This window comes from Taurulus bubalis (assembly GCF_910589615.1).
Source record: "Taurulus bubalis genome assembly, chromosome: 20".
Taxonomy (NCBI): domain Eukaryota; kingdom Metazoa; phylum Chordata; class Actinopteri; order Perciformes; family Cottidae; genus Taurulus; species Taurulus bubalis.
Window position 1 is genome coordinate 2,654,450 of NC_136608.1, and position 67,146 is coordinate 2,721,595.

At 45.5% G+C, this 67,146-nt stretch overlaps 2 protein-coding genes across 2 annotated transcripts; one reads left to right on the plus strand and one right to left on the minus strand.

Annotated features, from left to right (window-relative positions):
• Positions 1–24,889: 24,889 nt before the first annotated feature.
• On the plus strand, positions 24,890–30,564 carry podxl (podocalyxin-like; the record flags this gene model as incomplete). The annotated part of the gene is made up of 7 exons (XM_079236027.1): positions 24,890–24,983; positions 25,729–26,147; positions 26,827–26,850; positions 28,325–28,457; positions 28,552–28,595; positions 28,670–28,789; positions 30,370–30,564. 7 exons carry the CDS (start codon positions 24,890–24,892, stop codon positions 30,562–30,564), a joined length of 1,029 nt encoding a protein of 342 aa, XP_079092153.1.
• A 5,439-nt stretch (positions 30,565–36,003) lies between these two features.
• On the minus strand, positions 36,004–51,103 carry mkln1 (muskelin 1, intracellular mediator containing kelch motifs; the record flags this gene model as incomplete). The annotated part of the gene is made up of 18 exons (XM_079236313.1): positions 36,004–36,125; positions 36,657–36,711; positions 37,046–37,148; positions 38,238–38,377; positions 38,663–38,777; positions 39,469–39,616; positions 41,308–41,437; positions 41,565–41,786; positions 42,357–42,569; positions 42,668–42,780; positions 44,184–44,249; positions 44,497–44,574; positions 44,713–44,905; positions 45,964–46,073; positions 46,842–46,930; positions 47,811–47,953; positions 49,944–50,013; positions 51,024–51,103. 18 exons carry the CDS (start codon positions 51,101–51,103, stop codon positions 36,004–36,006), a joined length of 2,190 nt encoding a protein of 729 aa, XP_079092439.1.
• Between the last annotated feature and the right edge of the window lie 16,043 nt (positions 51,104–67,146).

Genomic DNA, 67,146 nt, shown 5'->3' on the forward strand with positions numbered 1-67,146 from the left:
CACAAAGTATTGCCTCCAGATAAGTCTGTGCTCTGTGCGACCTATCGCTGGCAGATAGAGGTATCTGCCCGTCGGCTCGACCCCCGCTGTCACTGATTCATCCGAGGCTCCTCGGCCCCGATAGCTTCCTCTCTTTGCGTCTGGGGAATGTTCCTCCAGGGCGCGCACACACACACACACACACACACACACACACACACACACACACACACACACACACACACACACACCATCCTTCCACTCCTTTCTTGGGCTATCCCACGTCACCTCCTTCCTCCCTTCTAACCTCTGACCCCTTTGTCCACCCCATCCATCGCGGTGGCGGTGCACGTGAAGGGAAGGAGGGGTCGACAACAAAGCTTTTCATAGTGGAAGCAGAGCCTCCTTACACGGAACATTTTCCAAAATCCCTTTCAGAAACTCACACACACGCACGCACACACACACTGTACTCCAGATGCAGTTCCACTTGGTACCAGGCTTCTGATAAGGAGGTGTGGAGTGTTCTGCGTACTATCATTACTCTCATGTCAGGCCTCTCCTCCCACATCACACATGCTGTGCAGAGGAGAAAACATCGGAGGACCCTTCTCCTGATCAAGGATTTCAAATTCTCACTTCAGCCTTTAAGATATCGCAAATCCGGGAGCTGCAGAGAGAGAACGGTGGGCAAAGGGCAGAGTTCTTGAGTTCACACAAGGTGGAGACTGTGCTTGTACATAGCTTGACAGGTTGGCACGTTTAGAGCGCACGGCTGAGGTGATGGAGGGGGAATTTCACTCAGGGAATTTATTGTCTGTGTAAATAACCGGCTGAAAGTATCCAAGAAAAGCAGCTTGTGTGAAACCTCCTGGTTAATTGTTTGTATTTGAATTGCCCAAGTTGAATAATTGCAATAAAAAGCAGTAAAAGAAAATTGGAAATTTGTGCTAACACACCCACAGTGCATTATGTTCAGAGTGATAGTTTATTATGCATCTATGCTTCATGGCTACACTCACAAACACACAGAATGCTCTCGGATGCACTATATCATAAAAAGTATTGATTTTGAATCAACTGTAATGAATTAGTAGTTCAATGCAGTTGTGAACTAGAGGTTGACTGATGGGTTTATAACACATGATGACTTCCTTAATAAACTGTACTCATAGTATGCTTTAATAAGTAATCGTTTAAAGGAATCTGTGCTGCATTAGAGGTGATATTTATGCAAGAATCGCAAGAATGGAACCTGAAGTTCATCACCTCTGTAGTCAAAGCAGGAAAAAGTCAAAGCGCAGTATTCATGTTCATTATGGGATGAAAGGGGTGAGTTGTAGCTGCCTGTTTGTTTCCATGGTTTACGGGGACATAAATCTGTTGACACTTTATCATGGCACTGACATTATGGAATTTAAATCACTTGCCCCTCACTGAAAATGTAACTCTCTGTACACTTCCACATTCGGTTTTCCCAACAAGATGACCTTCTTGTGATTCAGCTTCAGTTCACTGAGACACACATCCGGGTGTCGAGGACCAATCAAGTGCAGGTCCCCAGAGCTCCACTCTGTGTGTTGGTGTGTTTATGGGATTAAATCAAAAGTTGGCAAAAAAGGAGAAAACTACTTTGCTGGGAGCAGAGACTTTTCTGGGAGGTCCGCTCAGCAAACGTTCAAACTTTGCTCAATTTAAAAAGTTTGCTCATATAAGGAAACTTCCTAAAGCGGCAAATGTGACGTTTCTGTTGCTGCGGTTACGCAGTGTGTTCAACTCATTCCCAGACTGGCACATTATGCATTTTACACCACACATTATGCATTTTTAATGGTAGTTAAACAAAAGGTGTCTACAGAGATAGAATGTTTTGTTAAAGAGTAAAATAGTTTGTGTTTTATTAGAAACAGCAGCTATCTCTTTTTCCCAGACTTCATTGATAAAAAAAACAGCAATCTTATCTGACAAACAGAAAATAAAGGGTTCATTTTGATCAAACCAGAGCTGGTGATTGACTAACCAAGACAGGTTTGGTGAGTTATATTTTGAATAAAGTGGGTTTTACGGCAGAATAAAAGTATTATCTTTGTCAATGGAGTCCTGTGTATTTGTCAAGAGCAATTTATCTGCTTTTCCTGCTTTAACAGAAAGGATTTTAGTCGTTTACAACACACATGACAGTCTGCGCCTGCAGTGGCAAAAACACACTCACTGGAATTCGTCAACTCTTTACAATGAGAAAACTTTCACTTATGCACAGACCGTTAACCACAGCAAATCCGCTCAGAGCTGATAACGAGAAATGCACTAGATAATGTCGGGGCAGGAGCGGGGATTATAATCTTATCTGTGTGTGATTGGTACCACGCCTCAGGGGAATGTCAGATATCTGTGATGGTCTGGGAGAGAAGCAGCGGGGAGGTGGGAGGTTTGAGCCGTGAGGGGAACCACATGGTGATGCGTAAGGGGGATGCCATGCAGATGTGTGTGTGTGTGTGTGTGTGTGTGTGTGTGTGTGTGTGTGTGTGTGTGAGGGGTGCAGGAGACCCAGAAGGTGCTGAGGAGGTTACTGGTGGGGAGTTGAGGGGGGTACAAGGAAGAATGCACTCTCACATTCCTGACATGCCCGCCTTATTGTAGAGGACTAATGAGGCGAGGGAGGGGAGCGATGTCTGCCCAGAGAGAGAGAGAGAGAGAGAGAGAGAGAGAGAGAGAGAGAGAGAGAGAGAGAGAGAGGACAACACCACCGGCTCCAGGCTGAGCTCACGGCTGAGGAATTCCAAACTCCGGACATGAGAGGGCCTGGCTTGGTGCCAGCGGTTTTCTATCAGCACTCACATGTATACATGTATATCAGTGGGACCCACGCTGGGCTGGTGTGAAGAGTCAGACATTGTTTACACTCATTATTGTTCAATTTGTGTGCAATAAACCTGAGAGGAAATGCACAGGAATTTGAAGAAGAGCGAACGTTTTGCCACAAACTCAGGGGGCGACCTTCAGTTCTGAGTGAAGCCGATGCAGAAGAGTCCAAACACTTTACTTTACTTTAGCTGCTTGATTTAATGCTCCGCTAAGTAAATACATCACAATACGGTACACATTCAAAACGGTGTCCTGAGCGGAAGCTCAATGAAACCAATGTTCAAATGAAATGAAAACAAATGTGATACAGACTGAAAGGCAAGGAGAGGGCGAGGTGGGTGTTGCACTGGAATTGAACCCGAAGACGATGTACTTGTTACTTCTACAAGGCCACCGTCTGCAAAAGTTGAAAGAAAACAAAACTACATCATCTTTTTTTCTTTTAGCTGACGCTTTTATCCAAAGCGACTTACAAAAAGTGCATTCAACCATGAGGACAAAGAATCAAGAAAGTACAATTTCTTCAATAAAGTTAAACTACAAAGTGCTTTCAGTAGGTAACATTAAAGTGCTACTAAAGTGCTACTAAAGTGCTACTCGGTGCTACTTTCCTTATTCAAGGTATAGTCGAAAAATAAGTGTGTTTAGTTCACGATGGAAGATGTAGAGACTTCCTGCTGTCCTGATGTCACTGGGGAGCTCATTCCACCATTGAGGAGCCAGGACACAAACAGTCAGGACTTTGTTGAGTGTTTAGCTCGAGGTGACGGAGCTAAGAGCCGATTGGCAGAAGCCGAGCGGAGCGAACGAGCCGGGGTGTGAGGTGTTACCATGTCCTGGATGTAGACTGGACCCCATCTGTTCGGAGCACGGTACACAGGTACCAACATTTTGAAGCGGATGGGGGCGACCACCAGTAACCAATCAAGGAAAGGCTGGGTTTCGTGTTTTCACATGGCGTAAAACCTTTAAGAAATGGAGGTTGTAAAAATTGACTGGTGTTAAACAATCCGGAATCCAGAGCAAAATTATGTTTTTTCTCCTCCAGGCAGGATTGGTGTTAGCTTTAAGATACTAAACACTAATACTTCCTGCCGTGGCAAATGCCAACAAGCATATCCTCGGACACAAAGTAGTTGTGCTCAGCAGTCTGTGAGTGGCAGAGAGTCCACATCAAAGGGGATGAAGAGCATCCTTCCTACGACCGATGACAAAGGACACACACTCAGTGACATTCAGGAAGCTGCGGGACACGTCCTTCCCTCTCAGCCCCCGCCTGTCGTTCTCTGCTGATCTTGGGTCCAGCTGGCCTGATGAGGTGCACCGTCCAGGCCACACGGAGGTAATGGAGGGTGAAATCTTTGAGTCCGACACGACATTCCTCTGACTGGCTGCAGGGATCGGGACGGCTGCCGGCAGTCACGCGTGGCGGCGCACTCAGAGTGTTGGTCAGGGCCGGTCTGACTGAGAGAGTCAAACAAGCTGACATCACTCCTTCACCTCGGAGGGACACGGCGTTAAAAAGAATCAGGCAACTTCTACTCATGTGTCCACAAAATGATCGCGCGAGTGTATGCATTCTTTTCTATGTGTTTCTAGCATGTCGCTTCATTTAACGCGCTCCTTCTCATCGCCACGTCGCAGCTTTAAACACCTGCTTAGGCTGAGGAACACATCACGGTTTGGGTCAAATCACGTCTGCTCATTATATAAATTAAGGAACATACGCAAGGGAAGTAGTCAGCGTAAAGAAGTTGACTTTTGGTTTCACGTGGACAGCAATCGGGTACCACGGCGTCCTGGGTGAAAGTCCTGTGTTTGTTCAAGCTGTTCTTATACACTGCTTTTAGCTATATGTGTCACGGTTTGGGGTTTTCTGGGTTCCTGTTTTATTGTGAAGCCCTTGCCTTGTGTCCTCTGTGTTCCTGCACTTCCTGCCCCTGTGGTCGTCCGTGATTGTCTGTCTGCCCTGTTCCCTGATTGTCTATTCCTTTCACCTGTGCTGCCCTCATTGTTTTCCACCTGTTCCTCGTTACCTTCCTCTTGTATTTAAACCCTGTCTGTCTTCTGCCCCAGTGTCAGATCGTACTGTGTGTTCCTGTGCCCTTTTTTTATCCCTGTTTTTTGTAGTTCCTGTGTTTTTGGAAGTCTGTTTTTGGTGAATAAATTTACTTTACATCGTCGTTGGCGTTTGGGTCCTAATTGCAACCACCATGATATGAGTGACTGGGGATGGGGGAAACGCATTAGTTAGGCATCAGACTCTTTCACTCTGCCGGTCAGGAACTTATTGTCATCTGCCACCTCTTTCGTGTCTGCCTCCAAGTCCAGTCGTCCTCATCCAACCGCTCCTGAACCTCACACTCCTGAACCTCACACTCCTGAACCTCACACTCCTGAACCTCACACTCCTGAACCTCACACTCCTGTCTGCAGCAGGTTCCAGTCTGATGCAGTCTGCTCGTGTTCACTGCACACACCAAAGAGTATAAAGTTGACATATCTACAGGTGTCTTTATCACATGTTCTCAAACACGTACTTCTTCTCTTCACTCTGATGACAGATGGGTCCAATACCTGTTCAGGAAGCTTTTGCCCAGTATTCAGTAATATTACTGTGTAAACTAGAGACACTTGTTTCTAGTGTATACCAGTGGCGTCCCTAGGCTCCCTAGGTGTTTTTTAATTAGCCCCGAATATTAGCACCTCCAGGTCGCACGTGACGTCATTCACCCAAAACAGCGGAGTCAGGCAGCAGGCCACTTGACAACAGCAAGCTGCTGTCTTTGTGTAGTACAGCGGTTCCCAAACGTTTTAGGCCACGCACCCCCTTCTACATCCCGACCGGTTCACGCACCCCCAATCCCCCACACCTTAAAAAAAACGCAACAGAGCCTATTTATAGCCGCATAAAATCGGACCAATGCGAGAGCTGTTTGCTCATTATAGATAGATTTAGTCCGCTGTATACATTTCAGTGACACAAGGCGTCACTTTTAAAGAGCATTAAGGGCCGTTCACACCAGGCGCGACTCTCAAAAACGCGTCGCTAGCAAAACCATTGTTTTCCTATGGTACGGCTCCTGGTCGATTTCTTCTCCCGGTCTTTAAATGCCGCGCGACGCGTTTTTCTAGCGTTTTTTCGGCGCGCTTACAAGTTTAAATATTCTCAACTTTAAGCGCCTTGCGCGGAGTCGCGCAGCTCAAACGCACAGATCCCTGGATGGCGAGGACACACGCACAGGCTGAAGCAGATTGCATTTCACATTTATTTACTTAAACACAATAAGCCACGTAAAGAACAAAGAGTGGCACATGCATAGGCTCAGAAACAGATATAAATAAAAAAGGAGGAGTCCATATGAGGATGTTCACATGCAGCGCAGCCTGCAGCAAGCGAGATAGAGAGGGAGAAAGTGAGAGACTTACGTGAATGAGACTGCAATTGTTTTTAGCTGTTTTGTAACTCTTCCAATTTGGATCTAAAAAATGTGAGGGGCTTCTGACTTGCACTTGCATGCTTTGTGTTCAGGTGGCGGCGCAAATAAGAGTCTTCAGACAGCTGTTAGCCAGAACCTCACTGCACAACACGCACTGTGGCTTCGGGCAATCTGCATTGCCAATCCAAGTGAAGCCCAGACCCAGATAATTGTCATCATATTTCCTCTTTTTTTCCCAGTCTGATGCTCACTCTCGTCTCCTCTTTCTTTCTCCGACTTAATTGTACATGATGACTGAAGAAAGAAGTAAAGTCAAGTGTAGAGTGCAAGTTAAGACAGATATACTGTACAAGACAAATGTTTAAAGTAAAACTAAAGATAAATGAACAAGGAAAAAAGAAGTAAAGAGTACATTAGTAGAAGTTAAGTACAAGAAACAGACCTGTAAGAGTTACAAATGTTATGTTAAAGAGTATGTTATGTTACATAATGTTAAAGAATATGTAAAGAATAAATACATACGAGTATGTAAAGAGCATTAAATGTACAAAGTAAAACAATGTAAATACTGTACATGACAAGATGCATGGTTCATTAAACATCTCAATGTGTGCTGTTGCTGAATGGTTGCTGTTGGTATGTTCAACATGATGAATGGGGCATTTTTGTGCCTGGGCAATTGAGGGAAGTTTGTGAAAATTGCTAGCCTATTTGGTATTAACTGGTAACCATGAAATGCCTCAATTCAGTCCAGAAGAGCAGGTACCTGTAGGGTATGTGGAGAGTGTTTCTATATCTAAAAATTTCGCTGCTTCACTCATCTGGGCTAAGCCCCAGATGTGTCAAAATCCTAGAGACGCCCCTGGTGTATACCCACAGAAAGTAAAGCACTATAATCAGTACTGAAGTGGATACAAAAAGAGTGCAAGCGCACCCCTTGTTCCCATGAGTGTGTGTCTGTCACACATTGTCTGAACATGTCACACTTCTTGAAATGTTCAAGAGCGCAGATTCTGAAAACTTTTATAAATTGTATGTTTCACTGAAAAATAATTTTGACTAGAAGTCCACTAATTATTTTTCCAAAAGGACGTGATCATTGTAACAATAAGTCCTCGTCCCCCGTGCCGTGCATCGTCTCCTCAGCTCTCCACGTTGCTTCCGTGTTCTTACGCTCATGAGGCGCTGCACTCACTATATCTTCTATCTAACTCACTTTGTAATCACTTTGTGAGTAATTCACGTCACCGTGAGCCGGGACAGATGCATTGTATGACGAGCGAAGGTTTGCATTAAAATGTATGGGTCTAAAACCACTGGACTTTCACCCAGGAGACAGCTGTTCATGTCCCAGAAGTAGAAACCAGAAGTCAATGTTGACTTCACTTTTACGTGACTTAACGGAGGCGCTTTGCTTCATCACTACGCCGTCGGTCAGGACGCCACTATTATCTTCACAGAGCAAATAGTTGTTAATGCGCTGAATGTCGTATATAGAACTTTTAAGCTAATGCCACTTGTATAATTAAATTCAATCAAAACATTGACTTATGTATTAAGTAAGTAATACAATCCAGCAGCGGCTTGCATCAGCATAAGCGCACTGATCCCTCTTGTCGCTGAACATTTGGAGGTAAAAGCACGAACAATAAGAAAGGGGCGTTGCGCAACACGCCCTGCAGGTGAACCGTAGTGAGATACGTAGATGTGTTTGACGCCCTCGTCCTCTCCCACTCGCTACACGTCTGTGACCTGACCTCCGTAAAGACCCTGAAGTCGGCCTGTCATTCATAAACACATTTGGTGAGACCAGGGTGCGTCCGGCTAAATTCAAGCTGATAAAAACATCACACAATGACCACAATGAACCTCTACGAAGTCTTAGCCGCGTCCAACTTCCCAGTTGGAAGTGAAGCATGTTTGGTGGGCGTGGCCAGCTGTGCAGGTTAGAGAGGAGCTAAGGGGTTTGAACTCAGAACTCAACGTGTAAAATGTCCTTAAAAGTAACGCGCTATGAGATCACACTGCATGGTTTCACTATGACATGTAAGTGGAACAATACATACAGTTACTGATATACATACTACACCTTTACACATTACAGTTTGTGCAATGTCAGTATTTATAGTGGGAATGAGGTAGTGGCATGTTGATGAGACCTCTGTCAGACTCACCCATGCAACACCAACATGCATCATAATCAGAAAACTGCGTGTGTGTGTGTGTGTGTCTCGGCACACACACTCGTGCTCACTGGCATGAGCGATCCTAATCCACGTGTACACACACACTACGCAGCAGGAACACTTAGTGTGCGTTTGTGGAGATCTCCTGATGTCTCTATCGCTCGTTATTAATGAGTCATAACTGTTCCAGTGGCAGGAAACACCCAGGAAACCTCCACACCCCTGATGCTATCTCTCTTTAGTTGTTTCCCAGACTTCCCATCAGCAGCCAGTGGAGCTTGCACCACGTCCCCGAGCACAATGGCCGTTACACGACTACAAAGTTTATTTTTCTCATTTTGTGTTTGTTGTTTTTGGTGCATTTTGCATTGAGAGGAAGATTGGGATTGAATCCACCCGTCAGTCAGGGCTCTGGAGCTGAGTGAATGGAGGCCGAGTGGAAGAGCCCTGCAAAGCCATTCCTGGGACGTTTGTGAATATCCGTCGCCATGGCTACAAGCGACTGAGTCAACTCCGAGGTTCCCGCAGGGCGACAATCTGGCCGAGCGTCCCGACTTTAATCCACAAGCCAAACAGGACGCCAGCTGGACCGAGGTGATCGCTCCTGGAGTGAATTAAAGCCTCATTGTGGGCTAATGAGAAGGAATGAATCGTTTTCAGCTCCCAGCAAGAGAACAGACACAAATTGGTTTGATGAACGTATCCGTTACTCATGCAGCTGTGACACTTTTAAAATGAGGGATTTTAAAGGAATACTAAAATGAACTTTTGCATTTAAATTCCTGAAGTGAACGAAGAATCCAAAAGTCTAGACCAGGGGTCAGCAACCTTTCCTATCCAAAGAGCCATTTTGCCCTTTTTTCCACCTAAAAACAGTGTCTGGAGCTGCAAAAGCTATTTGATATCACAGCTCATAAAGTTGTATATACAGTCATATTAATTATATATACAAAAACTATAGTTTGTTGAGGCAGCGTTCAACAGCGCATGAGTTCTCCACAGATGATGGTTTTGGGGTTTAAGTTTTCCTTTAAGACATGTGCCTTGTCTTGTGAACGGTATTTAAATATAGAAACCAGCCTTTTTGTTTGTGATGAAAGGTATACTCTCTCCAGAGGTTGTCCTCCTCCGATCCGATCCCAGGAAGACCGCCGGGCTTTGAAGTTTAATTTGACAAAGTGGCCAAACGGTGGAACTAAAACTTCTGTGTCCACTGTTTCCACGTCATGTTTGGGCCCCAAAGATACCAATACAGACGTCTGTATTTCAGAGAATCAGTAAAAACACTTCCCTCGTTTTAATCATACGGTAAAAGTAGGTTCATATGATATTTTAGGAAAAGTTGCCGACCATTTATTGAGTGTTTTGCCTACAAATGCGACAATTTAGGCGTTATGCATTCATTTGTAGAGCGCATCTCAACAGCAAGGCGATTCAAAGAGCTTCACATAAAACCATTAAAAGCATCAACACATAATGCAGAAGAATGTAGGCTCTTGCATGCTAAACACTCTTTTCTACACAAACTTTCTCCAATGGAAACAACTTTGTTGGGTTTCGGTACAAATGGTGATTTGATTAAAAGTAAGCGGTGGAGCTAAAGTCACAGCGTGTGACTCACACCAAACCCCCAGGAACACCGCTTACACTCTGAAGACACTTTTTGGGGTTCTTCATGCACGTGTGTGTGACAGCTCAAACAGAACTACCGTCTACAAAGTAGAACTGTTTTTTTTTTAAAGTTAAACAAACTCCTCTTCATTGTGACGGAGGTCCACGCTCCAGGTTTGAGGTCTGCAAGTTCAGCCGAAGACACGCTGACTCGGGGGAAACCAAGCAGGCCTCTTTCCCGTGATCAAACGACATCAGAGCCGATTGTGACTTCACCCCCGCGTCCTTGAGTCACGGACCGTTTTAGAAAACGGATCAAACCCGAGGGGGGTGGGGGGGACGCATTGTCTCGCGGCTTCCTTTGTTATTCAAAAATGTCCCGGCAGCAGCGAGTCCAGAGCTCTGGGATTGGACCGGACTGGGTCTGCCCCTGGTTCCTCATGATAAGGGGAGGCAGGGGCCGGGCTCCTGGGCTGCTGACGGCAGAAGACTTTGGCTGAGCATCGGGCCCCTGTGGGAGACAAGAGAGAGAGAGAGAGAGCGGTAGAGAGACAGTGAACGACAGCGCTACAGCCAAGGAGACGCAGAAACACTCTCTCCTCCCCCTCTCCCTCCCTCCCCCCCACAAATCCCCAAGTCTGCACAGCAGCGCAGACAAACAAAAGCATTCTTGGCTTTCAGTTTAAGAGAAGAAGAAGAAGAAGAAGAAGAAGAAGAAGAAGAAGAAGAAGAAGAAGAAGAAGAAGAAGAAGAAGAAGAAGAAGAAGAAGAAGGAGAAGAAGAAGAAAAAAGTGAACAATACATTGAGCGAGATCATTTACTAGGAGAGAAAGTGAAGGAGAAGGGCGTGACAGGACGCCGTCAGTCAGCGGCCGGATTTGAGCATCATCATCGTCATCATCATCCGCCTCCAGATAGAAGTAACGGATAGTCGCGCGGCGTGGAGGATAAGTCTTCAGCAGCAGGATGGGAGCAAGGATGAGGATCACGTGGCGGCTGCTTTCCCTCAGTGAGTAGAAGTGTTGTTCAGTCTTCACCTGGGGTCACGCTGCTGCAGCCTGTCCTCTGTGGTGGTTGTAAAAGTTTATTATAGGATGTCCGTGGTGCTTTTTTTGTAGAGTGAAAGCAGTTGAAGTGTCTGTGCAACAGGTGTTCGTTTGGATGATTCGGAGAAAAAAGTAGTGATGTGTTCATGTAGAATTACTGGATTATGTGTAAAAATTATGCACGTTAAATTGACCGAAAAAAACGATTATATAGAATTATTTTTAACAATAAAATAAACAATAAAAAAGTATTCTAACGATAGCTACTTCAGCTATCAGCAGTGTAAACTTTACTCACTAAGACAACAACTTTTAAATAAGTTTATATATAATTAAAAACTTAAAAAAGTAATAATTCTACAGACAAATGGCCCCTATGACTGATTTTATCATAAGACATCTGCTGAATAACAATGCATCTAATAGACCTTTCATATACAATGAGGGTAGAAAGTACAGTGTTTCCCTCTGATGGGTTAGAAGTATGAAGGAGCGTAACATTGAAGTACTCAAGTAGAGTACAAGTACCTCATAACTGGGTTGAGTCCATGTGTTTCTGTCGCTGTGGGCTGAAAGGCCTCGCTGGGGTCTTTCATGGACTGGCTGGTGAGCGTGTGAGCGTCATGTCGGAGCTGCTGGAGGTGGAACTGAATTACTTTCTATGCCGCTGGTTTTAATCCAGGGGTTGTTGTCGGGCTGTCTGCTGCTCTGACCTGAATGGGAGGCTTTTTCTTTCTATTCAGACTCTGAGCTGCAGGAGTGGTGAACGAATATTAAGAAAACAGAATTTTGTGTGAGAGCATTTTCATTTTCTTTCCTTTCCTCGCTGGGAACCACTGAGTAAAGTCATGTTCAAACTAATGTAGGACTTTGTGACTTACTTGTGGTACTTAAAGTAGGATTACATCACTTTAAAGTGTTTTACAATAACTACCCAAATAATTCATCTGTTTTTATTAACTCATTTCATTACCTAAAATCCTTTACTGTACAACGTGGCCTATACTTTACTAACCTATTATTTAATTTCTTTTATTAATATCTAGCCTATTTCAGACCTACAGCCGTTGCATTTACATTTAGATTATGACATGACGCATATACCACGTTAAGACATAAGTTAGTATAATACTTCATTGGCAGCGCCGCCTCGACTCCTCACTCTGAGGACATGTACGGGCTCAGCAGACACACACACACACACACACACACACACACACACACACACACACACAGAGGACAGAAACCTGTCGGTGGCCGAGTGCCAAGCTGGTCTCTGCCAGGAACCAGCCTTTTTGTCTTCGCCTCGCTTCTTTGTGCCTTCATTTGTGCACAAATTGAGGCGAGTGAAATCATTTGCATTGAACAGCGAAGCCCCGACTTGTTGTGTGTTGTTTCTTCGCTCCTCTGCGCTGCTGTTGACCAGGCTGGGAAGCGGACTGTGTGGACTGTATGGAATCTGTAGGAAAGTAGTAATCGCACAGTAGGAGTCAGAGCTGAAACATCTGCCCTCCGCCGCCCACCATCCCACCGCTCAGGGCTCCTCAAAGCCCACCCCCCTTCTTCCACACACACCCACACACACACACACCAACACACACACACACCCACACACACACACAGACACACACACCCACACACACACTCAGAGAAAGTCCTCCAATAGCTGTGGACACAAGGAGCCTGAATAATGAAGCGCACCCCTGACCTCCCTCCCTGGCTGAGAGGCGAGGGAAGTGTTTTTCTTTAATTATGCACCTGCCGCTCTCTCGCCTCGACAGTATGGATTCAGATGGGAGGCCTTTATTTTATTTTTATTTGAGCGTGTGAAGAAAACATGTGACACAGCCCCCAAAAACTCAGTCTGAAGGCCTGTCAGCACTTTTCTTCTAGCAATAAAGAAGCCTGACACTTCTTTTTGTGCGCGTGAACGAGCGTCTGCGTGTTCAACGAGAAGGGTTCAGAAACCTCCACGTGCACGGTGGTGTTTGCACATCCCTCAGTGAATGGAGCCCACACTGTCACGAACTGCACTCCCTGAAGACAGAGTTTTTTTATTTCTGTAAAAATGAAAAGGCGGTTTCAGAGAGAAGGGTGTACGATATGAGTTTGATGGCTGTATCAGGATGAAAACAGGTGAAACATGTAAGCTGAAGCTACAGAGTTAAGCACCACATCACTGCTGATCACTGTTACTGTCACGAAAGGAAACGGACGAAACCAAAACCCCAAACCAGAATCATCCCGTGATGGGTTTCCTCTCGTAAAAGAGCAGCTTCAGAAATGTGGGTCACTGTTTTCAGAGCGCCACCCAGCAGCTGAAGCCTCTTTGAATGTCCCGTGTCCAGCTCTCAGACAGGCCCCTATATGAGCAGGACTCCATCTTGGCTGGGCGCAGTTACTTCCTGAAGTTTCGGGTTGGTTGTCACGGTGATGAAAACCGATCCTCAGTTATCTTTCCTCTGCAGGACTTCCTCCTCCCCCACGCGGACCGTCTCTGCTTCACGACTTGTCCGTTTCCTACAAGATAACAGGCAGCCGGGGTTCTGGCCCGTCAGCACGCCGGCTGCCCGCGGAGAGCGGCCCGTGTGGACGCTCTGGTGTCTGGCTGGTTGGCGAACACGGGAGAGAGCGGAGAACAATAGAGGGGGGTGATAAACATCCCAGTTCCCAAGGAGGGCGTGGGGTCCGGAGACGGTCTTGAACCCGCGTCTCCCTCAGCCACAGGGAAGGGTTTCCATCCAGCTGCATGCTGGGAAAACATGCAGGAGAGAAGTGGGGGAATTAAATATTTCCAGAGCATTTCTCTCCCTGTGCCAGGCAGCCGTTGGTTTCATTTCATGACATGAAAAACAATGTGCAGAGACATTATTTGGTTTAATTAAGGATTATGAGTTACGCATATAAATCATCTGTTGCTTCAACAAAACTAAACGAGTCCCGGTATTTCAAGAGATATTGTTTATGTCATATGCACAGATAACAGTCACTCTGTACAATGAAAAGCTTATTTTGCGGGGTCCTCCTAACACACAGAAATTACAATAAAAAGGTAAAAGATAAATAAAAAATAAGGCACAAAATATAGTAATAGTATTGCACAAAAATGTGTTTCAGAGTGTGTGTGTGTGTGTGTGTGTGTGTGTGTGTGTGTGTGTGTGTGTGTGTGTGTGTGCGTGTGTGTGTGTGTGTGTGTGTGAGAGTGTGTGTGTTCACCAGCCTGAGCGGGTAGAAACTGTTTTGGATCTTTAGGTGTGACTCTTTTTTTTAAGTGTTCTTTCACATCATTTTTTTTAAGTCAGAGCCACTTAAATGTGACGAGTCATTTATAACCATGAGCTCAGTTGTAATTAAATGACGAGTTTACTAATATCCAGCATTTAAGTTTGGGTTAAAAGTTCAAAAGATTTGAAAAAAGATTACATGACGGAGGCGTGTCTTACTGTATTCGTGTCTCACATGACAAATGCCACTAAAGGGAACATTTAGTCAGGCTGGTGCGTTCAAGGTCCCTCCGATATCTGAAAGTTCACATAAGAAAAGACCAACCTCACACATCTTTTAATGATATCTGTCAGCTTTTTGTATGACAAAAAAAAGGACCACTTACTAGCTCTTCCTGGAGCTTTCATCTCACAGTGCTTTCTCTCAGCGGATGCAGTTTAAATGTTAAATGTAGTTCAGATGTAATTTGGCAATGTTTATCTTCTTTTTTCCTATCATTGACCATGCCTAATGTTTGTCTACAGATAACTATCAAATGCTTGATGGCCGCACGTCCTTGAACGCCCCATTAAAACAGTCCCTGCTCGCAAGAAAAAACACAACTTTGACAAATGCAGTGTTTAGTGAAATGGATAAGCTATCTCAAGGGAAATGTTCACTCATAAATATAAATCCTGGTTTGTTTTGGGAAATGGTTGGCAATAAGACGGATGTGAAGTTGGCACGACTCTTTTTGATTTATAGGAGAATTGATGCCATAAAGAAAGAAAACGTTGCAAAGACTAACACCTGCAGAGTTATTCTCCTCCAGTCGGTTATTGTTTGGGTCTACAGTTCAAACCGAGGAAATGCAGCTCACATTCCTGACCTCCCTCCAGGACTCCTGATGGGCCGGCTGCCTGGTTTAGTTTTTTTGGAGCCGTCCAGAATAGAGAGGCAGGCTCTTGTTTTGAAGGGCCAGGCATGGCTGGCATGTGGAAGTTTCCTTCAGGGAGGAACCTCTGCTCTCAGAGAAGCTGAGCGTTTCATCACTGTCTGACGCCAGAGATAAAGAGCCGCTCGCCTTCACCTCGACCGTAACCTCGCACTCCCTCCCTCCTACCCAGCATGCCGTGCTGCACACCCAGGTGTCCATTAATCAGGCCCGCGGCTGGTACCGTCGTGGACCTTCGCTCGCCCTCCTCCTCCTCCTCTCCGTCGTCCTGAGCCTCCTTATTCCTCTCCTCCCTTCATCTGTTGCTCCGTCCTTTCTCAGCACTCTTTTTCATCTGCCTCATCACTTTGTGTGAACTCCCCTCACGTCTCAGGGTTTAGGAAAACAGAAAACGTCTGCTGCTCCATTAGCGCTGAGCAAAGTGTGTGTGAGTGAGTGAAATGAAACATGCCTACACACTGAGCCTCTGCTAAAGGTTCACCAGAGAACAGAAAGCAGACGTGTTTTCTGTGCATACCTTTCATCTTCGTGGTCTCTGGCCGTGCAGATAGTCGTGTTGCTTTGGGGAGTTGACCCTTGGACCGCTGGATGCATATGTGGGTGAAAGATAACGTTGGTGTGGCTTTCTCAAACATGTTTTTGTTAAATCCCCACAAGACAAATCTCTTATACTTGTTTTTTTTTAAATAATTTCCTGTGTCATTTATAGGAGCCTTATCTTCAGTGTAAAACACACCTCAACTGTCACTGGACTACTTTATCTCACACAACAAGGCTATTTTATATTCGTTACAAACAATATGTTCTATATGTTTTCATTTCATTACAATGTTAGTTGTATTGTATTGCCTTTACATATTACAACAATGGAAAAGAGAATCTGCAACAGTCATATTTAGCTATAGCTCGCTAACAATACTGGTTGTTATTTATAACAACGTAGCTTCATAGCTTAGCTTAATGTTCACTTAGCTTAGTAGTAGACTACACATATTTAAGATAAGTAGCATAGATTAGAGTAGAAAAATAGCAAAGTAGCAATCTCTAAAAAATCTTTCTTAAGATCAGAAGGGTAGCATGTTTTAGATCTCTGCTTAGCTAAGCTGCTTATGCTGCGCTGCATATTTGAGAGAGACTCCAACTAACGTAGCACAACCTTTTCAACTTTCCTTATCTCAAATGAACGGTGTCATTTTCCAACACAAACAAAATATTACACATCACACAAATTACACACAAGCCTATAAATATGGAGAAATCATCACAAATAAAATGATCACTCAAACAAAATACAGCATAAATCATAGTGTAGTCTATTTAGCCTCCCTATATTGTTTTCCAGCTCATTTTTTACTCAAATCACAAATACATTTTAATATTTCCAGGTTTTAAACATTTCAACCAGACAACAGAAGTAAATGAGATGAGGTGTGAAAGCCCCACATCATCACGTCTCCATTTGATGTGTGAGTAAAAGTTAGAACATGCTCAGAGTATTCACTGATGAGCTGACAGATCAATAAATCCATTTATTGATTTATTGACAGACGTCACACAGATCATCATTGACTATCGTTCATCTATCAACATTAATACACAGCTGCAGTGGTTTCAGAGTGTGTGTGTGTGTGTGTGTGTGTGTGTGTGTGTGTGTGTGTGTGTGTGTGTGTGTGTGTGTGTGTGTGTGTGTGGGTTGTTACAGAGCTCTAACATTGAACATTTACCATCGGCTCACCCCACAGCTCACATAAACACACATACCAGTCTGGTCTCCAAGGACAGGGAGTGTGTTGTTTGTGGATACTGGGCAAGGGTGTGTGTGTGCGTGTGTGTGTGTGTGTGTGTGTGTGTGTGTGTGTGTGTGTGTGTGTGTGTGTGTGTGTGTGGTCAGTCATTTCCATATGGCCATTAGATTTACAGCGTCTCAAAATCCCCTCTTCACTTTCTCCCCCTCCCCAACTGTTTCTCCTGCCTTTCACTCGTATCTCTTTTATTCCTACCGAGTGTTTCTACATTCACAGCTCCTCACCTCCCTTCACAATGTAGAGCGAGGGCCCCTCCCTTCACAATGTAGAGCGAGGACCCCTCTCTTCACAATCTAGAGCGAGGGCCCCTCCCTTCACAATGTAGAGCGAGGACCCCTCTCTTCACAATGTAGAGCGAGGGCCCCTTTCTTCACAATCTAGAGCGAGGGCCCCTCCCTTCACAATGTAGAGCGAGGGCCCCTCTCTTCACAATGTAGAGCGAGGACCCCTCTCTTCACAATGTAGAGCGAGGGCCCCTCCCTTCACAATGTAGAGCGAGGACCCCTCTCTTCACAATGTAGAGCGAGGGCCCCTCTCTTCACAATCTAGAGCGAGGGCCCCTCCCTTCACAATGTAGAGCGAGGACCCCTCTCTTCACAATGTAGAGCGAGGGCCCCTTTCTTCACAATCTAGAGCGAGGGCCCCTCCCTTCACAATGTAGAGCGAGGGCCCCTCTCTTCACAATGTAGAGCGAGGGCCCCTTTCTTCACAATGTAGAGCGAGGGCCCCTCTCTTCACAATGTAGAGCGAGTGCCCCTCTCTTCACAATGTAGAGCGAGGACCCCTCCCTTCACAATGTAGAGCGAGGGCCCCTCTCTTCACAATGTAGAGCGAGTGCCCCTCTCTTCACAATGTAGAGCGAGGACCCCTCCCTTCACAATGTAGAGCAAGGGCCCCTCTCTTCACAATGTAGAGCGAGTGCCCCTCTCTTCACAATGTAGAGCGAGGACCCCTTCCTTCACAATGTAGAGCGAGTGCCCCTCTCTTCACAATGTAGAGCGAGTGCCCCTCTCTTCACAATGTAGAGCGAGGACCCCTCCCTTCACAATGTAGAGCGAGTGCCCCTCCCTTCACAATGTAGAGCGAGGGCCCTCTCTTCACAATGTAGAGCGAGGGCCCCTCCCTTCACAATGTAGAGCGAGGACCCCTCTCTTCACAATGTAGAGCGAGGGCCCCTCCCTTCACAATGTAGAGCGAGGACCCCTCTCTTCACAATGTAGAGCGAGGAACCCTCTCTTCACAATGTAGAGCGAGGGCCCCTCCCTTCACAATGTAGAGCGAGGACCCCTCCCTTCACAATGTAGAGCGAGTGCCCCTCTCTTCACAATGTAGAGCGAGGACCCCTCCCTTCACAATGTAGAGCGAGGACCCCTCCCTTCACAATGTAGAGCGAGTGCCCCTCCCTTCACAATGTAGAGCGAGGGCCCCTCTCTTCACAATGTAGAGCGAGGGCCCCTCTCTTCACAATGTAGAGCGAGTGCCCCTCTCTTCACAATGTAGAGCGAGGACCCCTCCCTTCACAATGTAGAGCGAGGGCCCCTCTCTTCACAATGTAGAGCGAGTGCCCCTCTCTTCACAATGTAGAGCAAGGACCCCTCCCTTCACAATGTAGAGCAAGGGCCCCTCTCTTCACAATGTAGAGCGAGTGCCCCTCTCTTCACAATGTAGAGCGAGTGCTCCTCTCTTCACAATGTAGAGCGAGGACCCCTCCCTTCACAATGTAGAGCGAGTGCCCCTCCCTTCACAATGTAGAGCGAGGGCCCTCTCTTCACAATGTAGAGCGAGGGCCCCTCCCTTCACAATGTAGAGCGAGGACCCCTCTCTTCACAATGTAGAGCGAGGACCCCTCTCTTCACAATGTAGAGCGAGGGCCCCTCTCTTCACAATGTAGAGCGAGTGCCCCTCTCTTCACAATGTAGAGCGAGGACCCCTCCCTTCACAATGTAGAGCGAGGGCCCCTCTCTTCACAATGTAGAGCGAGTGCCCCTCTCTTCACAATGTAGAGCAAGGACCCCTCCCTTCACAATGTAGAGCGAGGACCCCTCCCTTCACAATGTAGAGCTAGGGCCCCTCTCTTCACAATGTAGAGCGAGGACCCCTCCCGGCCCTCCGCTCTCCTCCTCCCCCACCCCCAGTCCCACAGAGAGAATCCTCTCAAAGGGACGGGGATGGGGGGGCAGCCGAAAGCCTGAAAGGGAGCCGGCGGGGTGGGGTGCGGGTGGGAGGGGCCCGTTCTTTGCATGGCCGCACGTGGGGGCCGGAGGGCCTTTGTGTCGGCTGTCACCGAGCTAACGGGGCCGCTTTGTCCCGCCGGAGCTTTGGAGCGACAGCTACATTTATTTATTTACTCTTCTCCGTTTGGCGGGACCGCCGCTCAGACACACACCAACCCGAGGGTTACAGTCAGGGGGGCTTGAGGGATATGGCACACACACACACACACACACACACAGACAGACACACACGCATACACACACAGACACACACAGACACACATTACATCATTACATTACATTTCTTTTAGCTGACGCTTTTATCCAAAGTGACTTACAATAAGTGATTCAACCATGAGGACAAACTGAGAACAACAAGAATCAAGAAAGTACAATTTTCAATACAGTTAAACTACAAAGTGCTTTCAGTAAGAAACATTAAAGTGCTACTAGGTGCTACTTTCCTTATTCAAGGAAGACACACATAGACACACACACGCATAGAGACACACACACAGACAGACACACACAAACACAAACACTGTACCACTAAAACTAGGCGCCTCACAACATGATACATCCCATAATTATCCTCCCTCACTAGATGTTGCCGTCGTGTTCCTGATGTTCAGGTGTTCCTGTTATTTTGTCCACCTCATGTATTTTTTATGATGTGTTATGGAGATGTTTTGGTGCAGATGGATGTAATGTAATGTGTGTATTATTATGGTGTTGAAACATGAATTATTGAAATCATGTTCACAACACACATGTGATGATATCATAAGTAAACCAGCGCCTAAAAGAAGAACAATGTTTAGTTTTTTTACAGATGTCGTGATCATATTTCGTCCATATAATGTAACTTTTTTTGACATTTTTGCAATCATTTTTTTAATTACTTTTCATTATCACTAGTATTATCATCTCACTCTTTCTATTTTTCACTGGTGTCAGTAAGCTATTTATACATTTAATAATTACTTGTCAAATGTTTTTTTAATAATTATTCTATTGTAATTTTGATCAATCTCTGGCACAATAATTTCCTTCGGGATTATTAAAGTTCTATCTTAATTAATTGTGACCTCTGGTCCCTGGGGACAGAATGATGGGAGCACTGGTGGCGCAGATGAAACCTTTAGACTCTCTGCCTCTACGGAGGCTGAGTTGGGCCATAAAGTGGACGACTGTACAAAGAGTGCGACTTATTTCTTATTATTATGATATTTGTTGTGTCAAATACTGCAGACCAACCCTGAGGCACTAATGATGTTCCTAAATGAAAGTGGGAACAATAGAAGCCCTGGCAGGAGACCAGCAGCATTCCCTTTAGCCGACGCTCACTACAGATAATCAACAAGTGTTTCCTGTCACTGAAGTGAGCCAAGAAGCCGAAGGAAGAGCCAGGGAAAGGAAGGCAGGTCGGTTCTCACACCCTGCGCTGTCTGACCCTCACACGGCTCTCACCAGAGACAGACAGCGTCACAACAGAGCCGCTCTGCAGGGATGAGCGCCGCACACAGACTGAGGTCACAGAGATCACAGGGGTCACAGGGGTCACAGGGGTCACAGGGGTCACAGGGGTCAGGAGAGGACGTTCACAGAGCATGGACAGAAAGTAGAGGACTTGTTCTTGGACTCTATCTGGGAGTAATATGCAGTGCTATGCTTACTTTTAGAGTAACTTCTGAAGTATCTGCTTTTAGTTTAGTTCTGTGATTTCATTAGAATGCAGATACTTTCATTTCCGTTGTTATATTTTTAAAAGCAGAACATGAGCTCAAAGAGGAGGACATCACCTTTCAGGTTCACTCCAAGGGGTTTTCTCATGTCTCAGATACAGTGGCGGGCCGTGGATTTTCTACCTGCCCCTTCAGTGATCAGCTGTTTAACAGCTGGGCGCAGACAAATAATTATAATACATGTAATGTATTTGTGAAAAACATTTAACTTATAAAATAGCTATAACTTTGTGATCCTTAGGCCAGCAGAGAAGGAGCTTAGCACCCACCACTGCTCAGATATTGAGTAGATAACATGATGCTTTTGGGGGGGAAAGCCACATAATTCCTTTTTTTTAAAGAATTTTCATATTTGCTTATTATTCCGATATTGATAGTAGATTATTTTTGGGGCAGTGAAACAAGCTGTGAACACAACAGTGTGTATGTCCCCTGGTTTCCTGTCATTGCTACTGTTGCTATCTAAATTAAAAATGAAACGGTCCCGTAAAAATTACTTTAAAAATTATGAAAAATAAGTTTGTATTCAACTAAACTGTATTCTTAGTTCTGTTTTGAGAGAAACGTATCGTCTCTCGGATATCGGTCGCAGTGGTTAACGTTGTGAACTGAAAGAACACAAAAACACTACAAAGTTATGTTTAGCCAAAACATCACAGAAGGACATTTATTACATTATCAAAGTTATGGATGGAAAGTAAAATTAGTCAACAGTGACCAGTTTTAGCGGACTGGTGAAAGTCGTGTGTTTGTACTCGCCGTAACTCAAAAACAAACTTAATCTGGTACAAAATTGGTCTATCCCAGCTTGTTTTCTTCTTTTCTGCTGCGACTGCTTTCACATTCCACACGATCATTTAAAAATACTGACTAGTGCAGCTTTAGGTTGACGTTTTGCTACTGAGCTAATCCTAATTAGAGCGGTTATTCTCTAAAGTAAACCTCTTGAGACGACAACAAGAGGGAGGGAGGCAATGTGTGTGTGTGTGTGTGTGTGTGTGTGTGTGTGTGTGTGTGTGTTTCCAGAGGCTGCGTGGTGAGGAATGAGTGGGGCGAGGCAAAAACAGCCCTTTGGCTCTGATAGCAGTCGCTGTCGCCCGCTAAGAAGCAGACGCGTCAGCGGCGGCTCGGGGTCGGCGGGGTCAAGACAAGAGGCCGCACCTGGGGGAGGGAGACGAGATGAGAGACAGAGGAGGGGATGAGACGATGACTAACTGACAGCGAAGACGTCTCTCCAAAACAAAGCAGATCTGTTAGATAAAGTGTTAGCAGGAAGATTTGGTCACTGTGATAACTCAGTGAGTCAATCTGCAGCGCTGCGTCCTTGAGGAAAACACGCTGACCTCAGACTCAGTGGTGGCTCCACGACCCTTTGACCTTTTGACCTTATCCGCTAACTCCCGACACCGACCCCACGCTGCCTTCACACACCGTGGGACCTGTGGGCGAGAGGAAAACGTTTGTTTACGTTACACGACAAAGCCGTCTGACTCAACTCTAGATTAAAAGCTTTGTGTCCGGTGAGATTTATGAGGGATTAAAGGGATCGTTCTTGTCGACTGGAGAACTCTGCCTTCAAATGGTGACGAGTTGGAGAAGATGCCGGGTTTTCAACATGCAAACTTGAAGATTAATTTAGAGATGTACTTTATTTTTCTTAATGTCCATGAACAGACTTACCATCTTAAGAAATATCATCAGGAACAATGTTTAGAAAGGGCTGAACAGAGTCCCCAACAAATGCACTATTTCTTTATGTTTGTGTCACGATTGTTAAAAAATACAGCGAGCAGCTATTTCAGGATTTGTTTCAGAAGGTTTTGAATTTTTTTTTAACTATACATATATTTGTGAGGTTTATTTAAAGATTTAAGTAATAGCCAATGAGCTTGGAGCTAAGAGCCACAGTCCGCGTTGGGAGGATTCAGACAGACTAGCGAATTGTTGATTCCGGTCTTTTCATGAGATTAGTGTACAATAATAAAAAACATATAATAGCCTTGCTCTTTAAAATGTAATACCTGTCGCTGTCTCCATCCAATGTAACCTCAACACGCCACGTTGACTTGGGAAGCGCACCGCAGGATCTACATCTATATATAAAGTATTTTGAGAGTCAACGTTCGACCTAACTATAGAAACCAACTAATTATATAGTTATATATAACTATACAAGTTGACGAAAAGGTCCATTGAGTAGCTGTTCCGGAGCTTTCAGCCGTGTCCCATCAACAGACCCGTCTCTCTGTGACAAACAGAACTGGAGACGTTGACACATTTTGTTATGAGAGAGGAGGCCGTCACGTCACGGTCCATGAGCTGCGTTATCATACGCTGTGATCGTGTAGCCTGCAGGAACGTCACAAGGGACAGAGACTGTTGGAAACACTAAATGAAGGTAGTATTACTCATCGGTTGCATATTTTCCCACATGGTGTATAATGTCAGGCAGTCAAGAATCTAACGTTTATAAATCGACTGTGATTTGCAATGAATAAGCTCCATCATGTCACAAACAGAATGATTGCATGATGTCATGTAGAATGTCTACGTGTGAACTTGTGTGTCACCACACATGTCTGCTGACGGTCCGGTGGCTGTGTGTGGATTTACTGGAGGTGGGTGGAGGTCAGAAGGCGGCGTGGAGGGGGGAGGCCATTGTTTTCTGGCCGTGGAGCCCGGTGAGGATTGTTCGCGGGGCCCTCCAAGCAGGGCCGTGGTCGCGGGTGTGGCGCTTCCAAGTTTATTGTGTGCAGCATCCTGTCCTGGTCGCTATAAATAGAGGGACAGAAGAAGACGGAGCGCGGGGGTCAAAGCGTACAGCTGTTAGTAGAAAAGAAAAACGCAGGAAATCCAGGAGCAGAGGTCGACGTAGCTCAGACTTTAAAAGGCTCTGCCAGCTTTGACCTTGACTATTTTAAAGAAGGGCCATTATGATAAATTAAAGCTGCAAAAATCTGTGTTTTTTTACACATTCAATTGATATTTAGGAGCTAAAGAGACACGTGTTTCTCAGAGTTGGTGGAGAACAAAACAGAAGAATAAATATTGACATTCTTCAGGTGGACAGAAACACAAATGTCAAGGCTCCCATGTCTGCTGGAGGCATTCAAATTCAACTTAATGGATAGTATGTCAATGTAGTGTTTGCTAGCTTGTTGTGCTGTTCCCAAGTGGCCACAACATCTGTCAATGCAGGTTTTAGTAAACCACACCCACTGATTAGTCTGTTCGCTACCCATTCAGCAGCGTGCTAAAGCCTGTAGCTAACATTAATGTGTTGCTCACTCCCCAGGCTTCCTATTTCTCAGCATCTGTTCAACCACGGACAGCCAGACTACTTCTGTGACTGGGCCTTCAGCTGCATCATCTGGGCCGCCCCCTACTACGAGAATTGCCACTGCTGCTGCCACTACTGCTGCTGCCACCACTGCTGCTGCTGCCACCACTGCTACTGCTGCTGCCACCACTGCTGCTGCCACCACTGCTACTGCTGCTGCCACCACTGCTGCTGCTGCCACCACTGCTACTGCTGCTGCCACCACTGCTGCTGCTGCCACCACTGCTACTGCTGCTGCCACCACTGCTGCTGCTGCCACCACTGCTGCTGCCGCGACCACTGCTGCTGCTGCCACCACTGCTACTGCTGCTGCCACTGCTGCTGCCGCGACCACCATCCCACCAACGACCGTGGTCCCAACCACAGCAGCTGACAGCAGCGGTGCAGCGAGAACCCCCAATGCCGCCACACCGCTGACATCGAAAGCCTCCGCACCCGATAGAACATCTGGGCCCGGAGCGCATACCGTGCTGCCCGGCAACGTGCTGCCCGGCAACGTGATGACCGTGATCCCAAAGATCTCGCCGGGCAGCCTCACGCCGGGCCAACCGGCCGGGGCTCACACCACCATCGCCACCAAGCCCAGCAACGCAGGTGAGTTCCCCTCAGGCCAACCTGAGAACGCACCGCATGACGGGAATGACCGAGCGTTCATTTCAAGTCCCCCAAAACGTAGACTTGAATCACGTCTTGTAAATTGCACAGATTTACTTTATAAATATAAATTAGTTTAGTGTTTCTTCAAGTAACTTTATTTAACCTGGTGGTTTCATCGGATAAAGATCATTTGAGATCATTATTGTAGTTGTGCATGCCTGCTTTTTCAAAATTACACTGAGCTGACAAAAGAGTGTTAAGCTGTGATCCCCTCTGACGGGCGTCACCAGAGTCACACGACTTGGACTGAAGCCGGACCGGAGTCCTACATTTGCCGACTAAACACACCAATGACTTGTGGCTTCCCCTGGACTCGAGCCTTTTGACTTGAACATGCTTGAAACTCTCCCCCAAGACCAATTATTCCTGAATCCACCGACTGTGACGGCACTCACCTGCAGCATCCGACCGAGTTGCAGGAAAGAAGCGCTAACGTGAGAAATAGTGAGAAAGAAAATGATTACAGAGAAAATTCAGTTCACCTGCAAAAACTATTCGTCAACAAGTAGGCAAAAGGTGCGGAAAATTACAGACGGAGAGGGAAATGGCTTCACATTTGACGAAGGTCACCTCACAACTTGTTTAGGGCTTGGGACGTGTCGGTCTTGACCCGGTGATGAACCTCCGTGCATCACTACAGGGGACCATGGGTTTACTGTTGTCGCATTGTTTCTGGTTGCAGGCGCTGAGAAAACAACTGTGGCGGCTGCAGGCCCCGGGGGGACAGCGTCCAGGACCACACAGCCAGCTGGGAACACGGGGAACACTGGGACCACTGGGAACATGGGGACCACTGGGAACACAGGGACCACTGGGAACATGGGGACCACTGGGAACACTGGGACCACTGGAAACATGGGGACCACCAGCACCGCCTCCACCCCGACCAAGGCACCACCTTTGGTCACAATAGCTGGAGCCATGCCTCTGCAAACCCCCATCGCCACAACAACCACAATCACCAGCAGCAGAATCACCAGCAGCACCAGTAGCAGCACCAGTAGCAGCACCAGTAGCAGCACCAGTAGCAGCACCAGTAGCACCAGTAGCAGCACTAGTAGCAGCACCAGCAGCACAGGAGCTCAGCTAAAGACGTTTTTGGTAAGACACACGGTGATCCTTCTTTTACAACATCAATAAATATTACAGATGAAGTAGAGCGGTTTATAATCCCTCTAAGCAGCTCGTAATACATCGTTAAAACTACTAATGACAGGATTTTAATAAAATACATATTTGTATTTCCTTATCATTTGAATTGTATGTTTTTATGAATTTTTTTTTTAATTGCTATAACATTTAGAATTTTTGATGGTTTACAGACTTGAAATATAATAGTCTGTAGACCAGCTGCTATAATCAAACAACAATATGGATCATCAATGATCGTGATCGAGATCTCTGAAGTTATGTTCGCTTTTCTTTTGTGCTGATCCGATCCGAAACGTGAGTTTTATGATCCGTTGAAGCATTGAAATTACATTATTATTTTTTCTTTTCTTTCTTTCGTTGTCTTATTCATAATTAATTTTATGTTGGTAATTTTGCAAAATGTTAATATTATATAGATGGAGGCTTCAAATAAGCCCAGTTGGCTGTTTGCCTCTTCCTGCACTGATATTCATTTCTCTCTGTTACGTTTGTTATTTTTTTTATTTTACCGTTTGAATTGTGCAAATAAAAAAAATAAAAATAGGGACAGATTGGTCGCTTCACTTTACATCAACATATATTAGAAAGGATTTTGACTGACGAACTGTTTTTTGTGATTTTCTTGCAGTACTCTCTAAACAAAGGGCACGAGGTAAGACTTTGCTTTATTTTGAGTTTTGTGTCTTTAAATCAGTTTCAGGCATCGGACTGTTTCCCTTCACCCAAACAACATGTGACAATAAACAGCCGCTGCTATTGTCCTGAACAAGAGACACACCCTTTCCACATAATACCTTTCCTCTGACGTTTACTCCCCAAAGTTAGAGAATCATTGTGCAACATCCTGCGAAAAAGAACAACAAGTCATGTTTTATTTTCTTATATTGTGCCATCGTGTCCTTTTTAGTGCGACAGCTTTTACATCCGTTGCAAGTAGAGTCGTGATGCATGTTCATGCCATACGGCTTCAGAAATCCATTTCCAGCCCTCTGCAGTGTAGCACCGATTATTAAATCTAAATATGCAACCACCGTCCTCAAGGAAACCTCACTAGAAAGAACCTGAGACAATTAAACTAAATGATTTTCAGTTGACAAAACATCAGCGGTGCAACAAGCGTTATTAAGCCAGATAACCTGCCTGAGTATCCACCGTTAGCATTTTAGCATTTAGCACGTTAGCCAGACCCAGCATGCACCTGTTGGTGAGGCTGGTGTGTTCGATTTGGGTCACTGCATTAAATCTAGATTACCTTTATTTTTATGTAAGTACAATAATGCCATAACCCCACAAGAACACGATGCTTCTTTATTTTCCACGCCCCCTGATGCTCGGCCGGTACTCTTCCACATTTAGAACAACAGCAACTTCTTCTGCTGACTCGTCTCCCGTCTTCTGCTCCTTTCACACACACTTCATCAGGATCTTTAAATGTGACTTTTGTTCTTCTTCTGTAACGGATGCGGCTCGAAAAGTAGTGAAGTGCAATACTTGTATACAGAAAAAAACTTCTTTGATCCAGCAAGGAGAGTGAATGTAACTTGTTACTTCCACCCCTGGTAAAATGTTACGTTAACTGATCAGAATGAAAAGCTGCAAAAATAAGACCCAAGGTAAAAAAAAAAAAAAAAAGTAAAATGTCCTTTCGATTATCTCCCAGGTAAATATTTACAGTGAACTAGTCAGTGATATGAAAGTATAATAAAGTCAAAGAGCTGTCTCTTCAAAAAGGACAAGTGTGAATAAACCAACAAGAACACTTCCCACCACTCAGTCTGGATCCAGCAACAGGAAACAGTGAAGCTCGCTATAAAAAAAAAGGATTCCATTCACTGGGTGGAAAAAGTGTCTTTAGTGGGAACCCTTCCTGCCTTTCACTAGTTTCCTTTGTTCCCACACCTCTTTCATATACTCCCCCTCTCTCTCCGGCGGCCTCCACAGCACACACCAGAAACACTCCACCCATCACAGGAGAGGAAGATATGACATCATCTGTCTCTTTTGACCTTCCCGTCGTCACGGTGACCGCGTGGTCGACGCTTGCAGTCGTTCACATGAATCCATCACAAAGATGTGATGGATTCATTTGCAGGGACGATGACATGTGTGTCCTTGTTTCCCTTCAGAAAGAAGAGGAGAAAGATCTGGCGGAGGTGTGCAAGCAGCTGATGGTCAATTTCCAAGACGGGAACTGCACCCTGACATGGCACCGCCTCAACGGGAAAACACACTTCGACTGTGTGGCGATAAACGGCAAAGGTGAGGCACCGTCCTCCTTTTGGAAAAGTCACACTTGTCAGGTTAAATTAGAATGATCCATCTGCTAACAATCACCCCTGAACGTGTCTCACAGTGAAACCCGGCCTGGCGACCATGTACTATGAAGACATCACCAAGGTAAGCTTCGCACACGGCCGCATCGTCAGCAAATGGAGACGCATTCGTTCTCTGATTCTATTCTCTGCTAAAAGAAACCGACAGACAACAAAACCCTGATCGCCATCCTGGCGTCCTGCGGCGCTCTGCTCATCATGATCGTCATCCTGGCCGTGTGCGCCTCCCACCACCGCAAGCCCTACAGCGATAACCAGGTAGGGGCGGCGCCTCCTCGCCACAGCACGTCAGATGGTGGGCCTCCCAGTGGCTGGTCCCCGCATGACCTGTTTACTGTCGGCAGAACTCTGCAAACCACCATTGATGAGCAGATTTATGCATGAAAATTAGTGATGAGTCCTTTCGTGTCGAGGCTTCGATGCTCGTGTCGAGTAATCAGGTAGATTTTGGTGAAGCGCGTATTGAGGCTTGTGTCGATGACGTATGCGGTGACGTTGGAAGCCTCTGAGCCGGTCGGACCACGTGACTGATTCAGAACATGGTTCGTGGGTTTGCCGTGCGATTTGAAATATAAGGGGCAGAGAAACTCAATGGATTTCCCCCTTCCTCTCTGTACCCAGCTTCATGTGTGCCTGTGAAAGGGTTTTTTATAAAGCAGGCAAAATAGTCTCAAAAAGCCCAGCACTGTGGAAAAGTTCTTATTTTTACTCAATTGGACACATCAACATGGACTAACGGAGCCGAGGCTCGAAACACCGATCCTCTGACTGAAAGTCGGATATTCTAACCCCTGACCCACAGTCACATCACAACCCTCTCCCAATTTGTTTCGAGTTTTGATTTTGACCCTGCTAATATATCATAAAGATAGACACAATATTAATAAGTTAATAATTGATGTATTGGCGTCACAAACATAATTTATTCCATTTAAAGCTTCACACACCAAAGCCATGGTGTCGTTATGATCACTGCCTGTTTTACATGTATTGACCACTTGGTGGCGCAGTAGAGCAAATGAAGCTCCATGAAGCTTCGGGCCATGAGCGAACCAATTGGAGGGAAAGCTTCAATGCTTCAGGAAGCTTCATCTCACCATCACTAATGAAAATACATACAATATTTAGCTGTAAAACGTGTTAAGTAACTTAAAGAAACAATTTTTTCATGTTTTTGTGAGAATGATTTTTTGTGAGAAAGCCGCCGTACCGGCTGCACTGTCATTCCTCGCCCTCAATGTAAGTCCACCCACTAAAAGTGCTTGTTTTTTCCGTTGACAGGCTCAGATTTTTATTAGTGTCTGACGACATTATAGAAAGAAACCTACGGAGAAATAAAACATTTTTCTTCACCTTTCATTCAACGTCTCGCTCGAGGAGAAGTCTCGTTCGGGGATCCGGTGAGAGGCGACTTGTGGACCACGGTGTGAGAGTTTGAGAGAGGAGTGCTGCTACTGTCAGAGTTATCATGGCTGAATACCTTTGTCATTGTGTCTCGCCCAATGAGAAGTCTCGCATCCACGATGCAGAGCATGACGTTGAAAAACCACTGACTGACAGCAGCAGCATCTTCTCTCAAACTCTCACACCCGTTTCCACAGTTGTCTTCTCGCCTCTCATTGTATTTCCGAGCGAGACGTCTCCTCGAGCGAGACCAGACCGGATGAAGTCAAAGATAAAGAGAACGGTTTGATTTCCACCATCTGAGCCTCTCGGTGTGAAAACAAGTCCTTGTAGTGGACGTACTTCCTTGTAGCGCTCTGGCTTCATCCTGGACCGATTTCAAGTCTCAAGTCCGTTTGCAGCTTTCCTCAGCCTTGACCCTTTGACCCCCGCAGCAGCACCTGACGGAGGAGCTGCACACGGTGGAGAACGGTTACCACGACAACCCCACGCTGGAGGTGATGGAGGTGCAGCCGGAGATGCAGGAGAAGAAGACGGCGCTGAACGGAGAGTTCAACGACAGCTGGATCGTCCCCATCGACAACCTGCTGAAGGAGTGCATCGCGGACGAGGAGGACACGCACCTGTAGAGGAGGAGGAAGAGGAGGAGGAGGAAGAGGAGACGCCAAAACAAACAAAAGCATCCACACTCTTGACCCTGGAGGTTGTCGTCCCCGTAGCCAGACAAGACTTTTGTCTCAAACACATACTTCCCGTCCAACGTCTGTCCGTCTGTTGTTCTTCTACTTTAGTTTGGGAGGATTAAAAATATCAAACCCTTTGCGGGTGAAGTACCGATCAAATAGTTCAAGGTGGCCTTGAAAAGAATCCACCGAGGCCTTCACTGATGTGCCTGTACGCTGTTTCTATAGAAAGAAGTGACTTCACACAACTCGAGTCATTCTGGAAACTCAAAGTGCTCCAAACCCCCAGAGAGAATGTTGCCTTTTCATTCACAGAACACCAGTTGGTTTCTTCAAGCTGTAAATAAAGCTTTAAAGGGAAAGAGGCAGTTCTAGAGTTACTAAGTTAGACGTAGGTGACCTTGCGGTGACCTTGCGGTGACCTCGGGGCTCCAGAGCGTGTCGGGTGTAAAGGCGGCGCCGGTGAGCCGTTCATGAAGGAAGAAAGCGTCTTTAAAGAGCAGGAAGAGACGAATGAAGGCTTTCCGTCCACATGGTGTTGAGGCCCGAGGGGACAGACCAAGTACATTTGGTGCTTCGCGTTCTCTCCATACGACACGTTTTCACGCGAGAGGGGGAAAGTTCCGGCTTTCCTAATGGAATTGGAGTGTAACCATGGTAACTCGTGCAAAACTCATGTAACCAAACGATGATTTGTGAGAATCAGAAAGTCTGAACTGTTTATTTTGTTTAAATAAATATATATATATATATATATATATATATATATATCACGCCTAGTTATAGTTACACTTCAATCGAAGCGCCATTGACAATACGGAGCCGTCCGCCATCGTCGTCTGTGAACGCTGTCGACGTTACCGCGTTGCATTGTGGGATATTTATGCCAGCGCAGATCCCAGTGTTAGCGTTATGGAATATTTCACCATTCAGAGCGCTAGATGAAGCCTTTTGTCCGCTCTGGCTCTCCATACCTGGAGGATATCGCTCAGTATTTTTTAAAGAAAAATCCACAGTTCACAGTTTTTTTAATAAGCTTCATCTTCTTTCATTCAAAATAAAATCACATTATTAGTCAACATAACGCCCGTATATCCTGTTTATTATATATTAGGCTTTTTTTGGTAGTTTTTCAACAATATTTTCATTAGTTCTAAAAATTCATGAGCAATAAAACGTCAGCTGTTTCATAACATAAGTATCCTGTTAGTGGTCACATGTCGCCTAACGACAAAGTCTTCACAGCAACTTGGAATGTTTCATTGCTCTGAGCGAAAGAAAATTCTCATGTTGCAAAATGATTGAAATTTATTTTCATAAGCCAATTATCATAAATATTTCCCAGTCAGTCAAACAGGTTGAGATTTTTAAGGACCAGGACACGTACATGATTTTAACGGCAAATAATCATCACTGAATAAAGTCCACTATCAGTCAAATATTGCTAATAGGAATAAAACTGGACTGATCCTGGTTTATGGATAAAACATATTAAAAAACACCTGAAGCCAACACTGTAAATAGTTGTTTTCTTTCCACACTGCTGGAGGAGTCTGGGGACATTTAAAACCTTCTGACTTGATATTAAAACCCTCACAGCAGAACCTGCTCAGTTTGAATAATATCCTTCCTTTTAAACCATTAAGAAGTTAATATATATATGTACTTATACACAAGTGAATCCATCACCTTGGGCACTCCAATCATCCTTTTGATTGCTTTTTGTTGTTGTTGTTTGTGTGTCTATAGTTTCACTTTCATTATAGCTGTGATGTTTTCACCAAAGTACGTTACCAGTATTTTCTATGTATTTATGGATGTTTGCCGCTGAAGGCAAACAACAGGTGTCTGACACACTGGAAGCTGTAAATTGTGGATCGCCTCGGCGGTCATGTTGTTCTTTCTACTGTCCGGATATGAAAATAAAAAGGCAGTGTTTTTTTTCCACTTTGGTCCTGACGTTTTTCTTCGATACCCCTGATACCACGAGGACAGAAACTACGGAGACACGAGTTAAGAAAACCTGAACAAAATACAATCTTTATTCATTATATACATTACATACAATGCAATACTACAGGGCTTTCTACACATTCACTGTACCCACAGTAGTGCTCTGATCAGAGGTCACCCAGGGGTGAAGAGGTCACCCAGGGGTGAAGAGAGGGACGATGGAAAAAGAGAGAATACCATCCGTCCATCAACATTGTTGTGTGGACGACATGTACTCTAAAATAGCACACAAAAGAAATAAAAGAAGTATTTGGCATTGTGTTTTTATACACTTTTTGTATTTTTTTTTCATATATATAAATCTTTTTTTACAAAAGGTGCTTTAATTAGTCTTTTTAAACAGTTTTCTTCTGGCACAACATGAAAATAAATGCTACGGCTAGCATGATGCTGTCAAAAATATAAATAATGAATCCCTCGCATCGCTTTTATTTCTTTACGTCAGTCCGTTTGCGTGAACAGACGCTTCAAAGCCATCGTCCTCCGCCTGCATCAAAACGCTCGCGCACAAAAACAACCAGATATCGGGGCGTGCTACTCGAGCGGCGTCTCCATCGCGGTGAACGGGACCGGGGTTCCACTTTCCTCCTGCGGGGAATTTAGGAATGTTTGTGTTGTCGGACTTAAAGGGCCAAACCACAGATTGGTGGGTTGCTTCTGTTCCCGTCAATAAATAGTTGAGATAACATTCTTACTGAGGATCAGATGAGAAGGTCGACGCCTCTCTCGTGTCCGTGCGTTAAATATAAAAACATCCAGACTGGAAACAGCTCGCCGTTGGACAGAGGCCAGTCTTTATGCTAAGCTAAGATAGCCTCACATTTAGCGTACGCGCACGAGAGCGGCGTCGATCTTCTCGGCAAGCGAGCAAATGTCCAAGCTATTCCGCCCGGATTGCTGCCGCCCATTTCCCTGGATGTTCACTGAGGTTTTCACAGCACACCGAAATAAACTGAAACAAGGCAAGACCCACACTTAAAGGGCCGGTACATGTTCTACTTACCTGTAGTGCTCAATGCATTTGTGATTTTGGGGGTGAACGGTCCCTTTAATGGAATACATCCTGCCCTCTTACAAGTTAAACGTCACCAGAATCCAGTCTTGGTCGGTCTGGTATGACCGGGAGCTAATGGCTAATGTTAGCGTCACTGTGTGACATCATTCACCGACTCGTCCCACGGTACATAGCCTCACTTTAGTTTCACAGTACAGAACGGTTAGCGATGTGGCCTTTAACCTACACAGCACCGGTTCACTCCTATCCCTTCAAAATAAGAGCATACAAAGGTGAATCACCGTCCAATAAAGTCTTAATTAACAATGAATTACGCTCCAGTCAAAGTAGTGTTTCACATGAATGTGTCTTGACCCAGCTCAGCTTTATTGCTGATGATGTCCTTTTGTCTTTAACGTTCTTCAGGCTCTTAGTCGGGTCGCACCGATCACAAACATTATGTACAGGTTGAGGTTTAGCGGTCGCAGCAGATGTCCCGGAGATGGAGGCGACTGGCGTGGTGAACGTAGGAGACCGAGGTCAACCGGGAGTCATGGAAGACAATAGACGAGCGAACTGAGGGAGTGGCACTTTGGGAGATCAGCGAGCGCCAATGATTGGCTGACAGCCGAGGTAAACTCCCACCGCCTCACGGAGGACTGGAGCAGTATCTGACTGTTTGTCCTCACACACGTAAGAACACTTGCTGTAAACTCTCAGACAGAACACCCGTAACCCTACATGTGATCCTCATTCTTCTTTAAGTGATGCTACAATGGAGGTAAAGCATGTTGTAATGGAGGACGCTGATTCGGCTTAAAGGGACAGTGCTTCAAGTGCGGCTGTGTGAGGAACTTCTCCATAGTGAGAGTATTACTGCAGTAGAAGTAGCTTGGAGAAACAGACGGGAGCAGAGCCATGTACCGTCTGTGTGCGTCTTTAAGATACCTACAAATAACTATATCAGTTTAAGCATACACCATATTTAGAATAGTTTCACATCCGTGCTGTCAGACCTTTCTGAAAAGGAACTGAAGCGGTTATCTCGGCCTTATCCAAAACACCAGACTCATTTTACTTCTATTCTACTGCTGCCTCCATCGGTTAGTTAGTTTGTGTTATTGTGTGACGTTAGTAAAGCCAAACTAACCCTTTAAAACACCAAAGTCACACACAAACACTAAAACTAACCGATAGAGGCAGCGGTAACCAGAAGGTCAAATGTTTTTGTCAATGGAGTCTTGTGGCTTTGAAGAGAGGAGAGATAACGGCTAGAACTTCTGTCTGTTTCTCCTCCGTCTGCCGTAGGAAATGTACCGGCTATGGAGAAGGACCTCATGTAACCCCACTCCAAACCATCAGAACTACCCCTTTAATTCACTGTAACTTCAGGAATATATTCAGGCCGACGTCAGGGATTTTTGGGGGAAAATAAAAAGAGGAAAATCTCACCAATTATTTCATCACACTGAAGGAACATCCTGTCAACACACTTTGACATAAAATGCCCTTTTCCCACTCTGATAGTCAACACTGGCAGCACTTCATTCACACGGCAGCCGCTTCAATTCTTCCCAATAAATAGAAGAGTAATTAAATGTAGAGCCAGAGCGCTGCTGTGTGTGGACCTGACTCTTAAAGAGGAACAAGAAAGAACATGACCCAGCACGGAATCGGTTCAATCTCCCCAAAAAATGTAATTTAAAAAAGAATCCTTATATGTATATTTACATATTCTGTACACCATTTAGAATTAAGTCCATTAACTACTAAGGGGGGGAAAAGCCCGTTTTACAACCCAAACCAATATATAAAGGTATATTTAGATATATATTAAGCTTTATCTCATAGAATCATTCCTCTATTGTTACTACAACATGTTTAAATGCTTTTGAAGCGAACCAAAGTGAAAGTGTACGTTAGGATTTTGCAGGAGATGCTGAAATGTTACCAAAAGAACAGAGGAAGAATTTAGAAGTAAACTTTTGCCACACGTGTCCCTATGAACACGTGGCTGGACGCCTGCGGGGGACTGGGCGTGGTGGGCGGGGCTTAAAAGGAAAAATCTATGAAAACAAAACGCGTGCATATCATGTTTCCGGGGGAAAAATAAAATCCAGTGAAGATGAAAAACACAAGCGATACTTGGCAGAGTTCAGAGGGGAAGAAAACCTAAAATAAATGTTAACCTCTCTCTCTCTCACCGGCAGCAGGAAGTCAGTGTGACGGAGCTCCAGACGTCAATTTAATCCCAGCTGACAGGTTCAGGAATAGAAAAATAACTGGTCTCCGTCTCCTCCGTCCCACCCGGGCGCACGGATGGGACGCCGTTCAGTCGGTTTCCGCTGGGGAAGGGAAATGCGTCGTAGGGGGCGGGGCTAGAGCGTGATGAGGTCGACCAGGTTGCCCTTGGGCGGAGTCATGCTGTCGGGGAAGAAGTTGACGAGCGTGTCGAAGAGCTGCGTCCTCTGGGCGTACGTCTGGTCCACGTCGGAGAACCCTGAGGGAGGGAAGAGGAGAGCAACGCATGAAAAACGTTTCGCCAACTCATTATCACTTCTGTCCATTTTTGTTCCATAAAATATATTTGTACTGAACTAAGTGGAACTCAAACACGAACCCCGTCTTGGGACGTCTGTGCCGTGTCATCACTATTCATATTTATACAACCAATGTGTTTAAGAGTTTTTATTAACTAAAGCTCAGAGTAAACGTACTCCGTTACGAGTAAAAGTCCTGCATTAAAAATGCTACTGAAGTAAAAGCACAAACGACATCATATACTTAAAATACCAAAAGTGAAAGAAAACTCATTAGCAGAACAGCCCATTTCAAATAAATCAATTATTGATGCATACATGTGTTAAGTAAATTAAAGATTAAAGTGCTATGCGGGAATCAACAAATTATGATTTATTTCAGAGACACTGATTACTGAAATGATTATTGATCTTATCAGAACACACACACACACACACACACACACACACACACACACACACACACACACACACACACACAGGGTTCTTACCCAGAGGGATGAAGTCAGAGCTGGACTTGAAGAGAGCCGAGGGCAGCAGCTGGAACTGTAAAGCGACATGTTGGTTAGCCTATGTGTGTGTGTGTGTGTGTGTGTGTGTGTGTGTGTGTGTGTGTGTGTGTGTGTGTGTGTGTGTGTGTGTGTGTGTGTGTGTGTGTTGGACTAACAGACATGACCAGCAGATGGCGCTGCTGCTGCAGGTCACCCTCAGCACACAGATGAGAGCAGAACTGTTTCCCTCTACATTTATACCGTTTCCTTCTGGTTCATTTTCCCAACCGTCGCTCACATTTTCTTGCTTCCCCCTCACTTCATAAGAACAACAACAACAACAACCTACACTGAAGTAACACAACCATGCGTAAAGATGAATCCGGTACCTCTTTGGTCTCCTCGGGGTCGGTGTGGTCCACCGTCAGTGACAGGTCGTTCTGCAGGTATTTGAGCGCGCTCAGCGGCTCTGACTGGGCTTTCTCCTCGAACCTGGCCAATCAAAACACACGGAGGTGAACACCACGCGGCTGCAGTCGCAACCAGGAACCACTAGATGGCAGCAAAGCACAACCAATCCCACAGCTCAGGAGTCCGGTTCCTGTGGCCACTCTTTGACGTTACAAAGTCCAAAGGTGTCACATGACATACTTTCCACTGACGCTTGTCCTTCCTGTAAACCAACTAAAAGAAGGAACATCTGAGGCAACAGTTAATCTACCGAATGTGGAAAACATGAATTGAGTTGCAGTAAATGATTTGAATCCATCCAACTTTCTTCTGTTAATCTACATCATGTCTGTTCTGATATAAATAAAGATGCATTGAGGGAACATGGCTTCTAAAGGGATCGACCTGATCGTGTCATTTTGAGGATGCACCGATCGATAGCATGAGCAAAACAACGTGAGGATGAAATCATTTCAACTCTATTCTTGCTACTGCAAAGCCATTCATCTTCAAAAAGGCATTATTTCCCTAAAATCTGTACAACCTAAGCTAACAATTTATGAAACTCAATTAACCACAATCATTCATAAAAGTATTTCACTTGTGTAAAAAAAACTGAATGTAGAAACATAAAAAACAACTATTTAGAATTTGAACTATGATCTTTTAATTTTGTATAACGGCCTATGATAGTTTAGTACTTTACATCATCAGTCTTAGCCTTTTGCTCCAAAAAATGTATAGTATAAAAGTTCTAGTCATCAATTTAAACAATATCATGCAAATAACCTTTCCAATGTTTTGCAAACATTTGGAAACCATTGAAATCTATACATACGCAACATTTGGAGGGGAAAATGGAGGCTTCACATCCTCTATCTATCTACACATTTTTACCACCTCGACGGGAGCTCCCCTTGTAAAGGGTTAAATGACAAGCAGGACGGAGACGAATCATTTCATGTTTAATTTAATCAGTGATGGGAAATAACCCATGTGTTTCATAACACGAGTATTGAGTCTCATAACAAAATATATAACAGTCAAAGACATGTGATGAGGTGGTGGGAGGAGTGTCGTTGGCTCAGTGGCTGCGGGAATAAAGAAGTAGATGAAGAAGCTGGACCCGACCTGTACTTCCTGATGAGGTATCTGCAGTGGCGCAGCAGGTACTCCTTGGAGGGCCGACACAGTTTCAGGGACCAGAAGTCGTCCAGGCGCATCTTGGGAGAACAAGACTTTCCGGGGTTTCCACCAAACAAGTAATGCACCTGGACACAGGAAATACACACGGTCACAATGTGCACAGGTAAAGCACACACACGGTGTACTGTACGTACACACACACTGGGTATATTACACAATGGCTACACTTATTTATTTGCCTGCTAATTCACACACAACGTACAAAGCAGTGATGTCATCACGGTGTAATCGGACTGCAAACGTGCAAACTTCAAAAAGTGCTCTGGAGTGTTACTATTGTTCCTCGTGAGATTGTGTGCGACAAATCAGAGTGCGCACGGGTCTCGGCTGTGTGTGTGTGTGTGTGCTACCTTGTGCATCTCATCGTAGACCAGCTGGTGTGCGAAGCGTGGACACGGCTCCTCCTCCTGCAGAGCCTTGCTTGGGTTTTCTTTCACTGCCTGGTCATTCTTATAAACGCACGACCTGAGCAGGGGCGCGCACACACACACACACACACACACACACACACACACACACACACACACACACACACACACACACACACACACACGGAAGCAAGTTTACATTAGTGACGAAAAGACTGAACACTTCCTGAAGCTCTCACAGAAAAGCTGCTCAACAAATGCAGTTCATTGCACGTGCACACACACACACACACACACACACACACACACACACACACACACACACACACACACACACACTTTGTGGAGAGAAACAAGCACACGTGTCACATTGACTTATTTCACTGGACATTGAGCACAAGAACAGCTCCTTAAGTCAATGTACTGGAACAGTGAGGGCTGCAGCCTAACGGCCTGTTCTTTCACCATCACTGATCCAAACAGGATGCACGCGCACACACACACACACACACACACACACACACACGGAACATGCCGTTCCCTCGTGGAGGGCTGGGTGATTGTGTGAAGAGGTCAGGAAGCGCGGCGATGTGTGATTATTTGTGTAAAAATATTCGAAGAGTGTTGCGTTTGCATGCTCGCTCTCTGCTGCGGTGGAGATCTCAGCTGCCAAGAGCCGCTGTGAGAGAAAGCATTTCCTGCGAGTGCGTCGGCTGCGGCGATGATCACAACTGCTGCGCAGTGTGTGTGTGTGTGTGTGTGTGTCATTGTGTCATTCCCTCTCCTACCAGTTGTTGCGGGCGATGTCGTAGATCCAGAAGGAGTTGCGGACGTTCTCCTCGCGCTTGTCCTTGTCCTTGCTGAGGCCCGACAGCACGTGGATCTCGTTGAGCTCGGGGTCGATGGTGGCCCTCTGGGTGAAGCCCGTCATCGGCACTGCGGCGGCAACAACGGCAACCGTGAATTCGACGCGGAACCAAACACAAACATTTCCTCGTCCAGCCGCCGCAGCGGAGAGAAGAGCGGAGTTGACGAGTTTGACAAGCGCCATAAATAATAAAACGTCCGTCTCCGCAAAAAAACTAAAAAGTCAAGTTAACGGAAGTGAAGAAAGCTACTCTGCAACAAGGCAACAGGGCACCATGGCAACGGGGCCCGGCAGAGAGGGACTGAACAGCATGCCAATGCAACCCGATGGGCGTGGGATCAATTCCCTGTGGAGGTCAACACTTTGCAGCATTCCTGGAACTGAGAGCCTCAATGAAATGTAAACAGTGGATGTCAATCTGTTGATTTATGGTTCATTTGTTGTGACATAGTATAATAACAACTCAAATGTCTCAGAAAATCTGATTATTTTATATTTGAAGTCTTAATTCAATGAGAAAATACTTATTTCTTATTAATTTGTCAGGAGTAAACAGGCTTTACCGTGTGGTTATAACACGTGGACTATTTATTTATTGAATCACCAAAAACATATAAGTTATATGTATCGATAAAGATATGCAATGACCTATATCAGGAGAGCAGATTTCACGGAGCAGCTACTCTACACACCTAATACTGTGTCTAGTCTAGTCTCATCTCATGTCAAACACATGTTTAAAAGTGAGGCACAACTTGGTTCAACTGATTTACATTTGAAGACCAGTTCTACGCTCTTTAGAAAGCCGGGAGAAAACACATAACTGAGCCAAGTCAGGACATTTTCTTTCTTCCGTGGAGGCAACAGAGACTAGACCTCAAACGTCACTGACATGGCAGAAACGGAATTCATTAAAGATATACCAACAATGAGCTTAACCGGACCAAAGCTCCCAGCTTGGGTTACAGGTCAGCGGTCAGGAGTGACGTGGCGAGGAGCTGCTGCTGCTGCTGCTGCTGCTGCTGCTGCTGCTGCTGCTGCTCACGGCAACATGCGAGGCTGATTATGAGAGAACAATTTGTGCTTCCTTCCTGCCAAGACACATTCTGTTCTTTCTTGATCCGTTTCACCGGCGCACGCATTTGAATTGTTCAATTCCTCTCGCAAGACAGTCAATACTGAAGTTCTGCATTCCTGTTGTATTCATTCAGATCTGCTTTTTCTACAAAAAGATACTACAGTGGAACTAAGTACTTAGCACTGGTACTCCATAGTGAACAGTTTAGCAGCACCAACACAATATCCAGGCACAGTTACTGATAAATGCTTTGGTTCTAGACAATCCACTAGAGCCGTGTGCTTTATTGTGCGTGTATACAGTATAATCCTACTAATATAATACCAGGCTGTATCTGAACCCATCCGAGCAGAGAAGGTTCACATCCTGTAGCCCGCTCTGACTCGCTCTATTGTGAGTATTTTGACACGTTGGAGGCAGCAGACGAGTCTCTCTGATTGCATATGTGCAGTATGAGCGTCAAACACTTTTGCTGAGCTGGCATTTCCTCCCTTCACATTACACTGCACTGGTCCGATGAGTGAGCAAAGAAGCACTCAAACAGGGGGCGAGTGTTTTTCCAGTGTGAGCGAGTGCATAGAAAATAGCGGCAGCCGTTTTGACGTAAAAGAACAACTTCAGATTTACAGAACAACCCGTTTCTTTATAGGAGTGAGACTATAAATATAAATGTGTGCTCACCCATGCCCGAGTCCTTCTTAGTGCCATCGGATATGATCTCCACGTGGTCTCCGTCCACATCGTAGCTAAAGAAATCATTGAGGTACGTCTTTGACCTCTGACCTCCAAACACGTACAGGCAGCGGTTTCTCTGTAGGAAACAGAAGAGACGACAACAGAATTAGCGTCCAAGCTAACTGCGTCTTATTCGATTCGATCAGGAAGGAATTCCCCTGACAGCTAAATAAATTAACCCAAAATGTGCATTCCGGACTCACGGTGTGGAAGAGCATGCAGTGCCCGATGCGGGACTGGACGTCCTCTGGCCCGGCGTTGCACGAGTCTTCCCGCAGGAGGCTCCACGTCCCGGCCTGACAGTGGAAGGCGTACAGGCCGCTGAACTGCGGCTCCGACGTCCGACTGTCCTCCACGCTGCCGTTACAGGTCAGGATGCGCCCGCCAAACGTGTAGATCATGTGCTTCTCCGAGTCCATGCACATCTTGCAGGGAGAGCGGGGGACAGGAGACGGAGCGAAGCAGGAAGGGTGAGAGCTAGGTCAGAGTTTAGCCTCGACTTTATCGAGTTAATCAATGAATGCTGCTCAAGATAACCATTTGAGATGCCACTGACATCCGCTTAGAATCTGTTTTTTTCATTTCTAGAATTCTTTCTAGCCGTTAAAAACCTGGAGCTAGAACATTACAATGAGCTCTGGGTAACGTCGGACATTTAAAGTCTATTTTCCTGACCATTACGACAGTGGCTGTGTGTGTTGGCTCTGAGCGCTACCAAAACACAAGGGACCCTCGCATCTTGTTGCTCAGCTAATGTGCTGCTCACACAGTGGGAGCTGACGTTATTGTTAGTCCAAAACCACCACCGAACTGCATGCTGGGTACAGCTCGCTCTAGGTCACTCACTACAATATCAACTGTTACAGAACTGCTGTAAGAGTCGTTTCTAAACTTTTGTCATCAATGAGGGTTGACTAAATGAGTGGATTTCACGAGCTAAATACAAATGTAGGTTGGAAATATGAACTATAAGAGGTCAGGGATTTTCCAGCTACCTGGTGGTCAAACACCAACTTGGGCCCGCCGTCAGCAGACGTGTCCTCGCTGAGTAGCGTCCAGGTGTTGGCGTCGATGTCGTAGCGGTAGAAGTCGCTCTTCAGGGACTTGCTGTTCCTGACGCTGGAGTCCAGGTACCGGCCCAGCGTGTAGATCTGACGCCGCTGGGAGTCGATGCACATCTTGTGGCACGAGCGAGCGCTGGGGCCGCTCTGATGGCACACAGGGGACCGACAGAGTCGCTCGTCAATAAGCATCCGTGTTTGTTCACTTCTTCATTTTTTACTCAATGCTTTCTGACCCCACTCACCTCTTTCTCCGTGTCTCTGGAGATGCAGGACCACTGGTTCTCCTGAACACTGTAAGCCCAGAAGTCAGCCAAGTCCTGCGTGCCGTCCCAGCCGCCAAACAGGTAAACGGTCTCTGTGGGGAAACGGGCAAGCGGAACTACGTTAAACCTTCTCTCCCGGATCTGCAGTCCGCTTTGGGAGGCAGCGAGCTGAACTCCAGCGCACTGACATCCCTCTGTCCCACACAGTTAATAATCAGTTTTTATAGACAAATGTGTTTATTGAATATCTATACGTTTGCTGATATCTGGTCGATAGAGAAAGTGTTTAATTATTCTTGCATACACGACACAGCTGCACTGTGCACCGTGGGCTGCTCCGTTAGGGAAAACATCTTATTCACCACTATTTGGGTACATTTGAAACAACGTTGCTCATCTCTGGAAACATCCTACAGTTCTAAAGGACAATTAGTACATTTTAAAAGTTAAATGTATCAATGTGGTGCACATGACAGGCCGGATGTATGAAGAACGTTTTGCTCGAGCAAACTATTTAAACACATTGGTGGAATAGATTTATAACACGAACCGGTTTACGTCACAATGTTCCTTTTATGATGATTAAATAGTTTCCTTCACTCAATCGGCTCGGGCCAGTCTATTTTTTGGGGGCATTAAACCCTCTTCTGGTTTAAATATTCTCAAAACACATTTTGTAACTGCAGAGTCAGCGCTGCAGAAGAGAACACGGTGTGTGGACACATTGATGGTACTGCGATACCGATACCTGTTTACAACACGTGTGCTGCGTCTCCTATTAATAAGATAGCCAGCCTGTGCTGTGAAATCATCGTTTGGTACAAATACAGGACACTGAGGCTCAGGCACATGGGAGTGTGTGAGTGTGTGTGTTGTGATTGTATCAGAAACTTGTGTCGGAGGAAATGAGCTGCGCCATTGCTGCTACAACTCTAAAACTGAGTCACTGATAACGATCAATAGGTTTTGGGATGAGTAAAAAAAAAAAAAGAAGCTTAAAGTTTGTGAATAAATGTGTGCTGTAGCTGTGTGGCTTAGATTAAAAAGAGCTGAAGCTCTGTTGCATCGTCTCACTGTGAATGACACAGCATTCCAGCATGAGATCACAATCTATAATAATTAACTCAATATACGGAAATATTACTGAGGCTCGAGATCAGGATCAGGAGTAAAAGTGACGAGACCAAAGCCATGTTCTGTGTTAATACATCCACAGGCTCTCTAGTTAGCTCCATGACAATCAGTACGGAAGATAATGACCCAGGATCAAAGCTCTCTGAACGGGTTCTGCATGTGAATAGCCGCGTGTTTGTTTCTGTCAAAACAAGTTGTGATTCATGTGCTCTTAGAAGAGAAATGCCCTCAGGACAGTTTTGTTTTTGGAGGAGGAGAAAGGGCTGGAGGTGGAGGAGACGGGGAGGGAGGGTTAATTTAATTAAGCGGTAATGGAGTCGGAGTCATTGCCGAGTCATAACACTGGCTGCGTGGGTCTCACCGGTCTGGACGTCAATCACCATTTGATGTCCTCCCCTCATCCCGGGCCTGTTGTCGTCGCCGTCACCTGCTTAGAGGAGAGGAGAGGAGGAGACAAAGGGTGGCGTGTGAGCGTGGGATGGAGGATGACGCGAGAGAGGAGAGAATGGGACGATGGGAGGAGCAGAGGGGGAGCAGAGGGGGAGCACGGCTTTAGCGACCACAAAGCTTTCACAGTGTATCAAACGTTCGATCGACAAATGGGGAAGAGCTCCCACTCGAAGAGATGGTCTCACTGTTCATGTCGTCTCGGTTGATTTCTTGGGCGCTTGTACCTTTGTTGCATTTCGGGATGATCTGACTCCACCGGGGCTTGTATTCTTGCTGGCTGATATACTGGTTAAACAAACCGTCTAGCGAGGAGAGAAGAGGATGGAATACGGCAAAGATCACCATTAACGCAAGCAGAAACCAGGCAGACATTTGTAAATGATTAAGGAACCACTGACGATTCTAAAGAACTCTAGAATCCATCAGGCCGAGCAGGATACCTCCGACAGCTTTGTCTATGAGCTCCTCGCAGGCGTCGAAGTCTCCTTGCAGCACCAGCCGGTCGTGCAGGTGGGTGAGCATTGGGTGCTCCAGCGCTATCCGGGTCTTCTTCTGCAGCGACTCAAAGGCCTCCGTGTAGTTATGCTGTCGGAAGTGCTTGAGGCAAAGGCGGATGGCTTCCTGTTCTCTGTACTGCGAGGAAAGAGATGCGGGCAGATTTATAGCAGCGATGGGCTGGAATCCCTGCACAAGCACCACCCACAGCTGTTAGCCACACCGTGTCTGGAGCAGTTCACGAAGCGTGACAACAGTCCCGTTTGAACTTAGGTCACACTTATGAACACCAAAAGCTTGGTTCAAAAAGCTCATTTATCTTTAAGACAGCACAGATTCATTTAAAAAGGTGCTAAATTCCAAATACAGATGATTGCCTGAGCCGGCGGCCAGCAGCTAACGGCACAAACAACAGCAGCGGTGCTGACAGAGTCAACCGTTATAACCAGAGGGCGAACCGGAGGATGGTATATTGTAGTTTCCATAACAATGCAGGGGGTCGGGTCGGGGCGCCGTTATCAGCTGGAACTGCAGTGCAGAATGGTGGCGATTAGCTAGCCAATGGGGCGCACACACACTGGGACTAACATGCATCAACACGCCAACGCGACCTATAAATGAAGCACGAAGAAGCTCCGATTTAGAGACGGACCAAATGCCGAACTCAAGCCTTCAAAATTATAAAAACAAAACAATGGGCCCGAGTCGACTCCACTATGTCTTTACATAGATAATATATGATAGTTTAGTGCTCCGAGTTTGGAATTTAGCACCTTTTAGAAGCTAGGTTTATCTTGCTAAATGGAAAAGAACAATCAGTGAATCAGTGATTGATTAAAAAAGGTATTGTTCTTTCCTCGGCATAAAGAAGCAACACCCAGCCGCACTAAAGCCACTTCCATCAGAGCCATGTGAGACGTGGGCCTATAATTCCATCCCACTCAAAACATTATGATATATGGGCATAAGAAGATAAGAAGTTTGCATTTATTTAGTTACCAATTGCTCAGAAAGTGTTGCCTGGGGTCAAACTGAAATGTGTAATGATGCAGTGATTCTGGTCTTAATAAATGACGTGAAGGAGTAGAGATTCAGTTCATCTTGATAGAGCTGAAACGGGACAACAAGTGAATACACTTTATGAATGTGTTTCTGCTGAGTCTTTTACGTTCCCTGGTTTGGTTGTTGGGACTTACCTTGCTGTACCAGTTAAGGCAGGGCTGCACCACATCGGGATCTTCGATACCGTGCAGCTCAATGTACCAGATGCTGAAGTTAAAACTGGGACCCCAAGACATCAGAGGCACTGAGACCCAGAGCAAGAGAAGATGTGTCAAAAGACAGACATGCTGAGACCAACAGAAACCACCAATGGAACCATGATGTAGTACCAGATATTTGCACCACCGGCCCCAAGAACAATATTGGGCCACAATTAGTGTATATCTTAACTACAACACAAACTCTGATTTTAGCGTATGCAACGTATGCTATAGTGGTGTCGTCTCACAGACACAATCAGTCCGGGCCGAGTGAGTCATCAGCGCAAAACAAAGTCACTAAAACAGCGCCGACTGCATGATCAGCACCATGGACAGCGCCACACATCCGACCATCAGGAACGACAGCGTGGGGGGAGGTGGGGCATTTTCATCTGCTCTCTCTCTCGTCATCTAGAAATCAAACTTTCATATTTTGACCACCTAAAAGCTGTAAGACAATTCAGGAAACGACTTCTATTAATGTGATGATTAATGATTGTAGTCTACTTAGTTACACCAACAAGGAGAAAGCCAGATGGTTTTACCAGTTTTTAAAGTTCTTCTTTACTAGTTTTTAAATTGCTTGGCTCCGCCTGGACTTATTGCTGACGCATTGCGTTATATTGCTGAGTTTCACACTCCGTTTCCTGATTAAGAGGGCACTACATTCACCATTTGTCGCTGTCCGTTGACGGGGGGGTTCTGAATTCATGTTGCCGTAGCGTTTAGTGAAGGCCATCCAAAACGTCCCACAGTAACGTCAAGGCTCTTCTGAAAACCGCAGACACTTGACAAACCACACCAGCTCTCACCTATTTTGACAAATCTGCAGGGAAACATCTGCTCATCAATCTTGTGCTTTAAGGTGAACGTTTCCTTGTTGTAGTCATTCTTAAGGCCACTGGAAGAGAGAGAGGAGAAAAACAAAACAGAGAAGATGACGCAGCTGTTTCACAAATGACATTAGTGGTTGAGCTGCCAACTGCATCCATATGCCGGTACAGTTTGGACAGTTGTCTAAATCTGGCTGTTAACCAATTGGCAGTTATAATCCGTCCTCCTCTTCTTTAACTAACAGGCAGTGTGGTAATGGAGGGAAACTGGATTTTGTAAATCACCTATAAAGATAACTTTTCTGTGCTGATTGCATCCGTTTCAGTTTCCGAATGGTATTGAGGAAGAATAAACCCAGTGTCAGCAGCTACAGCAGCATTTATGCAGGTTTTTTTAAACATGACTAGGTCATCTTAATTCAGATCTGCTAATAAAAAAGCAGAAGGAATTGTTTCTTCTACTTCCCCACAATACAGCTCTTCCAGAAATGTATGATCTTGCCATCACAAGAATGTAATTAAAAGTCAACCAATTCTGCCCAAAACATTTCTAGGGACACACTGACCCAACTTTTTCATCCAGATTGCGGTCATTATGTGATAATCACAGTCGATATTATGCACTAGATATTGCTGTGTCGCCAACGGCCCACCATTACTGAAGGAATGCAACCGAGAGGGAAAACGTTGGATATCATAAAGAACTATATTCAGTGGTGACAGTAGATTGATGTTCTTGCCGGTACTACTACCCCAACCTTCATATTGTTCTCCTCCCACCACCAGCTTTACACATATCAGAAAAACACACATGAAGAAGAAGAAGAAGAAGAAGAAGAAGAAGAAGAAGAAGAAGAAGAAGAAGAAGAAAATGCTCCAAATGGCATTGTAATTTGTCACTGTAGCGGCATCAAACTGTAATAATCATGGACTGGCTTTTCATCTCACCTGGACAAAAGCTCTGTCATGTTTTCTTCACTCATCCCACCAAACACTTTAAACTTCTTGAGGTTGCACACGTGAGTCTTCTCATACTTCCCAAAGGTGATGCTCTGAACAATCGCCGGCCTTTCCAATTTCAAGATTAAAAACTGGAGAGAGAAGAAGACAGGAGTCATGAAAAAGCCTGAAGGCCAAGAGCAGAGTTATGACTCCAGCAGTGTGTGGCGGACAGCAGGAAGCCGCTTGTGCTTCCGGCCACCGCCTCCTTGTCTTATTATAATGACTGCAGCGAAGTCCATCTACTGTGTCAGGCAAGTGGAGTTGCACACATTCTATGAGCCGCATCCACGAGTCACTGGTGCTCTAACAAGCCAGGAAATCTACTGCAAATCACCCAGCGGCCATCAGGCCAGAGCCAGTGGAGACAACCGGCCGGACATGGAAGCAACCAGGGCCCAATGTTTTCACTCATTAGATACATAGATATCACATCAGTCTATGTCCTCTTTATCAATATTCATTTGACTGGGATGAAACTTTAATAAAGACCGTTGTCACTCATGAGTCCTTCCACATAATGGAGGGAAAATAAAAGACTTCTGACTCCTCTGTGAGGTATTGATCCGGCTCTTTGACCCCAGTGTGTCACGAGTCAACATGCTTAAGCACGTCCTGATCCTCCCACCACGACTTGTGTGTTCTACGCATAATCACTTGGCACACACTTTGATTTCATTGCATTAGATATATTTATTTTGAACAGTTAATAAAGAAAACTAAAAGAAAAACAGGAAACCGCTAATTCTAAATGAAGTAAATATAAGTTAGTAAGTTCCTATCCCTTTCTATAACTAAACATGAATTATGAATTTAGTATTTATCACATATACACATAATATATGTGTATATAAGCCTATGTGGTGGTCATCTTGACATGCAAAACCAAACAAAACCATTCCTTAGGTTGATGGAGGAACATTTAACCTCTGAGTAAAGTTCACCGTCTTGTTTAGTTTTCTGAAGCCAAAAGCAATATGCACTTTGTTTTAAGTGTGTACAAATCAATGATGGTGAAGAATAGGTTACACTTTTTCAAGAAGTGAATTCTATTGTATTTTTTTAAGTACTATGGTGTTTTGATTGCGCTCCAGTTGTAATAAGCGGCACATAATTAAATGACTACATACATATCAGCATATACCAATATCTGAATGACTCCATATTGATAGCTATTCTGTAGCTTCACTCAACTATGCTTTTCAGTTCTCTGCTTTTGAAAACAGATACTGGCAAATACCAACAGATGGGACATGCACAGGAAATAGTTAAATAATCACACTGTAATTCATTGCTTGCAAATCTGAATTTGAGTTTTCAGCAAATAATATGTTGAGATAAAAAAATTGACAGTGTAAAACCTCTGCCTATGAAGTCCTCCTGCATATTTGTTTTGTTGCTCATGTCTATTGTTCTCAGCCCTCCCTCTGCCACCCAGCTGCTAGACAGATAAATAGCGGGAGGATTTGGAGACTAGGGTGCTCAACCTGGTGAGTGGTTAACCATTGCTGTGAATGCTTCATTTCCTCTCAACATACAACACAGACTTTCCGATTCAACCTCAAACTCGGCTTGTAGTCAGTCAATGAGTTCAAGAGACACAATGAGAAACAACTTGCCCCCATGTTCCCTAAGCGCCCTCAGTCGTAGAGCACCCTCTCTTGGTCCATTAGTTGACTTTTGGTCTTAGTCGACTGAGGTTTATTTTGTTGATTAGTTGCTTTTTGTGCTTTTATCCTGCTGACTGACTTGTTTCAAAGAAAAGTATGAGCACATCTCTGGTAGTTTTTAAGTTTTGCTTTTGTGTAATTCTCTTTGGAGAATTAAATCACCTAATTGATAAGTCGACAAAATCATATGAGTGTTTGTCAATAATCAAGGAAAGTCCTACTCAGTACCTGATGATTGTTCTGTCCATCCACATTAAGCCCTATGCTCCCTCAACCCCGTCCTTGGCCCACTTTAAAATCTGTTTCAACCTTTTTGAGACCTTTCCATAGATTGCTCTATAGCACACCAACGACTCTCCTGTCACACAAGTCAAGGGAAGGGGACAGTTTGTGGAAGCAGCAGCGGGCCTACCTGTGGAGGGTAGTTGCTTTCAGAAGACCACCTGGAAGACTGATCATTAGGTTTGTCCACCAAGATATTCCTTAAAAAAAAAAAAAACACCCACAAAAGAAAGGTAGAGTTAACTTATACCCCGTGGGACATCACGGCAGTAACACACTGGAGACCCAGCAGACAGTGTTCAATGGAGGTTATGACACAGGATCACAATTTAACCATGGGGGAAGAATAACCGTGTGTATGTGCGTGTGCGTGTGCGTGTGTCGGCCAGATTGTGCTCTTTCAAAAAGGAGTCACTTTATTAGTTCAGTTCAGGTAAACTAGCGGGCAGTTGTTGTTAGCTCGCTCACGTTAGCCACAGCTAGCCGGTGTCTGTAGTGCTGAACCAGCAACAGGCGAAAGCTCTGAAACTATGCGTGACTTCTCCTACACATTGTGCCATTTACAGTGTGTTTTGTGTACTCTATCCATAAAACCGTTCATTTTAATAACACAAATAGCAAGTAGCCGGCGGACAAGCTGAGTAGCTGTTGGTTAGATAACAGCAGCTAGTTACTTTAGCGCCGAAGTAAAGGGGACGTTCGTTTTCTACAAAGCAAGGTGCCGGACCTCACACTGCTGAATCCAATTTAGAAAAATGCGGGCGTGTTATAACTGGTTGAAACGGATTTTTCTGAACTGGTGGCAGGCCAAAGTAATGAGGGCTGCTGATCCAAAAGCGAGCAAGAAGGACATATATACCAAAGTGTGCCTTTAACGGAGGGGCGGTGCACAAGAGACCAACTGTTATCTGTGTAATGATCTATATAAATAACTACACGTTACGAAATAAATTAATGTCATCTCCTCGAACATAGAATTCTTCTTTAAAAAGGTGCCACAAACGCCTCACAGTACCACCATCACCATCGTATCAACACCAACCGCCCCTGCCGCCTCTAACAAAGCTAACGCCCGCTGGCTCGGCTCGCAGACGGGCTAGGCCAGTCGGGCCGGCCGGGAGAAACATTGGTTCATTGAGGCGATAAAAGTCCACTCGTGTCCATAAAACCTAGCGCATACGCCGGGCCACCTGACGTGCGCGTTACTCACTCGGGTAAATACGTCGAGGAGTAAGAGCTCCATTTAAAAACGCTGAAAGTGAGGACTCTGCTCTCCGGAACGACAGCCATCTTGTTGCAGAAAATAACAAGCAGCGGGCGGCAAGCGAGGGGCGCGCGGTGACAGCCCTTAAAGAGACAGTACACCCTGTTTTGTTTTGTTCGTACAGGGAAGAATGGACTAGATACAGTATAGTTAGGCCAGACTATCCATGATAATATAACATTAGATGTTCACATTATCATATAAATTATATTATAAACTGTACTTTAAGAGGAGTTCAGCTCCCAAATTATATAACGCTAATAATAAAACTTAACTACTGCGGCTACATCAAAGTATAATTTTGCTTACAGCTTTGGAAAAAACATTGAAGTCACATTTGATAAAGCTAAACAGTTATTTATCTTTCCAGAACCAGTGTTCAGATACATAGGACCCTCCTCTCCTGTCACTTTGTGGCCTGATTCACCTGCCTCGAGGCAAGAATGAGCTGCTGGGCCTTTTGTAGGCTAAAAATAAGAAAGTAAAAGTCTTGGTTTTTGATTTTGACACAGGACTACTCTTCAAGACAGAGGCTCAACTTCAAGGAAGAAAGCAGTGACACGTAAGGGCCCTTCATGTCAGTTGATAGGCCTGTTATCTTAAGAGGGCACTACATGTCCACACAGTGAACCTTGGTTTTTAATGAAGGGCCCAGTAGTACTACTTACATGCCGTGTGGTTGGTAATCCAGTTCTTTTGTTGTGGACCGTTTATTACTGGAGGGAGAACATATTGATGCAATGGTCACAGCAGTAACTTTTAGAGACAGTTGTTTGAACAAGAGGCATGGGAAGTTCTTGAGTTTTAAAGAAGAATACTTGATGAAGTGAGTGTGCTTTGTATCTTTGAACAAACTGTTTATCTGCTGAATATGCATACTTACATTTGTACATGTTCACACAGCCAGAGATATCTTGGTAACTGTACTAAGTGGATGCCAAGCTCTTTTGTTATAAATGTTGCACACTGCTACGCTCCGATGACATTTTAATGTCACCCATTAATCGAGCCTACTATCAAGTCCTGTCAGGCCCCGTCTTGCCTTGTTTTGTTGTGTCTTGTCCTGTCGTGTCCTATTGTATCCTGTAGCCTTTCAAGCCCCGTCTCGTCTTGTCCGATCTCGCCCTGCTGGGTCCTGCCTTGTGATGTCATAAAGTGGATTAATAGATGTTATGTACGAGCCATTATTGGCCTGTAGATCGGTTTAACTTTGCAGTGGTTCTTTTCTGAAACAAAGACAGCCCATGTGCTGTGGTCCGTCTTTTAAAAGCTCCTCTCTGGGTGATCTCAGGGTTTCACTACATGTCCAGTCACTGATCGCTCACAGTGTGGATGAATCATCTGATGAGTAATGTGAACGCAGCTTCATTCCAGTTAACTGGACCTCTTTTTACTGGAAGTTTTACTTTTTTACTTCCCCTGTCCTGTGAAGATCAACATTTGCAGTATATAAATAATTATTTTTATATATATATATATATATGTTATATTCAATTCCCAAACATTTTATTTGGTATAAGATGCCCTAAAGTCCATTTTACTAAGAGCTAAAGTAACAAAGGACCAAGCTTTCAGGATCAATATTCAGATATTTTTTGTAACCACTCTGCCTCATTATAATCTCCTGTGTTCTCATTTGCTTATTTATTTAAACTTTTAAATGAACTCCTTATGTATAATGATGGGGTGGCAAGAGGCAGCATGTAAAATAATAAAATTCAGACAGAATCTCATCAATCGATTGCAGAGGATCGTGATACGATCAACAGCTGCTAAATGGACCTTGAGGTAAGACCATCAAGTCAGTTGTAGTCTGGTCACCATCTGTCACATTTGACATTCTGTAAACACGATAAATGTCTTTTAATATACAAGCGCGCTTTGGATTTCTGTTTTATACCTTCTCAAAGAATCTGCAGCTCCTCAAAAGGAGCCACTTTTAGTTGGCGGTGTCACTTGATCCGTGGAGCAGATAGCACACAAAAAGAAGGCGGGGAAGGTAGAGAGGTGTCTTTTCTTGGCAGAGTTGTAATCCGCTCTAATTCAAACCTCAGGGGGTCCTCCAGCCTCTGAGACCCCCGGACCTCTGGTATGATCACCCAGACCTCTGTTCACCGGACCTGTGGTATGATCACCTGGACCTGTGGTATGATCACCCGGACCTGTGGTATGATCACCCAGACCTGTGGTATGATCACCCGGACCTGTGGTATGATCACCTGGACCTGTGGTATGATCACCTGGACCTGTGGTATGATCACCCAGACCTGTGGTATGATCACCCGGACCTGTGGTATGATCACCCAGACCTGTGGTATGATCACCCAGACCTGTGGTATGATCACCCAGACCTGTGGTATGATCACCCGGACCTGTGGTATGATCACCCAGACCTGTGGTATGATCACCCGGACCTGTGGTATGATCACCTGGACCTGTGGTATGATCACCTGGACCTCTGGTATGATCACCCGGACCTGTGGTATGATCACCCAGACCTATGGTATGATCACCTGGACCTGTGGCATGATCACCCCGACCTCTGTTCACCGGACCTGTGGTATGATCACCTGGACCTGTGGTATGATCACCCGGACCTGTGGTATGATCACCCAGACCTGTGGTATGATCACCTGGACCTGTGGTATGATCACCTGGACCTGTGGTATGATCACCCAGACCTGTGGTATGATCACCTGGACCTGTGGTATGATCACCCAGACCTGTGGTATGATCACCTGGACCTGTGGTATGATCACCTGGACCTGTGGTATGATCACCTGGACCTGTGGTATGATCACCTGGACCTGTGGTATGATCACCCGGACCTGTGGTATGATCACCCGGTCTGGACTACCAGCGAGACCCTCTGAGGAGAAAGTCAAGTCCAAAAGTGCTCACGACACGACAGTTTATCAATTACATGAATGTGTTTATATCCTTGTACCAGCTTTGTATTATAAGTGGCCTGTTATATATATATATGTTTGATGTATGTGGAATAATGAGGTAAAACCCTCTGTTTATCTAGCTTCAGGCATTTTCTAGAAGTTGTTGAAAGAAAATAAGAAGATGATTTAAATTGAAAGCAACAGGATTCAAGAAAAGAAGCAAAAGAACATGTCTTTGGGTCATGAACAATGACTTGTTAAAGTTGAGATTGGCAGTGAGGAGAGAGGTACAGTAGCAGCATGGTGCATCCCAGCATGCTTAAGCCTTACTTTTGGTTTCATTGTGACATTCTGGTGAAAGTTTCTGATGAGTCATCTGCGAGTGGACCTGCTCCTGACTGATGGTGGCGTTTCTGTTAAGTGCAGCGTTCAGCCCTTGGCAGACTCTTTCTTCCACTTACTGCAAATTGCAGAGCGCTGGTTCAAGTGTCATTAGCGTTAATGCAAAGCCAGACATGAGAAGGGTTTCTTTAGTATTACTTGAATGTAAATCTGAACATGGCTTTTATTGGATATTTAAGTGTAGATTTGATTTGGATTTTGGTTTTGCCATACTGTACGGATCCCAGAGCAGCTCCGTAGTGATGGTCAGGTCGGTCCTGCATAATGAAATCCTCCTTAAAGTTACCGCCTCGAAGATGTGTGTTCTTCTCTTTGGCGACACCTAGTAATTGCAGCCTGTGTGTTTTTGGATTACCCAAGAATGTTGCCCCCAGGCTCCAAGTTTGTAATAGTGCAAGACGCGAGGGCTTTCATCGATTCATCGATCACCATTGTGTTGCCTCATTCGGCGATGGCAAGAGACTTTAAATGAACATCTTCAAAGATTATTACTTCAAATGTGTAAATCATCGGAAGGCGGCTTTGCCGGGAGTATAGAGCGTGCAGCGGCTCCAGAGAAGGACCAGTTAGCAGTTAGCAGTTAGCAGCCAGTGCAGATCCCAGCTGATAGTAAAGACCCGGTCTAGAGGTAATATGACGCTCTATTTTCTAATGTTTTAATGAGGCTGGGGGTGTAACATGTCTTTTCGTTCTTGTGGACACATCTTCTGGAGGGGAATTGTGCATAACAACAATTGCTGTTCTAATTGCTGTTTCGTAAGAGTTTGTTATGTATTGGTGTTTTTTTCTTATTTTTTTCTTATTTTTTTTCTCTTTCTTGTTTTAGCTGTTATATCTACATTCTTAGTAACCATTCCTTAGAAATTGCCACAGAGGTTTAATCCAAAATCCCTGAACAAACACAAGCCATGCTGACTTTTACGCTCACACATGCACACATGCATACACACACACACGCACACACAGACTTGAGATGACTACATTATTTTTCTTTCTCTTCTTTTTGTTGTCTTTCTTATGCATATTTCAATGTATGTTTGTAATTTTGTAAATGTTTAAATATTATATAGGTGGAGGCGTCAAATAAGCCCAGTTGGCTTTTTGTCTCTTCCTGCACTTTGATATTCATTTTCTGTTATGATTTTTTGTTTTATTGTTTGAATTGTGCAAAATAAAAAAAATAAAAAACAAGATAAATCACAAATGATAGATATACCTGACCTGTGGTCTGTCTGTCTGTCTGTCTGTCTGCGACATGAGATCAGCAGTGATTCTCCACTAAGTTAGTCACCCCTATGATGATGCCCATACAGCATGAGCTGGCTTCATCAGCCTCTTCTTCATCACGATCTTCATCATCACATACCCTGATAGTTATTCTCACCATCACCGTCTTCATCATTATCACAAACGCTGAGAGATATCTTCATCATCATCTTCATCACCACTACTATCACTATCATCATCATCATCATCATCATCATCATCATCATCATCATCATCATCATATCAAGAGTCTTCATCATAACAGTTGTCTTTGCCATCTTCATCCCCAATGTTGGCATCATTATTACGTCACTAGCCAGAGTCATCTTCACCATCATTCCGGTAAGATCCCAGTAAAACCAGTCTGAAGGGTCTCCGGCCCTCTCGTGTACTTTTATTAAGGGCGCAGCATCTTATTTCCCCGGGACGCGCACTGCCCGTCGTGAGCGCGCACGGAGCGCCATCACGTGGGAGGTCCCTTTAAGTTTCCACTGACAGAGGCCTGAGCGTGTCACATGAACGTGATATAATGAGAAGGCAGGAACGCAGAGGCGGAGTGCGCTGCGCTCTCGGCTGATGGAGAAGGGGCACAAATGTGCGCAGCCGTCTGCCGGCAGCCAGCAGCCGTATGCGGGGAGGAGGGACCGCGGGACCGAGCCCTGCCGATCCCGAGCCGGACTCGCTGCACCTCATCGGACGGGACCTCGCTGCTCGCAGTTGCACCTGCCAGCTATGACGCGCACTTTAAAAGAGGAGGAAGATGTCGCCTATCAGCGCGCGGTCCCGGAGCAGGAGAGGAGCGCCTTTACCGCGTGAGTGAAGTTATTTCTAATAGCTCGGGCTGATGTGGGATCGGCTCCGCGGTCCTGCTTGCCGCAGGTGCGTTGGCGCGCCTGCGTTGTGCGAACGGTCGGTCTGCTGTATCCCGGCGTGAGGACCCCCGCGTCTCCCGCAGCGGGTTTTTTTTGGGGGGGGAAAGTGTATTTTGTTGGAGAGGAAAGCGCAATATTCCCGCAGGAGAGATTTCTCTCGACCGTGAGCCATATGTGATCTCTCTCTCGCACCGTGTGCGCGCCAGTGTCCGCATTCCAGCTGGTGTTGCGCACATAGAAATTGAAGTTGAAGTAAACAAGTGGGAATAAGGCCTCGTTCCGGAGCTCGAGGAACAAGTGCTCCGATGTCCGGCTGGAAACCTCCCGTCTCTCCTTTTAAAAGTACCGATGACAAGTGAGGTTGTTTAGGATTTTGTATGACATTTTTCAGAAAGTTCACAACGAGTTAATCTGAGAGACTAGTTTAAATATAAAGTATGCTGTGTATATGGGACATCATTTACAGCAGTGATGGCGCAAAGTGGGATTACACGTGTTGTAAATGATGTCTTCATAAGAGCACCATCATCATCATCATCATCATCATCATCATCATCATCATAATGAACGTGTCCATAGTCGCCAGTGAGGGAAAAACAAAGGAAAACCACCTGCCTGCCTGCTGCCTGCTGCTCGGGCTAATTTGTGCCAACACACGCGCTCGCGCGCGGGTGCGCTTGTTCACGCGCACACCCCGGTCAACATTTTTGCTGATTCATACATAACTGGGGCGGTCACATCTGTGCGCATGTGGCACGGAGAGTTCTGACAGTGTTCGGTCCCAAGCAGCGAGAGGGGGGATAACCCGCGGCTGTTAACGCGCGCGTCTGTTCCGGAGATGCGTCTCCCAGCTGCGGGCCGACTGGAGGAAGCAGGGATGTAGAAGGCTGGCAGACAGAAGTGTGGAGGAGCAGCAGGCCACGGGTTCGAGAGGAAATGCATTAAAGTCCTCTTTAGAAGGGAGTTTGTTGATGGCGTCCTTCCTCCGCGCATCTTTAATTAAATTCAATTCAGTTTATTTTATATAGCCCAACATCACAAATACAAGTTTGCCTCAAGAGCTTTACAATCTGTACACATAACATTCTGTCCCGGGACCTCACATCGGATCAGGAAAAACTCCCCCAATAAAGATAGTAAAACCCTTTCACAGGGAAAAAGGGGAAGAAACCTGAGGGAGAGCAACAGAGGAGGATCCCTCTCCCCGGATGGACAGAAGCAATAGATGTCATGTGGCCAGAATGAACAACGTAACGAAGTTACAGCACATTACATGAATGTGACAGACATTATTCATTTAATGAGTAGTATGCATGGTCCATGATCCAGATAGCCACGATCCATTAAGCAGAAGGAGGTAGAGAGGAGGGGCATCCCAGGGGCAGTGGGAGGAGAAAGCAGGGCCATGGCAGCTGGCAGGACGCCTCCAGGCCAGTTGCATCAGCAGGGCCATGGTTGCATCAGCAGGGCCATGGTTGCATCAGCAGGGCCCCTGGTTCCAGGCAGCCACGAATCCATGGAAAAAGAAAGTAGAGTTAGTAATATGCATTGAAGAGACAATCATTTATCCAGAAGGAGAGAAAGAAGAGGTGAAGGGGAGAGGAGGAGCGAAAGAGGAAGAGAAGGAAAGGAGGAGCTCAGTGTATCCTAAGATGTCGTCCAGCAGTCTAGGCCTATAGCAGCATATCTAGGGGCTGGACCAGGGCAAACCTGAGCCAGCCCTAACTATAAGCCTAAAACAGCCCTAACTATAAGCGCCATCAAAGAGGAAAGTCTTAAGTCTACTCTTAAATGAGGTGACTGTCTGCCCCCCGAACTGAAAGTGGGAGCTGATTCCACAGAAGAGGAGCCTGATAACTGAAAGCTCTAGCCCCCAACCTACTTTTTAACACTCTGGGAACCACAAGTAACCCTGCATTCAGTGAGCGTAATGCTCTCGTGGGGTAATATGGCACTATAAGGTCCTTAAGATATGATGGTGCATCACCAGTTAAGGCTTTGTAGGTAAGGAGAAGGGTTTTAATTATGATTCTCGATCTTACAGGAAGCCAGTGGAGAGCAGCTAGTACAGGAGTAATGTGATCTCTCTTCCGCGTCCTCGTTAGTACACGAGCTGCAGCATTCTGGATCAGTTGGAGAGATCCAAGGGATTTACCGGAGCAGCCTGATAATACGGAGTTACAGTAATCCAGTCTTGAGGTAACAAATGCATGAATCAATGTTTCTGCATCGCGTTGAGACAGGATGTGCCGGATCTTTGAGATGTTCCGTAGATGAAAATAGGCGGTACGATACGGATGCAGGTAATATTACTATCAACTATACAACAATATGTACCATTCCATATAGAGCCATATGGAGCGGGCCCATATAATTAGGTTTGCCAATTCATCTGTAGTTGTTTAGTTTGGCTTCTGATGTGTTATTGTCCTCAGTTGTACAGCCATGACCTATTTAAGCAGCTCATAAACAAACTACACTATCTCAGGACCTTCACCCAGTAAACTGTTCCTGTCCCGATGGAAGCAAAGTCAATATTAACTTATTTTACCGTAGTTTTGTAAAGTAACGTTCATACTTAACTGATGCCTTGTATGCCACTTAGCAAACATAATCATTTTGTTGTTATTTTAATTCGAATCACAATCTTTCCTTAGACATAACTTTTGTTGTCTTAACCTGACCAAGTAAACTTAAAGCGTGAGTAAATCTATGTTGGACGTTTATTTTGAAAAAACAACGCAAGAGGAAGCTGTACCTCTCCTGTGAACGCGGAAGTTTATTTTGAAGGAAAAACATTATATGTAGCAAACAGAAAGTGTACCTCTCATGTGAACACGGAAGTTTATTTTGAAAAGACACTATCCATATAAGGAGAGGAATCTACATTTACTGTGAACACAGAAGTTTATTTTGAAAAGACACTCTCCATATAAGGAGAGGAATCTACATTTACTGTGAACACCGAAGTTTATTTTGAAAAGACACTATCCATATAACGTGAAAACTGAATGAAAACACAGATATTTGGGTTGAAACCCACATTTAAGCTTAAGAACTCATTCTATATGGAAGTACATCCTGTGGCCATTTAACAACAGTAGTGCCACAGGTTTGGGCCACTTGTGAGGTCAATGGTGCTATAACAGGACATTTATGCTGGGGCATTACGTGACAGCCAAACAGGGACTATGTAATGCATTATGGACCAATGCTGTCACCACCAGTGTTCCTGGAGATGAAAGGAACAGATGACTTCTTTCATATAATCTCTGGTTCCTGCTTCAGGAGGAACTCAAGGGCTTGCGTCGCCTACATTCACACCTCCGCCCCTGCGTCCTTTGCTTTTTTTATATTTCTTCTTCTTTTGTCTTTGTCGAAACCAACCGAATGTGTTTTTCTCTCAATTTCATTCTTCGGTAAACAAATCAACGCCCATGTGCCTGACATGCAGGGTAGAACATGAGCGTTCTCGTCCTCCGGCACTTGCATGATGATGCTACATCGCAATAATCCTGCAGTATTACCCGTTAACAAGCAATAATCCCGTTGTGTTTGGCCTTATAAGCCGAGTAACAAATCCATCAGCCTTTTAAAGCCAACTTTTCAAACCTCTGAGTGGTTATTTCCGCCCCCTTGAGAACTTGGCACGTTATGCCACCAGTGAGCCTGAACCTCACATAGGTGACATGCTTGAAATGGCTGGAGTGTGTCAGAGGAGTCCGGCCTTGATAACCGCCTGTTGTCGTTGTGGGTGCATGCATGCTGGAGACCGATTTTCCCCATCTGCATCACAGGCTGTACGTGACGTCTGTCAGATGTGTATGCTCGCCCTGTCTCAAACGAATAGATCTGTTTCACTCGGGTACAAATGAGCGTGTGCTGTGTTTTCCTCGTTTCCTTCGGCTGCGTAAATGGCCGATGAAACCAATTCCCCCCCCCTGTCTTGTTTTGCTCAATTTATGCAGCTGAGCCGTCCTCCCTCCATGCTCGTCCTCCCTGCTCTCTCCTTTCTCGTCACCAGCCAGGAAAAACATCGCTGCTATTTGTAACCCCAGCATCAGAGGCTAATCTGACAAATGAAGCCCATTACTTTCTTTTTTCCCCTCTCTGGGGTGCATTTGCTGAAAAACTGAAGTAAATCGTTCTTTTTTTTCTGTCTGTGAATTATGCGCCTCAAACAGCCAGCTGTGAAAGTTGTATTTCCGCTGGGTTTGTGTGGTCGCAATTAGCAGCCCCCATGTGACTGTGTGTATGTGTGCGTGTGTGTGTGTGTGTGTGTGTGTGTGTGTGTGTGTGTGTGTGTCTGTGTGTGTGTGCACGGCTGCGTTTGAGCTTGTATGTGAGAGCACGCCTGTGAGCAGGGTGTGCTTGTGTTGACATGACAGCCGACCGGGGAGGGGAAGTGACGCTGGAGGCGAGGAGGAGCGAGAGCTGCAGACATCACACACCGCTGCAGAGAGAGAGAGAGAAAGAGAGAGAGAGAGGAGGAGGAGGAGGAGAAGGAAAACCACAGACAGATGAAAAAGAGTGAGACAGGAACAAAGAAACTAATGTGTGATCACTTTCCTCCGTCAACCGCAGGATCGTCGTCCTGCCTCCGCCCTGCCGGATCCACCGGAAAAACAAACAGGCAGCCCAAATGAGTCAGTGTCCGCGTAGGTTGGGCGAGTGCGCATTTGGTTATGAAATGTGTTTACCCTCCGCTCACTATAAAAGTAGTGACACAGGCTTTTGTTTGTCCAGAGCTCTGCCTGTTCCAGCTCTGAGCCAACCTCCCCGGTTGCTACAGTCATCATTTCTCTGGCCGGCTGCCCTCTCAGGACCGGAGCAGACTCCAACTTTCCCGTTAAGAAGTCTTTCGTAACCGCCTGTAATGGACACTCCTCAAATATTGCCTCAGCAAACACGGGGCTTCCTAAGGGAATGGGAACGGACATGGGAAGATGGTTCTCAAAGCAGCTCTTGAAAGGCCCAATGAGCCATCTGACAGCATGCATTATTCGGGGGGAAGTGGTGATGGGAGAATGTGACAGACCTCCCTTTACTCAGCGGTTAGGTTGAGAGTGTACTCACCTTCGCTGGCTGACTTTAATAATGTTGGGACTGGACTCCTGCTCGTGTTCCAGGAGACGGCGACGCTCATTGCACCCGAAACAAACAGCACAATTACTATTTGGCTGTTCTTAGAGCCCTAACTGTGAAGGCGACAATGACGACCTTTGAGTGTGGTGTTACGAGAGCAAAGGCTACCAGATTGTAGAAAAGGTTCATCCTCTGTGGAGCATGAATGTGCTGCATAAATGACATGTACATCTGCCCTGTTAGGGTATGAGACAAAACGTTTTTACAACAGTAAAGACTAAAAAGTAAGAGGCTGAAAAGAAAAGTGTTCATCATCTGGAGAGTAATTTTCACAAAGAAGTGTCTCCTTTGATATCCTGTGTGTGTTTTTGCCTGAGGTTTCCAAGAGAAGGGAAAGGTGATGGTGGTCAGGTCCTTAGATCATGAGATACGATGTCTTTTGTACATCATGAGTCTGAAGTGGTGTCTCTACTTTATTTAACACACTTACTTGCTTCTCTAACCTTTGGGCCACCACTGCCTAAATCCACCCATTAGATTATGATGAGGGTATCTCAACTCATTTATTGCTTAACAATGGGAAGGGGATATCCTCAGGGAGCATGAGCGTGTTATTAAGTCAGTAAGCATGATATCTTGTGTGTCTGACGTTGATATATCTGCCCTGTGGCACTTCAGTAAAGCTTTGGCCTGACAGTGGTGCTAGAGGAAAAGTCATGGGGCTGCAGAACATGGTAGTACTTTGGGGACCATGAATATCCAAAGTTTTTATTCTGGACATTTTGTCTTTGGCCAAAATGTTTGTTCAGTGGTCCGGGTGAATCTTTGACCCGTCAGTGTCTCTCTGAGCCTGAGGGGATCATCAAAGTGATAACGAGTCATCCTCTGGGGATTATGCATAAGAAAACCAAATAGCCATCTTCACTGAAAAAAAACATATTTACGTTTCATGAAGTCAGGTGATAGTATGAAGAGCAACAAAGTCCACATAGGGAGGGTGTCGGGGAGATGGACGGCTCAAACTAAGATGACTTTCACCCAGGAGACCGCTGTCGGTGTCCCGTAAGGGAAACCAAAGGTCAACACGTTGAGTTACTTTATCAGGTCACGTACAAAACTTAGTAACTAGGTCACATCCTTCCATACTTAACAACTTTAACACTATTCCTAAACCTAACCAAGTAGTTACATTTCTACTGAGCATGCTGGGTAATGACTGGAGATCATGGACTAAACCTCTTTTTAACCACTACATTGCTGTATTTTCTCTCAAATGCTATACACACTTCTTGAATGCAATGGGTGCCTTCTTAGAGGCACTGAGGTGAGCTGCAGATGGCAGATTGCATTGATAAGCAGGATGGAGGGTGAGTTGGCAGGAAGAGTCCGGCCTGGCACTGAGCTGCTTGGCATAGGAGCGGCCCGGGGAGGACGTGAAATGAAACCTCAGCAGGACACGGGTACTGGAGGAGAGAACGGCTTTATTAGAGAGGATGAGGGAGGAAAGGCGGAGGGTATCGGTGTGGCGCAGCTGCTGTACTGTAGGGAAAACAGGTCTGGCTTTAACAAAGATGCAACATATTCAGCCGCCCAGATGCCTGCTGGTCATGGCAATTAAACTACAGGACGGGGAAGAAAAAGTGTTTGCGGGGGCGAGCTATAAACACGGAAATGCAAAGAGGCTGAGAAGAAGAAAAAAAGATGGTCAGATCCATAGACGTGGCTTAGCCGGAGGAGACCGCAAGCACTTGATGGTTGTGTGTTTTCACTCTATGCACACACACACACACACACACACACACACACACACACACACACACACACACACACACACACACACACACACACTCTCTCCTTGTTTGCTTTGCTCTGTGTTCGGGAACAAGGCGTTCGCATCGCAGAGCATGACCGAGAGAGCTCTGCCACCAGGAAGTATTCAAAAGAGGGTCATTTAGAGAGCTGAAGAGGAGATTTTTACTGGTTTTGGGGGGGAGTTAGACTTTTAATCTGGAGGGAGAGAGAGCTGAAAAGGGTTTAGATTGAGGAGAAAGTCATGGGGAAATGTGTGAATAGTTTGAGTTAAGATATTCTAGAGGTATTCCCCAGAGAAAGCTGTGGAGTTTCACCATTTTTAACACTCTGGGCCAATTTTATTAAGAAATGGTGAAAACAACAGTGTGGTTTTCCTTGAGTTTGCAGTGTGTATTTAACGGCTGTTTTACTAAGGCAGCACCCTCATTACGCTGTCAGCTCCTGGACTGATCCCGGAGCTGCCCTCCAGACGCACTCTGCCAGCGAAGAGCAGCTCATAGGTGATCAGCAATCAGCAGAGGCAAGAATTCCCAAAGCACTGACATTAAATACAAGATATTTCCCGACCACCATCAAAATGTTGCTCCAAAATGTTTTATACTCCTAACGACGAGGACCTTTTAACTGGTTATAAAACAGACTCAATTGAATACAGATACCTCTGTATGACCTGCACAGCAGATTGTTTCCCGTTTCCACATCTGTCCAGAACATCTGATTCGTTCCAGAAGCATCAGGAGCCGTGCTTCGCCTCTCTGCTCCACAGGTTCCCGCTCATCCAGATGGGATCGTCCTAACACAAGGAGGTGGACAGGAGGAGGCTCTGTCACGTGGTGCATGCTGCAGCCAGTTTTCTAAAGGGAGTCTGGCAGCTGCAGCTCCTTCATTAAACAAAGTGGGGGACGCCAATGGGAACACCACCGCTTTTGTCCACAGGGTCCGCCAAAGTTGCCGTGTTCAGGACAAAATGGCGGTACGTGGATGTCTGCAGAGAGCCTTTGCGAACACACACTGATGACGAAATTAAGTCATGCGAGCCGTCGCGTTCTCGCGGCACGCAACGTTTAGCTTAGGCTCTCTGTTATCGGGCCTACAGCTTGTGTTCGCTAATGTTAGCTAACGGTAACAAACTGGAGAGGGTCATTTCTGTGTATCTGAAACTCTAGTGACTTAAGGACTTTTTCTCTGTTGATGCTGCTGTTTTGCTATCTTTTAGCTCTCACCATCGTCCTCTAAGGTTACTCGTGGTGCCAGATCCGAAATCAGCTGTGTCCGCATATGTGTGTCTTGAACCTTGGCTGTAAAATGTGATGAATGTTTTTCTTAATTCCTAAAAATAATAGAACAGTTATTTTTTGCCACTTCGTCTTCCTCACAGCGTTATTAGCAGACTTGCTAATGTCGTTGTTGTTATTCAAGACTAGTTGCTAACAAAGCTCTGGCTAATTTGGTCATTTTGAAGCAGCAAAATCTGGAAATGTTGGGTTTTCATCTGCAGTAACTAAACAGGTCTCAGACAGCAGGCCTCAGCTGGTCTCCAGCCCTTGGTTTACCTCTCTTCTCTCGAATGGTGTGGGGGAGATGATGCAAGCCAAAGCAAGCCAGGTCCTCTCAGCATGTGGTCTGTCTGAAATGCATCGTTGTCCTTGCCTCGGTCCTGTATGACCACTAGTGTGTCAGAGCTGATTTTTTGACTCTATGAACATGTCACTGATTAACAGTTTTATTACATAAGTACTGGAAGGCCACTCGGAGACAGACAACGCCAAATGATACCTCCATCAAAATAACCTGTGTGTCCGACCGTGCTCCACCCTTCTCCAGCGATCTTTCAGACCAACAGACAAGCAAACCAACAAACCAAACCAAAAACACAGCTTTCTTGGCAGAGGTCAAAACAGGAAGTGGACTTGTTTCCTGTTTTTCCGTTTCATTCCAATCACTAAGATCGTCGAATGACAGCGTCTTTAAAGACGTCTTTGAAGACGCTGACTCAGGGGAATCTTGGGAAACGAAAGGGAAAATTAATTTGCCGTTATATCCAACTCCTAACCTTTGAAGGATGAGGGCTTTGTGGGTATGAAGAACTAAGAGGAAAGATCGTGAGGATACCTGGCTTTTTGACAGCTGGCTAAATTGGGAAGTGGGAGAGGAGCTAGTTTTAGGAGAGGTGGAGACTGCTACAGCGCCGCTAAGTAGGCCAAAGGCACAGCAGTGTCACATGAACCAACGCTGCTATGTGTTCTCCAGTGTCTTGTTCAGCCACAGATGGCAAGATAGACTCACAGAGAGAGAGAGAGAGAGAGAGAGAGAGAGCGAGAGAGAGAGAGCGCGTCATTTATCCCATGCTGCTCGATGTCAGCGGATGACACCCAAAACCAAAGCGCTGAAAAAGGGGAAGCGTTTCCATCGGCCCGGAGATCACATTGACCTTATTTTTCACCTGTTTAACACTGAAGGTCAGCAAAAGTCTGTGAATTCCTCCCCGCCGAGGGCTGGCGTCCAGCTCTTATATGAGGTCACCGGGGCAACAGGAAGTTCATCCTGGTACTCGGAGGACCCATGGCGACAAAACACACATCTCTTGTAGCGGCAGCGACCTGTCAATCACAGTAAGCCCGCCCCAAAGCATAATATTTTACAAAATGAACATCATGCTTTATTGAAGAAGACTTAAAACTAGAGATTGAGACATAAACTCATGTTTCAATGCAGAGAATAAATCAAAAGAGAAGTAGAGTCATTTTCTCATAGACTTCTATACAACCAGAGGAGTCGCCCCCTGATGGTCAGTAGAGAGAATGCAGCTTTAAGACACTACCGCATTGACTTCACTCGGCCGCCCAGTCTGCACCGGTTCACCGGGCAGGAGGGGGGGCCAGGCTCACGCAGGCATAACAACACAAGATCTCGGGTTTCCTGCAACTTTGCAAAAGCCTGTAGATATTGGCCTGGTGCTGTTGCTGACATTGTGTCGTTCTTCTGTGTGTGTGTGTGTGTGTGTGTGTGTGTGTGTCCCGTCAACCACATCCACCTCCACACGTCGATGCAGCGGCTCTCCTCTTCCTCGCTGGCTTCTGCGTCAGAGTGACTGGCCTAGATTGTTGAAAGTGGACCTGGAACACTTGCCGTTTATAGCCTCTCCGCGTGCCTCTCCCTGATGTAACCGCCGAGCACGACTTTCCCAGAGTACAAAAAAAAAGTAGTCCCGCTGCCCTTTCCTCGATGCAGAACAATGGAGAGGAGACGGGGGCTGCGGCGCTTACAGGACGGACCAGTTCTCTTCACACCGTGCTGGGTTTTATTACGTTATGTTGTGTGTGTGTGTGTGTGTGTGTGTGTGTGTGTGTGTGTGTGTGTGTGTGTCTGTCATTATGGTGAAATGTGGTCCTGGAGACATCTACCATGTACTGTGACACCTCCTGGCCCCGTTTGAAGTCCCCTGTATCCTCGTTTCAATAACAATCCGTCCCGTCCACGCTTGAGGAGCCACTTTGTGAGCAGAGGGGAGTGAGGACATATGTTTACTCCATTCCATGTACTTTTGGAGCTAATGTTTCTTGGCAGAGAAGCTTTAATGATCGTCTCATCATAGAACAACGTATCCTCTTACACTAGTTTGTGTGATGTCTCACAAAAAGTTTGTGAGACATCACAAACTGTGTCACTTTCCGCTCGTTACATGCAATACCGTCTTTTAAAAATAAACTTCTATCTTCGTAGGAAACAACTTAGCAGTTA